The 68,829-nt window shown below is 49.1% G+C and overlaps 4 protein-coding genes and 1 long non-coding RNA gene across 15 annotated transcripts in view; 3 read left to right on the top strand and 2 right to left on the bottom strand.

Moving 5' to 3' along the window:
* Tbc1d13 (TBC1 domain family member 13) overlaps positions 1-10,551 on the top strand; it is a 17,802-nt gene extending 7,251 nt beyond the window's left edge. For all 3 annotated transcript variants that reach the window (XM_040745073.1, XM_040745072.1, XM_040745074.1), the window contains 5 exons: positions 3,899-4,109; positions 4,571-4,734; positions 7,034-7,194; positions 7,383-7,440; positions 8,211-10,551. In XM_040745073.1, the coding sequence (XP_040601007.1) occupies positions 3,899-4,109; positions 4,571-4,734; positions 7,034-7,194; positions 7,383-7,440; positions 8,211-8,276 (660 nt within the window). In that variant the 3' untranslated portion in view covers positions 8,277-10,551. The remainder of the gene's footprint in view (positions 1-3,898; positions 4,110-4,570; positions 4,735-7,033; positions 7,195-7,382; positions 7,441-8,210) is intronic.
* A 4,662-nt stretch (positions 10,552-15,213) lies between these two features.
* Positions 15,214-17,677, top strand: Endog (endonuclease G). The gene is made up of 3 exons (XM_005085482.4): positions 15,214-15,840; positions 16,562-16,671; positions 17,334-17,677. The coding sequence occupies exons 1-3, from the start codon at positions 15,349-15,351 to the stop codon at positions 17,614-17,616; spliced, it is 885 nt and encodes a 294-aa protein (XP_005085539.1). The 5' UTR covers positions 15,214-15,348; the 3' UTR covers positions 17,617-17,677.
* Spout1 (SPOUT domain containing methyltransferase 1) lies at positions 17,668-26,096 on the bottom strand. Its single transcript, XM_005085481.4, has 12 exons — positions 25,945-26,096; positions 25,487-25,532; positions 25,172-25,294; positions 22,402-22,561; positions 21,434-21,523; positions 21,294-21,343; positions 21,040-21,170; positions 19,578-19,650; positions 19,382-19,480; positions 18,810-18,912; positions 18,542-18,689; positions 17,668-17,805 (listed from the first exon to the last, which is right to left on the bottom strand). Exons 1-12 carry the CDS (start codon positions 25,978-25,980, stop codon positions 17,737-17,739), a joined length of 1,128 nt encoding a protein of 375 aa, XP_005085538.1. The 5' UTR covers positions 25,981-26,096; the 3' UTR covers positions 17,668-17,736.
* An 8,455-nt stretch (positions 26,097-34,551) lies between these two features.
* Kyat1 (kynurenine aminotransferase 1) lies at positions 34,552-60,506 on the bottom strand. Of its 9 annotated transcripts, none has more exons than XR_005877082.1 (14): positions 60,303-60,506; positions 51,378-51,585; positions 47,728-47,786; positions 38,187-38,336; positions 38,013-38,099; positions 37,595-37,723; positions 37,155-37,275; positions 36,620-36,696; positions 36,438-36,527; positions 35,871-36,057; positions 35,706-35,785; positions 35,096-35,147; positions 34,924-35,017; positions 34,552-34,812 (listed from the first exon to the last, which is right to left on the bottom strand). XR_005877082.1 is itself a non-coding variant. In XM_040745063.1 (14 exons), exons 1-13 carry the CDS (start codon positions 60,489-60,491, stop codon positions 34,952-34,954), a joined length of 1,530 nt encoding a protein of 509 aa, XP_040600997.1. In that variant the 5' UTR covers positions 60,492-60,506; the 3' UTR covers positions 34,552-34,812; positions 34,924-34,951. The 9 variants fall into 9 exon arrangements, 8 of the variants coding, with proteins under 8 accessions (XP_040600997.1, XP_040600999.1, XP_021091826.1 ...); XM_040745063.1 differs by having other exon boundaries at positions 35,096-35,182; XM_040745065.1 differs by lacking the exon at positions 51,378-51,585 and adding exons at positions 41,538-41,685; positions 47,874-48,096 and having other exon boundaries at positions 34,552-35,017; positions 35,096-35,182; positions 60,303-60,392.
* Positions 60,507-60,530: 24 nt separating this feature from the next.
* Positions 60,531-63,023, top strand: LOC121140307. The gene is made up of 3 exons (XR_005877083.1): positions 60,531-60,673; positions 62,128-62,191; positions 62,936-63,023. It is a non-coding gene; the product is annotated as an uncharacterized LOC121140307 (long non-coding RNA).
* The last annotated feature ends 5,806 nt before the right edge of the window (positions 63,024-68,829 follow it).

Raw genomic sequence — 68,829 nt, 5'->3', positions numbered from 1 at the left:
GTCCTCTGCAAGAACAAATGCTCTTAACTTCTGAGCCTTTGCTCCAGCCCCCTGGGGTCTTTTCTTTTCTAAAGATTTATTGATGTATATGAGTGCTCTATTTGCATGTGTGCCTGCAAGACAGAAGGGGGCCCCAGATCTCATTACAGATGGCTGTGAGTCACCATGTGGTTGCTGGGAATTGAACTCAGGTCCTCTGGAAGAGCAGTCAGTGCTCTTAACCTCTGAGCCATCTCTGTAGCCTCTGGGGTCTTTTCTTAACAGCTGGCCCCTAAATGTTTCGTTTGATCCACTGTGCACTTCCTGTGTTCTGACAGTTAGTGTCCGAGGGCCTTTTTGTTGTTGCAGCAGGATACAGTAGCTGCAAGGCGAGGGGGGTACTGTCCATGCCCAGGCTTGGCAGAGGTGAAATGGAGATGACTGAGAGAGGAGGGTGTCTTGAGGACAGTGCTCCATAGCGCTCCATCCAGATCTGGATGTCAGCTTCAGCTGGCCTGTGTGGCAGGATGGCAAAGATGGAGGAGAAACAGCCTTTCAAGTGTTGCTGGGGTCTGTGCCGGTGTTCACCACATGGGGCCAGGCTGGCGGTTCTGCTGCAGACGACAAGAGCCCTTCAGACTGAGACTCCCCCAGTACCCTCTGTGTCCCCTCCACCCACAGGCCAGCTAGCTTATGTCCCTGCTCCCTACTCGCTGCGTGGACCATGAAGCCACTGGCCACTGCCATGTGTGCTGCCCACATGTCACCATGCCCTCCCTGAACTCCGTGGGGAGGCCACCCAGCTGTCTCAGTCCTGGGGCCTGGTGGTCAGCTTTGGATTTGTGTTGAATGTTGATACTTAATAACCGTGTAAATGTAATTTATCTTTTTTTTTTAAGAAAAAAAAACGTTATTGCTGGCTGGTGGTGGTGTACACCTTTAATTCCAGCACTCGGGAGGCAGAGGCAAGCAGAGCTCTGTGAGTTTGAGGCCAGCCTGGTCTATAGAGTGAGTTCCAGGACAGGCTCCAAAGCAATACAGAGAAACCCTGTCTTGAAAAAGAAAACAGCTTTATTATTGTACAAGGGTCGAAATGGATGAGAAAGTATAGCTGTAGCAGGCAAGTCACCGCCCTGATTGGCATCATATGCCTATTCCAATGGCCGTGAACATGCCACCACTCTGCAGTATGGCTTTCCCAATGCTGCCCTTCAGCTCCCAACCCCACATTCCAGTCCTGAGACAGGAGAAGATACCAAACAGCAGCCCAGCCCATGGTGCAACAAAGCCATCTTCACCTGGTTGAAGCAGCCGGGCTGGGCTGCCTTAGGGACCCATGGCCTCTGGCATCTTGTTCACCACTGCAGAGTTGCTTGGTTCTACGCCTCACGCTGCAAGCTTAGTTTATCATTTGTATCATGGGGAAGAATGGAGGCCACTATCGCTGGAAGCCATGAGACAGGAGAGGGAAGGTGCTGGAGGGTACTAGGAGAGCAGTTGGTAGGGAGGTTAGACAGGGCCTTTGTACAGATGGCTGGTGGGCTCTTGGAGTATTCTGGGCAGGTAGCAACTTTTGGGTCAGGTGTCCTAGGGCATGGAAGGGACATCAAAACAGATGGCTGCATTTGTCTAGGCGAGAGTTTTCTGTTTGGTTCCAGCAGGGACAGATCTGGGGCACACAGAACGGGGTAAGCCCTGAGGGTTGTTGAGCTCCAGGGTCTAGCAGACCCTTGCCACTTGCGGCAGCTGCTGTGCCCAAAAAGGTGTATGGCCTTATTTCTCCATTTAGACCCAGGCTTTGGGACCCATAGTGATGATTTGTCCCACATGTCACTGGCTTTCATCAGTGGCAAAACTCTGTTCTGTAGCCTCCCATCAGGGAATGGAGGCTTGCACAATTTCTTTTCCCTGAGTTGCTAACTGATGGGGCAGCCACCATGGCTGCATTCACTCCTGGTCCCATGTCCCTGTTACGGGGTTAGGGTCCACCAGAGTTGTTGTGCATAGGCCAGCTTGGTAAGGGAAGTGTGGCTCAGTTTTTGTACATCCCTCTTGGTGTGGAGGCTGATTGCCCGGATTAAGGCCCTGCCTGTCAGTCCTTTCACTGTTGTATTGCCTATGAGGGTCAAACACTGCCCACTCTACCTGTGGATCTGATTTGGACAGCCCAGGAATCACCTGAAGCTTCATCCCTGGGATTCTGTGCCTGTAGTGGGGTGGCTTGAGTTAAGTCAGCCTTCCATGCGGCTCTGGGCAAGGGATACTGAGCTGTTGCTTCTGGGCTTTTTCCTCCTCTGTAATCTGGGCATGATCTCTCCTGCCCCGCCTGGCTGTGGAACAGCTAGGAGGAAATGAGGTCATGGAAAGCAGGTTCTTGGAAAGCTAGAAGCACTGGGCCTTCTTGGGAGAAAGCCTGCTCCAGCAGCTCGGCCCACAGGCTCTGGGCTGGCCAGTCCAGGTTCAAGTCTGTGTGAGCCTCAGTTTCCTCGTCTTCAAAGGTGGTGCTGTGGTTCAACGCCTGTAACCTGAGGCAGGGGGATCAGCTCAGGGCCATCCTCAGCTGTATGATGCCTTTGAAGTCGTCTGACCCGTGTGAAAATGGTTCTGAGAGACGATTGTAGGAGTAGGTGGAGGAGTGTGGTCTGCTCCTGGGGTGATGTGCTTCTGTCATATACACATGTGACAGGTGTATAGAGATAGCGTGGACTCCTAAAACAGCCTTGTACAGTAGTCTCTCCTGCAGATCCCGCAGCTCTGCAGCCACTGCTGGAGCAGGCTGAGGGCAGAGACCAGGCACCCAAGTCCCCTACATTCCCTGAGGCTCTACAGAGCTGATGATATTGTAGACCCTTTTCTTGTTTTGAACGGGTTTTATGAATTCCAGGTTGGCCTAGGCTGCTATATGTAGCTGAGGCTAGCATTGAACTCTTGATTCTGCGATTCTACCTCCAAGTGCTGGGATTCACAGACCTGTACCACTTCATGAAGCCAAATGTTTATTTTCTTTTCCTTTTTTTTCTTTTCCAAGATAAGGTCTCTGTGTGTGGCTCTGGCTGTCCTGGTCTATAGACCAGGCTGACTTTGAGAGCTTGTTTGGAGGTTCTAGCAGGGGAGCACAGCTACTCGTATACCCTTGACCGAAGACTGTTCCTCCTCTATTCGGGGAAGGTCGTCCTCTTCGACCGAGCGTGCAGCTTCGGGAGGGACACACATGGAGCGGTGAGGGAGGAAAGGACACCCGCCTAGCCAGCCAGATCAGCCGAATCAACCCTGGCGATCAATGGGGTGACAGATGTTGCAGCCAGATCGCCCTCACATCCCAGGCTGACTTTGAACTCAGGGACATTCGCCTATCACCTACCTCTGCTTCCTTAGTGCTGGGATTAAAGATGTGTGCCACCACCACCCAGCTAAGTCTTTATTTTCAATAGAAGTATACATACTTAAAAATGCACACATTTTATGTATATAGTTATATTTGTTTTTCTTACAGGTACACCTGTGTAACTACCAGTCAAGATTAAGATTTCTCATTGTGCAGGGTGTCCCTTCTTCCCCTCCCCGCATCAGTTCCTCACCACAGAATTTAACTCTGTTCTGTTGTTGTGTTTGGTTGGTTTTGGTTTTTTGGTTTTAAAGACAGGGTCTCACTATGTAGCCTTGGCAGACCTTGAACTCACAGAGATCTGCCTGCCTCTGCCTCTCAGGTGTGAGGACTAAAGGTGTGCACCGTCATGCCTGTTGACCTCTGTTTTTAGCCTGGTTGTCACTTCCAGTGTCTTCATAGAGCATCGAGCTGCCTCTTCCTTGCGTCTGACATGGTCCTCCATGCTCTGTCCTACCCATGAGCTAGATGCTGAGTCAGATTGAGCTTAGTGGGGACATTTGATCTGCTAACAGGCTCTCCTCTTCTCCCCAGATGAGCTCCCCGCACAAGAACAATGCACCACCGGCCCTGAACGAGTACGAGGTTCTGCCCAATGGCTGTGAAGCCCACTGGGAGGTGGTGGAGCGGATCCTGTTCATCTATGCCAAGCTCAACCCTGGCATCGCTTATGTGCAGGGCATGAACGAGATCGTGGGCCCCCTCTACTACACTTTTGCCACTGACCCCAATAGCGAGTGGAAAGGTAGACAGGCTCTTAGCCACCTGGATCTCCCATTGCTGACTCCCTAGAGCACGAGAATGGGGCTACCTAGACTGATGGGCCACGTGGGGCTCCAGAGTCTTATCTGCTTCCAGACATCTGTGCCCATGTCAGAGCAGGTGCTGGCCTGGATTGTGTCTAAGACTCTTTCCAGCTCTGCCTTCTAGGATACTGCTGTTCACTGACACCTGTAACTTTCTGTAGAATAAATGGCCACTAGGAGAGTGTATGATGATAAACTGCCAAGTGGGTTGTGTGCCTGGAAGGTGAGGTAGGAGTGAGAAGTCCTTAGGGGTGGACGGGGCCAGGGCGAAGGACCCATTCCAGCCTCCACGGGCTGGTGACATGTAGAAGTGGGGCATATGTCCTGTGGGTGAGAGGTGAGGTGGGACTCAAGAACCCCTCATTTCCTGTGCCTACCCACCCCTCACTGTCTGTCCCAGAGCACGCTGAAGCAGATACCTTTTTCTGCTTCACCAACCTCATGGCTGAGATCCGGGACAACTTCATCAAGAGCCTAGATGACTCCCAGTGCGGCATCACCTACAAGATGGAAAAGGTGTACTCCACCTTGAAGGATAAGGATGTAGAGCTCTACCTGAAACTGGTGAGGACCAGACACACAAGCAAAACTCACAGCACATGGGCTGTGCACACGCCGGGCACACACCTGGTTCTGCCTTGAGTCTGGGGACCGAAAGGGATTGCAGCTGAGCAACGTTGGGCATTTTCTCAGGGTGCTGGCCAGGGCATGCTGACCCATGCTGAGGCAGGCCTGGGAGGCCTGGCAACTGAGCATGGAAGCCAAATAGGCTGGGAGGGGGTGGTGCTTACAGACTGCATGTGGTGGAGCAAGCCTTCAGTCCTAGCACTTGGGAAGCAAAGGCAGAAGATCTCTCTGAGTTCGAGGCCAGCTGGGTCTATAGAGCAAGTTTCAGGACACTCAGGGATAATACATAGAGAGACTTTGTTTCAAACAAACAAACAAAAAATGCTGGGGTGGGGGGTGGCAGTGGCACACACCTTTATTCCCAGCATTTAGGAGGCAGAGCCAGGTGAATTGCTGAGTTTGAAGCTAGCCTATCTAGTGAGTTTGAGACCAGCTGGAGCTATATGGTGAGACCCTGTCTCAAAAACAAGTGTTTAAAAAGTTTTGTGCAAAAAGCATGGATGCATATTTTTTTATTTTATTTATTTATTTTTTATTTATTTATTTATTTTGATTTTGTTTTCTTCACAATGAACTGGGTGTTCTAGTCGCTCCTAGTCTGTTGGTGAGTCAGAATGGGGACAACCGCTCTTCCCGCTCACCCAGGCTCTCCACATTCTGTGACCTCTCGAGCTTCCACACCTCATCCATTGCTTTCCTTAACAGTCGGCCTGGTTTCTAGCACGAGCGGAGGGAGGGAGGGAGAACTGCAGGTCTTGAGGGGACCTGGGGGGACCCCACCAGATTGGATCTGCATTAAAGTCTTAGTAGTCCCCAGCAACTGCATGTCACACACAGCCCGTTCACCCACGGCAGAGCCCTCCCTTATTTGTTTTTTTTTGAGACAGGGTTTCTCTGTAACACTGGCTGTCCTGGCTGTGTATTCCAGGCTGGCCTTGAACCCAAGAAATCAGCCAGCCTCTGTGTCACCAGTGTGGGGTTTAAAGGCGTGTGCCACCTGCCTGGCTTGAAGCATACATTTTTTTTTAAAGATTTATTTATTTATTACATATACAGTGTTCTATCTACGTATCAGAAGAGGGCACCAGATTGAATTGTAGATGGTTGTGAGCCACCATGTGGTTGCTGGGAATTGAACTCAGGACCTCTGGAAGAGCAGTCAGTGCTCTTAACCTCTGAGCCATCTCTCCAGCCCGAAGCATACATTTTTAAATAATGTGGATTGCTAATTTTACTGTGTGGTGTGGCAGGCTTTTGGGCCACCAGCCAGCTCCCAAATCATGACATAGAGACTTGCTAGTTATGAATGCTCAGCCCTACCTTATGCTTGTTCTTCTAGCTCTTATAATTTATTTTACCGTTTCTCTTCATATATGTTTTGACTCCGTGCCTTTTATTTTATTTTTCTTTTTTTGGGATGAGGGTGTTTCGAGACAGGGTTTCCTGTGTAGCTTTGGAGGCTGTCCTGGAATTAGCTCTTGTAGACCAGGCTGATCTCGAACTCACAGAAATTCATCTGCTTCTGCCTCCCGAGTGCTGGGATTAAAGGTGTGCGCCACCAACGCCCGGCTGGTGTTTTTTTATTTTCTTTCCTTCTGTATGTCCTACTCCATGTCTGGCTCACTGGCCCCAGGCCTCTCTATCTCTCTCTTCTCATTACTTTCTTCTTGAGCCTAGATTCCTCCTCCTATTTATTCTCTCTACCCGCCAGCCCCGCCTGTCCTACTGAGCTATTGGCCCGTCAGCTTTTTATTAGACCAATCAGGTGCCTTAGGCAGGCCGTCTCTACATCATTAAACAAACATAACACATCTTTGCCCAGTTAAAGTAATATTCCACAACAGTGGCGCATTGCATGCTCTTTCTGTTAATACCCTCTGTGGCTCACCGAAGTGCGCCTTCTTGGGGAGCCCTGCCCTATGTGGTTGTTTCCTGGGTTATGTAAGCTGAGTACAGGTACTGTGCCTGGTGCTGGTGCTTGCGCATGTCTGCAAACAGAGAGGAGGAATTGTGTGTGGTGAGCCATCATTTCCAAATCTGAAGGGCTAATGTAAAATTCTGGGTTTCTGGTGTCTTGTGGAAATCCAAAGGTATGGCAGCCTTGGCTGGATTAACAGCAGCTGTCCCCTTAGTGAACTGAGGCTCTGTACGGCCCCTTTGAGGGCCCTGAGCAGGGCTTGCTCCTAGGCGGCATTTTCTTCATGCAGCTGACACCCGGTCCCTGCTGTCTCCCCAGCAAGAGCAGAATATCAAGCCGCAGTTCTTTGCCTTCCGCTGGCTGACACTGCTGCTGTCGCAGGAGTTCTTGCTGCCCGATGTCATCCGGATCTGGGACTCCCTCTTTGCCGATGACAACCGCTTTGACTTTCTCCTTCTGGTCTGCTGTGCCATGCTCATGTGAGTGGGGCGTGGTTTGCCCTGTCCATAAGGAAAGCTGGGGTATGGGGGTGCCAGTCCTGGATGGTGGCCAGAGCAAGCCCAGAAACTCTGACCTCCGGGGGGACTTGCTGAGGGTGGAGGAGTAAGCAGCAGGCCTGCTCCCGGGCCTTCCGGGGCCAGCACTGTGGCTGCTTCTTTCCCTGCAGACTGATCCGGGAGCAGTTGCTGGAGGGGGATTTCACCATCAACATGCGGCTTCTGCAGGTAATGGGCACAGGAGGGGACATCAGTCCCAGCCACAGGGCAGACACTTTCCACACTCTACCCTGTACCAGCCACTGTGGCAGGCTTGCACCAGAAACATCGCATATTGTGGGTTCTGGTTTGGATCTGAATTGAGTCCTGGTCTTCATAGACCTTGAGTGGTGTATGTCCTTGGCCCTCAGTATTCTGGGTGGCAAGATCGAGGCAATGGGTGTTGCTGATTTTGCTCAGGCAGGGAGGTGTGTGTCAGATGGGTCTGACAGGAAGCCTGAGGTTCATGTATGTTCTGCTCTCCTAGTCATGTGACTTGAGCCAAGTGACATACTCTAGGCCTCAGTGTCTTCACCAACACCTCCCTGGCTTAGGGTAGGTTTTCAGTAACCTCACTAGCTAGGTCTGTAAGATGGATGTAATCATGTAATCACAGCACCTCCTCTTGGGACTCCTCTGGGGACTGGAAGACTAAGGGCTACACTGCCCCAGCTAGCTCAAGGCTTGGCATGGGTGTGGCTCCACTTCCAGGTCAAGAGATGGGAGGGCTGAGGCCTTGGGCACCTTGGTTCTAAGACAGACTCTGAGACCCTTTGGACCTCGGGAGTTGCGACCTCGGTGACAGGCATTGTTTGGGGCAGAATACTTGGGGTGTCTGGTACACCGTGGTCCCTGTCCCTGGTGCCACACCGTGGCGACAGGTCTGTGTGGGAGGGTGTGACGAGTGGAGCCAAGCGGGGCCTACTCCAGGAGCGCATTGTGGTTTTCCTGGTGTTCAGGATTACCCCATCACAGACGTCTGCCAGATCCTACAGAAAGCCAAGGAGCTCCAAGACTCGAAGTAACCTGGTGGCAAGAGGTCCAGGTTTGGAAGAGCACCCACCTGGGCTCTACACCCCCGTTTGTGGGACATGAAGGAGCCGATGGGGAAGCCGGCTGACAGCAAGCTGTGGTTTTGGCCAGCTCCAGGTCTTCCCAGCCTGGTTCCCGCGGTCCAGGCTACTCCTCCTGGAGCACGCTGTGCCGTGCTCCTTCCCAGTGCTTGGCGCTGCCACTCTCCCTGCACCTCAGCCCTGAGACCTCCACCCAGACTGCTGAGCAGGGCTGCAGCTCCCGAACTGGTTTCCTAGGGCTGGGCCCACTCGGGGCACCAGAGGCTGGCAAGGGTCCTGCCGTGCCTGCCCAGAAGCCCTCATCCTTTGTATTTCATCTTCCTGTGGGTCCTGGTCAGGGAGGTAATTGGCTAATGGGCCAGAAACCCTCCCCGAGTGTTGGTGCTCAAGCTACTTGGGGAAGTGTCCCCAGAAGAGCTGAGTGACTGCCCGATGTAGGTCCACCTTTTGTCTCTCCTGCCCGGTGTATTTGCTTGTGACTGTCCCCCACGTGTCTCTGCCTTTGTGTTATGTACATGTGTGTTCACACGTGCCCTGGAAGTGGAGTGAGGGTGTGTTGGAATCCCTCTACGGCCCTGCTCCCCTTCTCTGTGTCTCTCCCTCTGCCTGTCTCCCTCTTCCTTCGCCAGAGGCGTGTGTGGCTCCTGCTCTTTCCGCTTCTCTCCATTTCTCCTTACCCTTCTCTTGGGATGCCTTACCCCAAGCTTCTTCCCCTCTCCTCCTCTCTGCTTCCTGAAGCCAGCAGTCAGAATGAGAAGTGTGGCCTAGTAAGACCCCTGAAGGCCACCCTTGGCTTGAGCATCCTGTTCCCATCCCTAGCCCGAGGTGGCAGAGTCCCCTAATCAGAGAGGGAACCCACAGTGGCTCATCAGAGGCCCTGGCCCTGCTCTGCTTGTGGAAACTGAGTGCTGCTGACAGCGGGGCCTGCGAAGCTTTGGGCCTCTTGCCCATTTTCTGCTCAAGTATGGAGAAAGGAGGGAGTAGGAGAGTCTGTTGGGCTCCCTGAAGACTGAGCATCTCAGAGATCAAGCACAGCCTGGATGTGCTGTGCCTGGGAGTTGGACTCTAAGCATTTCAGTAGAACTGTCATCCTCTTGGCTTCCACACTCCTACCCAGGGTGTGCAAGTCTCCTCAAGGGCAAGGGGATCAAAGGATGCCTCTGTGTGTCCAGGATTGGATGGCCTGGAACCTCTCAGTGCCAGGAGACCTACATCTGGCCTCTACTCCCATGGGGGCTGCAGAGAAGCTTCGGCTATCTCCTGGCCCGTGGTCAGCGTGCCCCGAACTGCTCCTTGTTCAGCAAGTAGGCTTTTTTTGACACTGTCATGCCCCTCCTTTTATGTGGAGGCCAGGTATTTTGGGTCCTGAAGGCAGGTTGATGGCAAGGGTCCTCACCCTCTCAGATTGGCCAGGCAAGAGTTGGGCTCCCTGCCTTCCCAGGCCACTACTTTAGTGAGCTCCTTGGGTACTGCTGGGTCTCTCTGCTCGCCTTTTTGCTACCTTCTCCCCCAAGACAGAATATTTGGGTGATTTTTTTTTAACTATTTATTTAGACACGGGCTATTTATTGCAGATTGCCAAGTGACTTGGGGCTGTGAGTGTGTGACATCCTCTGCCATTCCTGACTGGGAATGCTGCCAGCTCTACACTAGAACCGGCTATAAGGGAGGCCAGAGCCGGTACATCTGCTGTACTCAAAGATGCAGGACACATACACTCCCCCCCATCCTGGCCACACCTCCACCTAGGGCTTGTCAGCTTGTAGTTCAGCCCCAGCATTGACCTCTTCATGGCCTGGAAGCCAACAGACACTGCCTTGGACACCTAATGTAGTCCCTCTCGTCTGTCCTTCCCCTCCCTCCCTCCCTCTCGTCCTCTCTTCCTTCCTGGGACCATGCTGTTGGGATCACTGCATCCAGTTTGTTTCTGTGGGAGACCTGTATCCTGTGCCCACTACTTGGTCCTTGAGATGAAGGCCAAGGACATGGATATTGTCTTGAGTAGGGCGACTCCGTCCCCGTTGGGTGCTGCCTGAGGAAAGGAGTTGCCTTTGATGACTCTTAAGGGAGAACCAGAGTCTTCAGTACCTGCAGCTTCTACCTGGGAGTGTCCCCAGGAGCGCAGCAGGTCGCCTGAGGGTTGGAATGGCAGTGACTTTTGTGTTCTCATCCGTTCTCTGAGTCAGTGCTATCAACAAGTTGTCTTTAATAAACCATGTGCTCTTTACCATGAGTATTGGCTTCAATGGCTGGACTTGAGACTTCGGAGCAAGGACAAAGCCAGTCCCTTATCCTGGTCTAAGAAAGACCAAGAAACGCTTGCCAGGAGAGCCTGACTTCCAGTTCAGTTGCCACAGTCAGCAGGAGACAGGTGGGCATAGGATGGAGGGGCTGGCCAGCACACATCACTTCATTATCCCTTTCTTAGTTGTATTTGTTTGTGTGTGTCCTGTGGGTTTAGAAGTCTTGCTACTGTCTGTTCCCTCCTATCCCGTGGGTCCCAGAAATCAAACTCAGGCCATCAGGCTGGTGGCAGCGCCTTTACTCTCTGAGCCACCTCACCTGCCCTGGCAGCGCATTGTTCTTTAGGTTAGCTAATATTTAGTTTTACAGACAAGAATTTTGCTCTGTAGTCCAAGCTAGCCTCCAACTCTGTTCCTCCACTTTAGCCTCTGACGCTGGGGCCTCTGCCTCCTGAGTGTTGGGATTAAAGGTGCGTACCAGCACACCTGGCTAAAAATCAGGGGTGCTTCTATTGCTAACTGAAAATAATAAAATGCTACTTGCAACACCTAAAAGAGATAAACGTACTGAGGATTTTTGTGCTGGTCGTAGGGCCCAGGCCCTCACACACACCAAGCAAGCGCTGGACCACTGAGCCAGGCCCAGCCGCAAGAATACCCAACATTGTGAAGCCTTGGGAGAAGATGAGGGAGGTGCAGAGAAACAAGAGGGTGCTTACTCTGCATTTGCAGGCTGGGAGAACTCATCTTCATTCCCAGTGTCCAGAGCACTGCAATTTAATAGGTTCTAGGTGTATGTAGTTGAATGAATGAATCTTTTCCAGCTGGTGAGAAAATAATAATTCCTTCTCCAGCTTAAGCAACTCACTGCTAATAAGCCCAGGACAGGGAGTGTGTAAGAAGGTGGCTTAGGTCACCCCTCAGTGATTATGGGATGGTGGGAGGAAGGGTTCCAGCTCACTACAATTTAGTATTATATAAGCTGGAGGTGCAGGAGCTTGGTGCAAACTCAAACCCCACTCAGTAATTGTAGTCCCTATCAAAATTCCAGCGTGTGGGTGTGGGTGTGGTGGCACGTACCTGTGACCTTAGCACTCCACAAAGAATCCTGGCAAATTTGAGACCAGCCGGGTCTGTGCAATGGCTTTCAGTCTTGCTGGAACTACCTAGTGAGGCCCTGCCTTAAACAAAATGGCTATGACATGGAGGTGTAGCTCAGTGGCTGAGAGTTTGCTTTGCTTGCCTGAGGCTATGGGTCCTAACACACACACACACACACACACACACACACACGTGTCATTTTTCACAGAAAAATTAAAGAATCAGTTTGAAAATGTATGTGTTCAGGAACCATAAAAGATACCAGATACCTGATATAATCGTGAGCAAAAAGGACAGTGCTGGAGGCTACCTTACTTTAAAATACTAGTTTATGATAATCGAAACAGCCTGATGCTGATGGAAATACATGACTTCCACATTTATTCCCAGCATTTGGGAGGCAGAAGCAGGCAGACCTCTGTGAGTTCAAGACCAGCCTGGTTTATAGAGAGTTCCAAGTCAGCCAGAGCTGCTACAGGAAGAAACCTTGTCTTGAAAAACCAGAAAGAAAAGGAAAAAAAGATATGACATCAGTTAATAGAGCCAAAAGCCCAGAAACAGGCATAAACCTTGCATTCAATTGATTTTTTTTTTTTTTTTGGCTTTTCGAGACAGGGTTTCTCTGTATTGTTTTGGAGGCTGTCCTGGGACTCTGTAGACCAGGCTGGCCTCGGACTCACAGAGATCTGCCTCCCTCTGCCTCCTGACTACTGTGATTAAAGGCGTGCACCACCACTGCCTGGCAAAAAAGATTTTATGTGCTTGCCTGCTACATGTGTGCCTAGTGCCCATGGAGGCCAGAAGAAGGTACCACATCCCCTGGGACGGTAGTTATAGATGGTTGTGAGCCACCTGTGGATCCTGGGAACTGAACCTAGGTCTTCTGCAAGAGCAACCAGAGCTCTTAACTGCTGAGCAATCTCCCCAGCCCCTGTAGTCAATTGCCTTTTGACAAAGGAGCCAAGAACTCGGGGTAGAAAGGACAGTAAAAGGTGCTGAGAGAATTGGTTTTCCACTCACAGAAAAGTGAAATGAGACTTTTAAACCACGCAGAGATACCAACTCTCAAATGGGTTGCAAACTTCATCCTAAAGCCTGGAACTGTAGCTACCAGAAGGCAGGGGGATACTTGTTGGACATAGCCCCCAAAGCGCTCTCATTTATTGGTGACATTCACAGGAGCCGAAAATCTAACTTCCACAGATGGAAAAATGGTATAGATACACATGGCATACTACTCTGCTTTTGTGTGTATGTAAGGCAGTCACCCCAAACTGGCTCAGGCTCATAGTAAGTATGCCTCAGCCTCCCTAGTACTGAGATTACAGATAGGAATCACGATGCCAAATTGCTATTAGGGGAAAAAAATGATTCCTATACCTACAATCTATAAAAAAAAATACTGATGTCCATTGCAACTTTTTTTTTAATGACAGGCTTTCCCGTATCCCAGGCTAGGTTTGAACTTTATGTGGCTGAGGATGACCTTGAAATTTCAGTCTTCCTCCTTCCACTCCCCCCCCCAGTGCTGCATGCTCCATCACATCTGCTTTATGAAGTGCTGCAGATCAAGCCCAGGGCTTTGTGCATGCTAGGCAAGCACTTGGTCAACTGAACTGAATGCCTCACCATAGACTTAACTTTATTAATATGTGCATGTCTGTGTGGGAACACCCGTGTAGGAATGCAGGTGTCTGCACAGTCCAGAGGCATTAGACCCCCTACCACTGAAGTTAGGGGAGGCTGTGACTGCCTGTAATTGAGCTTGGGTTCTCTGCAAGAGCAGTACGTCATCTTTAAAGAACAAAATTATGTTGTCTGTGGACCATGTATATCTGGTGTGTGTGGAGATGCCCAGAAGAGGGCATCAGATTCTTTGGAGTTACAGATGGTTGTGAGTGGCCATGTGGGTGCTGGGAACTGAACCTGGGTCCATTGCAAGAGCAACAGTGCTCTGAACTACTGAACCATCTCTCCAGCCCCCTCCCCAGTGTGTTCTTTTTTTTTAAAGATTTTATTTATTAATTACATATACACCAGATTGAATTGTAGATGGTTGTCAGCCACCATGTGGTTGCTGGGAATTGAACTCAAGACCTCTGGAAGAGCAGTCAGTGCTCTTAACCTCTGAGCCATCTCTCCAGCCCCCCCAGTGTGTTCTTAATTGCTACAACATTGCCTTTTTTTTTTTAATAAAATTTCTCCTGGCCATGGTGACCTTTATTTATTTATTTATTTGAGACAGGGTTTCTTCGCTGTCCTGGAACTCGCTCTGTAGACCAGGCTGGCCTTGAACTAACAGAGATCAGCCTGCCTCTGCCTCCTGAGTGCTGGGATTAAAGGCGTGCGCCACCAATGCCCAGCCAATGGTGACCTTTAATTCCAGCACTCAACTCATGAGGCAGAGGCAGCAGGTGGATCTCTCTCCTCTCTCTCTCTCTCCCTCCCTCTCTCTCTCTCTCTCTCTCTCTCTCTCTCCCTCCCTCTCTCTCTCTCTCTTTCGATACAGGGTTTCGCTATGTAACCTTGGCTGTCCTGCAACTCACAGAGATGGCAGGTGGATCTCTGAGTTCAAGGCCACTCTGGTCTAAAGATTAAGTTCTTGGATAGCCAGGGCTACACAGAGAAGCCCTATCTTGAAAAAAAAAAACAAGCAAACAAAAGCGTGAGTTCCATTATAACACTTCCATTTGTATGTGCTGTGAATTTTTATTTCCTTTCAGGACCCTCTGATCCTCTATTTCACATTTTAACTTTTAATGAATAATTGGGATTGTCTCATGCTAACGAGTGAGGCTCTGATGTAGACTCTCAGCCCTATTTGCTTGTTCTTTCCTCCACCTTAAAGGTGGTAGGCAAGTTGCTGTCCTAAAATATTCATATTTTAAATGCTGTTCCATCTGATGTGCAGCAAATATCCTTATACAGCTCCTAGTGTTGAGTACTTTGCGTATTCCAGTTTCTATGGACAGGAAACACTGTCATATAGAACATACTTTCCAGGCTCAGCCCTTTAAGAGGGTTGAAAGGAGCTCAGCACTTGGGAGGCAGAGGCAGGTGAATCTCAGTGAGTTCGAGGCCAGCTTGAACTACAGATCGAGTTCCAGGAGTGCCAGGGCTGTTAGAGACAATCCTGTCTCAAAAAACTAAAACAAAACCAAACAAAAAACAAAAAAAGAAAGAAAAAGAAACGTATGGCCCTAATGATCTTAGTGTAGGCTTTTCCAGCAGCTTTCTATATAACCTTATTAGCAAGCTTCAAATTCAGGCTGCTGTCAGCAGTTACAGCCTACAGCCTGGACCTTTTGCCAGCCAATCTAGAGGAATCCTTGTCATTTGGCGGCGCAATTATGGGTGGACAGGAGGGGTCTGACAGATCTGGGGTTCTGTCCTGTTCAAGTAACTAGGTTTCCCAAGACTCTGTGAGGGTTAAATGCACGGCCGCTAGGGCGGCGCTTCACGCCCTGCAAGAGGTAAGGTTTCCGGTGGCGCCCAGGGTGAGGCGGAGCCAGACTTGGCAGTGACCAATGACAAGCGGGTAGGGCGGTGTCACGCCCCAGGTCGCGTCCCAAAAGGGCAGAGAAGGCCCCACGGATACCTGCGTGGGTCACCGGAGGCTCTGGCACCCGGGTCGATAGACAACTTCCCGCACTCAGGCCGCGCTCGTTCTCCTGTAGGCCATGCGCGCGCTGCGGGTCGGCCTGACCCTGGCGCTGGGCGCGGGGCTGGGTGCGGCGGCAGAGCACTGGCGGCGACGGGAGGGGACAGCGACCGGGTTGCTTGCCCGGGTGCCAATGTTGCCCGTGGTGGCGGCCGAGCTGCCAGCGCTGCCAGGGGGGCCGGCTGGCGGCACCGGGGAGCTGGCCAAGTACGGGCTGCCCGGCGTGGCGCAGCTCCGGAGCCGCGAGTCCTACGTCCTGAGCTACGACCCGCGCACGCGCGGTGCGCTCTGGGTGTTGGAGCAGCTGCGACCCGAGCGGCTCCGTGGCGACGGCGATCGCAGCGCCTGTGACTTCCGAGAGGACGACTCTGTGCATGCGTACCACCGTGCCACTAACGCGGACTACCGCGGCAGCGGCTTTGACCGCGGCCACTTGGCCGCCGCCGCCAACCATCGCTGGAGCCAGCGGGCCATGAACGACACCTTCTACCTGAGCAACGTGGCCCCGCAGGTAGCCGTGGTCCCCGGTCACCTGCCTGACTGCAGCGCCTAGGTCTGACTTTACACGTGCACCGTTGCGGGAGGGGAAGAGTCCTGTAGTCAGACGGGTTTGCACTTACGCGGAGTCCTGGGAGCATCCTTCTCTCCCGCCTCCTGTGGGGAACAGCGCTCCCACCTGCAGTAATGCCAGCCAGTAAGCTACCCAGTGTGGTTTTCTGAGGGAACCCAGGTCTCCTACTCCGTATACCCAGCTGGCCTGCAGCAGCTGCCAGGAAAACTGGCAAAGTCGGGTTTGTTGGTGCCAGTCACATCACCCCGAACACACTGTTAGCACTGCACGCACCTGCTCCCGAGAGGGTCTTGATGTGTGAACTGGGCTCCTTGATCAGTGGCTGGGGATGGATAGGGGCATGGAGCTGACCCCTTCTCCCACCACACCCCTTTTTCGGCTCATCCTGAGGCCTGGCAGGCACAAGGGGGACTTATAAACGATTAATGCTCCCTCCTTCCTTGGTTCTTTGAGCTGGGGAAAGAGATTTGGAGTGCCTAGGAACAGATGGCATGTGCCCAGCAGCAGTCACCCTACCAAAGCTCAACCCCTGTAGTCACAGAGCCTCAAGGAGTGACCCCTTCTTTGAGCCCTTGCCCTCCACATGCCTGGCCATCTCCTTAGGACCAGGCACTCTTAACAGGGTCCCAGGAATGGCCCTGAGCCTTGCTTCCCCTGCCAGGTGCCGCACCTCAACCAGAATGCCTGGAACAACCTTGAGAAGTACAGTCGCAGCTTGACTCGCACTTACCAAAATGTCTACGTCTGCACGGGGCCTCTTTTCCTGCCCAGGTAAGCCTGTGGCTGACAAGCCCCCACCCCTATTCTCCAGCCTTGGGCGTCCTGCTTCAGTGTGGCCAGAGACCTTTGGGTGGCCTACAACTCTCCTGTGCGCAGTCTCTGGGCCCCAAGCCTGCCCTTGCCCCCCTCTCCTGACACCTCTTGGCACCTTCTGTGACCCATGTTGGGACACCAGGCTCACACCTCTGCTGTGGTTGAAGCTTTCCTTCCCACGATCAGCCCTTCAGTGCCGCCAGACAGGCGGGCTAAGCTCTCAACACCAGAAAGCCTCGCACAGGCACAGGCTGGGCAAAGCAGCCGTGAGGAGTCTGGAAGCCACTGTTCATCCGCGTGGCCCTGGGCTGAGACAGGGAACCCTGCTGTCATGGCCCTCACATCCTTGCCTGCTGCGTGTACTGCCTACAGGGACAGTCACACGTCTGCACGGGTGAATTCAGGGTATACAGAGCTCCTTCCTCTAGTAGCATTTATTGCCACCCATTCTGTCTGAACCAGGATTGGGCAGAAAAGCAGAGGGTTAATTAAGCGTTGGCCCCCACCTTACAGAGGTCCCAGGTCCAAGGAGGCAACCAAACTTGGCACATAAATTTGTTGGTTAGGACAGGGAAGGCTTCCTGGAAGAGGTGGCCATGTGTGCCTGGGTCTATCCACAGGACAGAGGCTGACGGCAAGTCCTATGTGAAGTACCAAGTTATTGGGAAGAACCACGTGGCAGTGCCCACACACTTCTTCAAGGTGCTCATCCTGGAGGCCACCAGTGGGCAAATCGAGCTGCGTTCCTATGTGATGCCCAATGCCCCCGTGGATGAGACTATCCCTTTGGAGCGCTTCCTGGTGCCCATCGAGAGCATTGAGCGGGCCTCCGGGTTGCTCTTCGTGCCCAATATCCTGGCTCGAGCTGGAAACCTCAAAGCCATCACTGCTGGCAGCAAGTGAGGGTCAAAGACTCCAGACACTGGGCGAGGGCCGGCTCTTATTAAAGGTGGTGACTTTTGGAGACAAGCCTTGACCATCTCTACTCCTGGTGATCCTCGTCTCCCTGGATCCACAAAGCTGTCAGGTAGTCCAGGAACCTGCCTGGGTGAGGCCAGGCTGAAGGGCAGCCAGGGAGATGAGTATAGCTTCCTGGAAGGAAAGAAGTTGGCTGGGACCTGGTAGTTTACCGCAGGTCCTTGTCTTCACAGCCTGCTCCCAAGACCCAGCCCCATGTGGGGCCTACCTCAACAGCCAGGAAGCATAAGGTGATGGGCAGTTCTTTTCAGTTGGTTTAGCAGTAGTGACATGGGTAGGGCCTCAGGGACAGGCAGACTGGGGCTGTTAACCTCCAGCCACCACCCCCAAGACTGACAGAGCAACAGTGCCTCCCCCATACAGAACCCATGCTGGCCCCAGAGACAGTTACACAGATGCACGGACGTTCCCGTCTTGTGAGACACTTTCCCAGCACAGACACAGAAATGTTGACACCCAGAGGGACTTAGGATACCACCCGGGAAGCAGAGGGCCTGAATAGGGACGGGCAGGTTACCTGGGCCCCTCAACCTACTACTGGCCCAGGACTTGCAACCTTTATGGGTCTTCTATCCTGTCCTTGCCATTAGTTTGCTGTGGTAAAGACCCCATCTTCAGAAATTCAGGGTGAGGCTGGAGAGATGGTTCAGTGGTTAAGAGCACTGGCTGCTCTCCCAGAGGTCCCGAGTTCAATTCCCAGCACCCACATGGTGGCTGACAACTGTCTCTACCTGTAGTCTCATGGGATCTGATGGCCACCTTCTGATGCACAAGAAATTCCTAAGTAAATCTTCAGAAAAGGACCTAGGGTGGGTTACAAGGAGAACTGGGTGCTGTAGCTGTGGCTCACCTCAGTGCGGATGGTACGGCTGCCCTGGCTGGGGCATGTGTTGACATAAAAGTCAAACAGGACACTGGGTTCAGACACCTCAAGGTTGGGGTCGGCATCCACTCCGGCTTCCAGCCCTTGGAGGCCCCCAAACACCACAAGAGCGTGCCTGGTACCCAGAGAAAGGGAGTCAGCGACTTCAAGGCTCCATGGGATATAGTCCTCCAGAGCTTTAGACCCCCAACCCCATGTATAGTCGGGCCCAGTCTCTGCCCGAAGCAGCACCCACCTGAAGCTGGGCAGCTGGGCAGAGGCGACGTGGGAGCCACGCTCCGATGTCCCAATGGTCAAGTCGTACCCATCCTGGAAGGGAGCCTCAGCAAACACAGCACCTGGGGGTGGGGCCAGCTCAGTGGGGTTCTGCTCTTGACCCTGTCTGTGCCTAGCATATTGCAAGGTCGGGTGGAGAGGGAGCTCTGGTAAAGGAGGCCATCTACAGTTCTTGCAAAGTGGAGGGCAGGGGGCGCACAGGCTGGGCAGGAAGAGCTCCCCCCGCACTCGACAATATTCAGCAGCCTGACTCGCTTCAGAGGGCTTTCCTGGTTCCTGGTTTGGTCTTGCTCTGTCTCCTGAGCTGCCCTCAGGGTTACAGTGAGATCCCTGTGTTGGCCCCTAGTACTGGGATGGCAGCTGGGAGCCAACCATTACCAGCTCGCAGATGTTCTTAGCACTGCGAACAGACGGTTGGGGAGATGAGGGCACCACCTAAGCAATCTCTCTAGAAGAAGAGAGACCCTGCTCTGACTTGTGGGTGTAACAGGAGGGACAGAGGGACATTCAGAAAAGCAACTTTGTTCTTACTGAGACAGGAGGCCAGGCGGACAGTGTAGCCCCAGTAGAGACCAGCTTTGGTGCGGGGGTCCTGCGACGACACGACTGTCCCCTTGTAGGTCTTGCACTCTGGGGAACAAAACAGGCTATGAAGACCAAGGAGACTGGGAGGCAGGAGGCGGCTCTGAGCCAAGCAACTATAAGGGCCAAGGAAGCTTCCAGATACCCGGGAGCTGTTTCTGGTTCAGTCGCACAGTCACTCGAAGTCCAGGTTCCAGTTTCTTGTCAATCTTCACCTCCTGCAGAGAAGCTAGAGGAGATAAGTGCCACACCTCACAAGGGGCCAGTGCTCTCGGAGACCCAATGGAGGAACTGTGGTGCCAAGTCAACCTGCCTGCCACCCTGTTTCTGGCACTGGGTGGGACCTACTAAGAGGGACCATTGGGGCCGGTCGGGAGGCAGAGGCAGGCAGATCTCTGTGAGTTCAAGACCAGCCTGGGCTATAACAGCTAGTTCCAGGACAGCCTTCAAAGCCACAGAGAAACCCGTTTTGAAAAACCAAAAAAAGAGGGACAATCACGCAGAACAATGATCACAGGGCTTAGGACATGGAGAGTCACTGTCTACAAGAGATGAAGTCATGGGCTGGAGCTATGGCTCAGGGGTGAAGAGCACTGGTTGCTCTTGTGGAGGTCCTGAGTCCAAATCCCAGCAACTGCATGGTGGTTTAAAGGCATCTGCAATGAGATCTGGCTACTTCTTCTAGCCTGCAGGCACACATGCAGACAGAACACTGTATTTTTTGGGGGGGGCTTTCGAGACAGGGTTTCTCTGTGTAGCTTTGGAGCCTATCCTGGCACTCAGATAAATAAATCTAAAAAAGAAAAGATGAAGTCACAGATTTCTTCCATGTGGTAGGTAGCGTTGCCACTTGTTAGCTGCAGGAATTTGAGGAGGTCAGTTAACACCCATGTGCCTCAGTTTCCTCATCCGTTGAATGGCAGACGTTATAAATAAGAGCTACTCTTGGAACTGCAAGATGGCAGACCAGGAAAAGCACTTGTCTCCAAGCCTGATGACCCGAGTTCAGTCCCCACACAGAGGGGGGAGAAAACGGACACTTGTCAAATTGTCCTCTGACCTCACATTTACTCCTTAGCACGTGCATGCTTACCTACACACTCACACCTACAGACATTAAATATCAACCAACAGCAAAGCCAGGAAAGCCGAGAACATATGTCAGTGACAGAGCATGATTAATCTCAGAAACAAAAATAAATAGTAAGCAAACACACCACCACTGGCAACACCTGAGTTTGCTCCTGGCTTTCTCTCTTCTACTTTTATTTTATGTGTGTGGGTATTTTCCATGCATGTATATCTGTGTATCATGACCATGCATGGGGCCCATGGAGGCCAAAAGAGGGCAAAAGATTCCCTAGAACTGGAGTTACAGGTGGTTTGTGAGACACCGTGTGGGTGCTGGGAACTGAACCTGGGTTCTCTGCAAGCGTAGCCCAGTGCTCTCAACCAATGAACAGCCTCACCATCCTCTCTAGGTTCATCCCTTGTGGTGTTTCACAGCAGGCCTAGAGTCCAGGGCTCCCTGATCATATGTCCTTGCCTGTCTTCCATAGCTAGCAAGTGTCCTCAAGGTGTATCATTAGCCCGCCTTCCATTCCTACCTTCTTCATTCCACAGTTGACCAGAGAGCCATGGCCTGCCTTGGTGGGCCGGTCCACCACGATGCCTTCTCGGAACTCAGATTCCTCATCCTGCCGCATGTGGTGAGGACTGTCCAAGGGGTTGAGGATCCCTGGCAACAGGAGGGTGATGTCAGGGCCAGGCTTACACTCTCAGGCCCGCTGTCCTACTTGGTTAGTGGGGCTAGATGATTTCTCAGTGCCTAAAGATGAGCCACCTGGCACACCAGCCATACCTGCAAACTGCAGATCCTGGTGTTTGGGGAAGAAAGCCTTTCTCAGGTACCTGGGGAAGAATGCAGCTGTCAAGACCTTCCTTCCTGGGGAGGCTGCTTCCCAGCTACTTCCAAGAGGACATGGCCGTCGCCTCACTTACTGTGGACACTCTAGGTACTGCAAGATGCGAGCCAGCTGCACACACGCCTGCCCCTTCTTGCCAACTCCCTTGAATTCCCCTTCCACAGTCCTGGAAAGATAAACACGGTTCAAATGCTGGGCTCTTGCTCCTAATCCTGAAAAACCTAAGTTCCATGCCCAGAAACCCATGAGGAAAGAACTGACCACCCGATTCCTGCAAGCTGACTTATTTACTTACTTTTAAATAAATAATTTATTTATTTTATGAGCATTGGTATTTTACCTGCTTCTGTGTCTGTGTGAGGATGTCAGATCATGGAGTTACAGATAGTTGTTAACTGCCATGTGAGTGCTGGGAATTGAACCCAGGTACTCTGGAAGAGCGGTCAAGTGGTCTTAACCCGTAAGCCTCTCTCCAGCCCCCTATTTATTTACTTTTTTGGTTTTTGGGTTTTGTTGTTGCCATTGTTGTTTGTTTTTCCTTTTTTGGTTTTTTAAGACAGGGTTTCTCTGTGTAGCCCTGGCTGTCCTAGAACTCACTCTGTAGAGCAGGCTAGGCTCGAACTCAGAGATTCCTCTGCCTCTGTCTCCCAAGTACTAGGATTAACCACCGGTGTGCACTGCCCCTGCCCAGCCAAAGTTGTCATCTGATCTCTACAAGCATACTGATACTGGTATACAAGCACCATAAATAAACAAACAGGAACAAAACTAAGGCTCAATGCTGAATGGATTGTAGCATCAGCGGTAGAGCATGTGTAAAATGCTGAGCTCAAACTCTGGCACCAGGGTAGAAAAAAAAGATACAACTGCAGCTGCCTCTGAGAACTTCTCCCACCCGGTTTAAGAGTCCTCGCCTCTACAGAAATAAGGATTCAATGTGGGCATTTTAGGCAGGGCACTCTGAAAGAGGCAGGCAGGTGACAAGGGACAGGACAAAGCCACAGCCAAGCCTGGTGGCCCTTCCCTCCCCACGAAGACTCTCACTTGGTATCTTGGCCCTCCTCATCGAACACCACAATCTCGTCCACACAGAAGATGGTGCAGGCTCTGGCAATCTGGCCAGCCAGGTAGGTACGAAGCTCAGGTGACTGGGCGTTGTCCAGGATGGAGCCCGGCAGGGCGACGCTCAGAGTGTAAGGCCGTCCTAGCACGGGTGGGGGATTGGTCAGTCTGAGGCTGTGTCCCTCGCCCCATCCCCGTTTGCTGGGTCCCCATGGCTCAGAGTAAGAGAACTGTCTGACTGGGAGGGGTTTGAAATCAGCAAACCAGATCCCACCCTCTTCTCTTAGTTCAGTCTCTTCAGGAAGAAATGGACCAAAGTCTCCAAGGCTTCTCAGGGTAAGGCAGCACAAGAGGGAAGGCCACGCCATGGTCAGCAGCACGGGCCTCCGTCCAGAGCCTGGCTCAGCTCTGAGATGCCTCAGTTTACCAGCTGATAAATAAATCTTTTTAAAAAGTGGGGGGGAGTTGGAGAGATGGCTCAGGTAAGAGCACTGGCCACTCTTCCAGGGGTCCTGAGTTCAATTCCTGCACCCACATGGTGGCTCACAACCATCTGGTGCCCTCTTCTGGCCTGCATGGACACATAATAAATAAACCTTAAAAAAAGAAAAACAGCACTTGGGAGGCAGAGGCAGGTGGATCTCTGTGAGTTCGAGGCCAGCCTGGTCTACAAGAGCTAGTTCCAGGACAGAGAAACCCTGTCTCGAAAAACCAAAAAAAAAGAAAAAAAAAAGAAAAAGAAAAACAACAGTTGAACGCTGGCTGTTCTTACACAGACCCTGAGATCAATTCCCAGCACCCACATGGCAGCTCACAACTGAATGTAACTACAATCCCATGGGATCTGATGCCCTCTTCTGGTTTTCAGAGGTACATGCAGACAAAACACCCATATAAGTAAAATATACAAATACATCTTAAAAATCCAGTGAAAATATTAGCATTTGAATCCATAGCATTCCACACCTATGGATTCATTCAACCCAGACTAGAAACAAATATATATATATACCTATTTGGACACACATACACAACATGTGTAAATCACTGACTTGTTATAGGACAATCTTTTCGTGTATTGTGAAGATATATCTTTGCCATGGCACCTTCTTATTGGTTTAATAAAGAGCTGAATGGCCAATGGCTACAGGGAGAGAGAAAAACCAAAGGGGGAAAAAAAAAAAAAAGAAGTCTTGTGTCATTATTTGTGAGCTGGTAGTCCAAAAAGAAAAGTCAAACAACACTGACTGTGTGGTGTTTTTTTGTTTTATATTTTTTCTTTTGGGTTGGGGGAGTCTTACTATAGTCCCCAGGCTACTCTCAGGCTACATGATCTCTCTATATATAAGCCTTCCCAGTGAGAGAATTATATACATGATATATAATGCTGAAATCATTTAAAAATATTACAAAACCCCTTTTATCTGTGAACATGGAAGAGGTTTTACCTTGTTACTGATATATAGTAACAAGTACTCACATGGCATTGTGCTGTATCTGCTGTCACAGGTGGTCTAGTATGGCGAGGGTGTGTGTGTGTGTGTGTGTGTGTGTGTGTCTGTGTCTGTGTGTGAGTGAGAGAGAGAGAGAGAGAGAGAGAGAGAGAGAGTTCACCAACCGAAGGACATGGGCATCTCCAGACTACGGTACCCTGACAAGTGGAAGGCTGCTGGAACTAATGTCCATCTCATTTGCATGAGTATGCTCTGTTACCCAGGAAAGTCATGTATGTGTTCTGCCTACAATGACTTAAGTGGTAGGGTAGCTGAGACATGAGATATAATTACCTGGCTATAGAGGAACCACCACATTCTCTCCCTCCCGGGGCTTCTTTATCAGAAGAAGGTGACACTTAAACATCATTTCCAGGGTCCCTGGAGGGATGATAGAGTGTCTCCATGTTCAACACCACTGATGTTACTGAGCTCTACAAGGGTACAATGTTATTACTCATACCACCCTCCCGGTGAAAAAGGATACTTTTGGTTTATCTTAGACACAAGTAGTCCAGGCCTTACTGCTTGCCCGGGACTAGCCTTGAACTCTCTCCATGTTCTGCCTCAGCCTCCCAGGTGATGAGACGATAGCTGTGTATCACCACAACCAGCATAAGATAGTCTGCTAGGGAGCCGGGCGGTGGTGGCGCACGCCTTCAATCCCAGCACTCGGGAGGCAGAGGCAGGCGGATCTCTGTGAGTTCGAGGCCAGCCTGGTCTACAGAGCGAGTACCAGGACAGGCTCCAAAACTACACAGAGAAACCCTGTCTCGAAAAACCAAAAAAAAAAAAAAAAAAAGATAGTCTGCTAGGGGAAATGTACTGACACAGAACACACTGTACACCTACAGCTCTCTCCTGCTGCGCCACTGGTCAAAATGTCAGGACAAGACACAATCACGGCTTGCTCAGGTTTTCTTTCTTGTTCATAGTTCTCTGTATCATTTTCAGCGTGTATTAGATATGATGGGAAAATAAAGAAATATTTTCATGACGAAATTTAATGAAAATCAAAACTAAAGCACTCGGAATGTGCTCAGGAGGCTTGAGCCAAGGGAAGTTTGGTGAGAGAATGCTTGCCTGCCACACATAAGGATCGGGTTTATTCTTTAGCATCTCATTAGAAGGGAGGGAGGGAGGGAGAAAAAAAACAGAGAAAAGAGAGAAAGGAGAGAGGAGCGCAGGAAGGCAGGTTAGCTGTGAAGTCGGCTGCAGGCCACACCTGCGTCTGCCCCAGGACCCAGCTGCCTGCTTACCTTGCCCACTCCTCTGGGCAGCCTCCTCCTCCTCCTGGCGCTTAGCCTGTTCCTCCTGGGCCCGCTGCCGCTCCAGTTTTTTCATCATCTTGAGGTCCTTCCACTTCTTTTTCTCCTCTTTCTCTGGAGATTTGGGGGGAGAAGAAGGACCTTGGCATAGGGAAAAGCGTTCCCGCTCACCGCGCCAGCCTGGGCTCCAGTAGGCTGCCAGGGCAGCTCCACTTGGATAGAGACTCTAAGAGGGCTTGGCGGGGGGTCTGGGGGGGAAGGGAGAGCTCAGCACTTCTGCCCAGCTCGGCCCCAGACCTTACTTACTTTGCTGCTTCCATTTTCGCCATTCAACCCTTTGGCCGTGTTCACCCTGGAAGAGTAAGGGGAAGACTGAGAGGCTAAACGGCCATACATCGGAGGGGAGCATCGTTGCTGGCCTCCAGCCGCCTGAATTGCCCAAACCAGGCAGGGGTTCGCAGGGACTCGCTGTGCTCAGGGGTCAGGCCCGGCACAGCAAGCAACCGGGAAGTTGAAGGGCAAAAGGAGAAACTGAGGCAAGGGGAGGAGAGATCTGTCCACAAAGTTGCCCTAGGAACCAAAAGCAAGTCAGGAAAGGGGTCAGGAGCTTGAGCACCGGTCGACCTGCGGAATGTAGCCAGGGCCAGCTAACCTCGCGAGTTCAGGTCTCGGGCGGTCGGCGAGGAGGGTGCACCCGGTCCGACACCACGGTAAGACGCCGCGGCTGCCCCGCCTTGCCCGGAACCTCTCCTGCCGCCACTTACCGGGCCACACGGACGCTTCCCCGGGCGCTCCGCCATGTTTCCAGAACACCACGCGCTTGCCAATCAGCCTCGCCTCTTCCGGCCACTCCTCCGCGAAGCTGCCCAATCGAAGGCCCTGCGGCACGTGGGGGCGTGGCTTAGGAGGCTTGGGGAGGTGGAGCGCTGACTTTCTCGCAGCAGAAGTGAAGGCGGCATCCCTGCCTCCTGCCTCCACTTTAATTCGCAGGTCAGTGTGTTCTCCCCATGGGTACCTGGGCAACTTTAAGCTTCCATGTTTATGTAAATTACCTTAGGAGTAGTGCTTCAAGTAGTTCATTTGCACTTTCTTTTTGTTTATCCATTCATTCATTTTCCTGGGGGTCCAATTTAGGGCCTGACACATGCTAAATCCAAAATGCTCCACCAGTGTCTTACATTCCCAACCCTTTTCAGAATTTATTCCTTATCACTTTTTGTTTGTGTGTGGTTTTCCTTCTTAAGCCTTTGCAATACTTGATTCTGGGCCATTTCCCAGGAACCTGGATATGAACCTGGCCTGAGTCCATCTACCTGACCAGTATTTAATTAAAACTTGCTTCAAATTTGGCTTTAAGGTGTGGTCATGGTCTTATTCTTTGGTAGTTTTGTATTAACTTTTTGTTTTGTTTTTCAAGACAGGTTTCTTTGTCTAGCCCTGGCTGTCCTGGAACTTGCTCTGTTGACCAGGCTGGCCTCAAACTCAGAGATCCACCTGCCTCTGCCTCCCACAGACTAAGATTAAGGGCAGAGTTTATATTAACATTTTACAATGATATGATACTTTGTTACAGTTCTGGAAGTTACTAACATTATTATCAACCAAACAACATTCTCTCTTTTGAGTTATACTTTCTTTTTTGTTTTGCTTGCTTTGGTTTTGAGTGTTGAGAGTGTCCCTCTTCCTGCCTCATCCTCCCAAGTGCTGAAATTAAAGACATGTATCACCAGGTTCTCTGGGTTTTGATGTTACTTATTTTATTTGTATGAGTGTTTTGTCAACATGTATGTCTGTCCACCACAGGCTTGCCTGGTGCCTGAGGAGACCAGAAGAGAGCACTGGATCGATCCCCTTGGACTGAATTTACAGTAGGATGTAAGCCACCATGCGTGTGCTGGAAACTGAACCCAGGCTCTCTGGAAGAGCAACCGTTTCTCTTACTGCTAAGCCATCTTACCCTTTCCCACGGCACTTCTTTGAAGAAGGGGGGATGACTCAGAGGCTCACTGTGTCTCTCACACAGGTTTTGACTCAAGATCCTCCCAGCTCAGCCTCCTGAGTGCTGGGATTATAAGGATGCACCAAAAACTGGTGGTAGTGGCACACAGCACACACCTTTAATCCCAGCGCTCAGGAGGCAGAGGCAGCCAGAGCTAACCTAGTGAGACCCTGTCTCAAACAAAACAAACCAGTATGCACCATGCAGCCAGCTTCACCATCACATTATATACCTAGCTTGGCTGTGAGTTGTGGGCAGATTCTGGGATGATTCATGAGAAATGAGATCCTTGGTCGGAGTGATCTCTTGTTTATTTTTATTCATGTGTGTGCATGTATTTCTGTATCTACGTGTATACTCTCTACCTTTGAGGCAGGATTGTTCCCTGAGCCTGGGGTTCATGATTTCTGCCCAGGCTGGAAGCCATTGAGTCTTTTGTCCCCACCACACTCCTAGCTGGGGTTAAAGTCATGTATGGGACACATAGTTTGTAAGGTCAGTGCTGGGATCTAATCTCTGGTCCTCCTGATTGTACAGCCATCTCTCCAACTTAGGTTTTTGTTTTGCGATAAAGTCTCATGTATCAGAGCTGGCCTTGAACTCACAATGCAGCAGAGCCAGACCTTGAAGTCCTGATCTTCCCTAGTCTACCTCTGGAGTAAAATAATGGGGGTGTGTCATCAGACCTGACCTGTCTAGGTGCTTCAAATAAAGAATTTTATGAGTTTACCCTATGCAAGACTTTATCATCCTGAGATGTGTAGCAGTACCATATGGCTTGAAAGGGAAAGAAGGGAGATACCTTATGTTTCCTCTGACACCAAGTGTCGTGATGTTTTGTTTGTGTTCTGACAAATAAAGTTTGCCTGGAGATCAGGTGTGGAGCTAGCCACCAGTTAACCATAGATGTCTGGAGGTCTGTACAGAAAGACAGAAAATGATAAGATGGGCAGAGACAGGAGTTTGGCCTTTTTCAGTCTGAGGAGTTGAAGAGGTAAGAGGTGACTGTGGCTGGTCCTTTATTTCTCTGATCTTTTAACCCAATATCTAACTTTGGGGTTTTGTTTGTTTGTTTGCTTTTTCGAGACAGGGTTTCTATGTATTGTTTTGGAGCCTGTCCTGGAACTCGCTTGGTAGACCAGGGCTTGGTCTCAAACTCACAGAGATCCACCTGCCTCTGCCTCCCGAGTGCTGGGATTAAAGGCGTGCGCCACCAACGCCCAGCTAACTTTGGGTTGTTATTAAGACTAATTATGATCCCGCTTCATCTGGTGTCCAACTTTGGGGGCATGAATTCACAATGCTCCAGCATATGTGTCTAGTAAAATCAGTGTTTTGCATATTACAATATAAAGCATATTACAGGTATACCACACAATCCTACAGGGCAAGCACTCATAGATCAAATAGAGACCGGGCAGTGTTGGCACACATCTCTAATCCCAGTACTTGGGAGGCATAGGCAGGCAGATCTCTGCCAGTTCAAGTCCAGACTGGCCTACAGAGTGAGTTCCAGGACAGACTCCAAAGCTACAGAGAAACCATGTCTCAAAAAACAAAACAAAAAAATGAACTCTAGAACTCTAAAAGATGTGCTTAATTAACAGAAAGGTATAAAGACCCCAGAAACAGATTGCGTAATGCTTTATTAACTTTAAATTTTCCAAGTGCTAATAAGAAAGGGACAACAGCTGTGAGAGACATTGGATGACAGAAAAACTACTGAATTAAACCAGCCTGTATACTTTAAAGATGTGTTGACCTCAGAATGTAAACCACGATGTTACACTGGGGAAGGGGTTTTCCTTTTGCTTTCACAGGAGAAGAAAAGCTATGGATACCATCAAAATTGATAAAGGTTCAATTTGAACAAGAGAGACCACTTGATTAAAAGAGGTGATAAATAGTTCATCAAACAGTGTTATCATTTAATCTAAACCAATTTACGAAACTAACAAATGCTTTTCATTTGATTAGATAGAACTTGCCAAAAGGGAACCTCCCCAAAGTTAGGATTGGGGCAGGGGTTTATTTTTTGTACTTCAGGGGAAATCAGCTGAGGAATCTGAAGACCACTGGACAAATGAGACATCTAAAGAAAAAGATCAAATCATCCAGAAAAAAAATGTCCCAAGGAAAAGTACAAATTAGCCTATTGGTATATCACATTTCCAACAGGATAAAATTCAATAAATCTTTGAAAGTGTTTGATTCTCCTGTTCTCTACAGACATATAATGCAAATGGTCTTTTTGTAGCCCCAGCCCAATTAAAAATTAAAGCTGGCTTTGGAGTTGGCTCTCTCTTTAAACCCAAGCATGTTTGTTAAAGTAAAACCCAAAATCTCTGTCACATGTCAGAAGAGAGACCTGATATGGGACAGAAGATAAACCAAAATTAAGGAACTATTTTATTGCCACTAATCTCATGATCCTTTGGTTTTATTTTGACTCTTTAAAACTTTTGTTTGTTTGGGCTCTTTGTTTCTTTTTCAAGACAGGGTTTCTCTATATAGCTTTGGAGCTTATCCTAGAACTCGCTCTGTAGACTAGGCTGAACTTGAACTCACAGAGATCCGCCTGCCTCTGCCTCCCGAGTGCTGGGATTAAAGGTGTGCTGGACCACCGCCCGGTACTTTTGTTGTGATATTAATGGTTATATAAAGTACTAATTCTAGAAAAAGGCTTATCTAGCTTCCTGCACATGATTTCAAATTTGAGTCTCTATCAGGTAACTAGGAATTAAGGTTTTTTTTTTTGTTTTGTTTTGTTTTTTGTTTTTTGTTTTTCGAGACAGAGTTTCTCTGTGGCTTTGGAGGCTGTCCTGGAACTAGCTCTTGTAGACCAGGCTGGCCTCGAACTCACAGAGATCCGCCTGTCTCTGCCTCCCGAGTGCTGGGATTAAAGGCGTGCGCCACCAACACCCGCCAGGAATTAAGTTTTTTAACTTAGTCAGATTAGTGGCATTGTCATAGTCCCATAAATATTGATCCTTGAACCTCTTTGAGATACACTGTATCTGACATTTAAAATGTAGGTTAAGAGCACTGGCTGTTCTTCCAGAGGTCCTGAGTTCAATTCCCAGCAACCATGTGATGGATCACAACTATCTGTAATGAGATCTGGTGCCCTGTCCTGGTATGTAGGCAGAACACTGTAAATAGTAAATGAATTGTGGTAATATTTTCTCTTAAAAAAAGTTTTCTGCAGTGAACCAAGACCATACCTAAAAAGGACCTTTGAGGTTTCCAAAAGGGTGATGGGATACCACAAGGACAATTCCACTAGGACTATGACAATGCAATGAAGCTGACAAACACCACCCAAAATTGGCTTTAGACTATAAACTACTCAGGACAATTTCAAGATGGCTATCTGAGATGGTCCAGCCTCACAGACTCCTCTAGCCAGGACTTGAGATAAGCCCTGCACTTTCCCATTATACAAAGGCCAGACAACAAGTGATATGATTAGTCGTCCTAGAACTTGATAATTATCCCAATTTTTTCAGGGTCCCTTAAAGATTCTGTAGCCCCCAGGCAGCAGGAAGTAAATTTAAGAACACAATGCCCATATTCCCAAGAGGTGGGGCAAGTGGTCTTTGGTCAATCGGTGGTTATGGATATTTATCATTGTTTAGGGGGTTGGCTACAAGATGTCTGATGGTAATGGTCAGGAAAAAAGCTGAAAAGGGGAGATTAGATTCAAGGACCTCATTCTAATAGGGAAAAGAGGATATAGAAATAGGATAAAAAAGCCGGGCGGTGGTGGCGCACACCTTTAATCCCAGCCCTCGGGAGGCAGAGGCAGGCGGATCTCTGTGAGTTCGAGGCCAGGCTGGACCGACAGCCTCTAAAACAATACAGAGAAACCCTGTCTCGTAAAAAAAAAAAAAAAAGAAATAGGATAAAAAGGTAGATTATTGAATCTACTTTTAAACCAAAAAAGCAACTACTGGTTTTAAATATTTTACATTGATATAGATTTTTGTATATTGATACAAATTTAAGATTTTTTTTAAAGAACACACTATACATACATTTCTAATCTTGTTCAAGGTATTGTACCTACACAGCTCATTTAACAATGCAATACAAATTTCTAGACCTCAAAAGCTATTATTGAAAATTATTTAGGATATCAAGAAATACAGGTTAGTAGTTAGTGACCTATTCCAATTAAATATGTAGAGGTTTTCAAGGTCAAAGATTATATTTTAGATAGACAGGTGGTCTTCAAACACATCAGAGATCTTAAAACATCTGTCATGTTTTAATAACATAGGTACTTTTTTTTAGCACCAATCTACTTCAGAGAAGATGATGGGCACTGAAGAAACTCCACACAGTGAAAGTGAGCCACTGGGCAAGAAAGTGCTCTTCCCTTGACTGCTGACAGAATAATACCAAACTGGACAAGTAGGACACAAAGAAAGTGACTGCTAAACTTTGCCAAACAAGGTAGGACAGCCCTTCAGAATATCCTACTTCACAGAAAAGTCTGTCAGAAATTCTAGGCCTATAGACCAAAGATGAATGCCCCAACATTACAGAGGAACCTTGGATGACTGTCCAGGTAGCCAGCCGTTTCTGTCATTTCTCACATTTTTTGGAAGTCACTTACTCACACTTCCTGATAACACAGTTAATATTATTTCCTTCTTGGGTCTCTGAGGGAGTTGAAGACTAGATAGTTATAGTTTTTTTTTTTTTAATTAACAAATTCAGAAGCTGGGCATTGGTGGCGCACACCTTTAATCCCAGCACTCGGGAGGCAGAGGCAGGCGGCTCTCTGTGAGTTCAAGACCAGCCTGGACTACCAAGCAAGTTCCAGGACAGCCTCCAAAGCCACAGAGAAACCCTGTCTCGAAAAACCAAAAAAAAACCAAACCAAAACAAAACAAAAACAAAAAACAAAAAAAAAAAAAACAAATTCAGAACAGAAACTCACAAAGAAATGTAAACTGGGCCGGGCGGTGGTGGCTCATGCCTTTAAGACCAGCACTCGGGAAGCAGAGGCAGGTGGATCTCTGTGAGTTCGAGACCAAGCCTGGTGTACTGAGTGAATTCCAGGACAGCCTCCAAAACAATACAGAGAAACCCGTCTCCAAAAAACCAAAAAAAACAAAAAAACAAAAAACAAAACAAAACAAAAAACAAAAAACAAAAGAAATGTAAACTGTATAAGGTCGAAAGACAGAATAATAGTTTTGGGTTGGTAATGTAAGATGTAAGTTAGGATAGAAAGTGAATTAGGTATAACACTTTGAACTCAATAGGATAGATAATGGAGTATTTTCTCTAAATTTGTCAAATGTTAATGGACTAGACATTGTTACTATAATTACTGCTTGTATATATTTGTATATAGTTATTGTACTTACTGTATATAGTTTTTCTCTGTTAGTTATAAACTTCTATTTTTATTTTAGACAAAAGGGGGGACTGCTGTGATATTTTGCTTGTGTTCTGACAAAGCTTCCCTGGAGATCAGAGGGTAGAGCTAGCCACTAGGTAACAATAGAAGTCTGGAGGTCAGTACAAACAGATAGGAAGTGATAAGGTGGGGCGGGGACAGGAGTTCCGCCCTTTTTGGTCTGATATAGGATCAAACATCAACCGAGTATGTTCCAATGATGGCTCTTGCCTGGGATGCAGCTCAGAGTTAAGGGTGCTTGTCTAACGTGTGAGGCCCTGGTTTCATCCCCAACACCGTGTGTGCAATGCTCACAGAGCTGGAGTTTCAGGTGGTTGTGAGTGCTGGGAACTGACCCCATGTCATCTGCTAGAGCAGAAAGTGCTCTTAACCACTGACCTATCTCTCTGGCCCCTCAGACTCCTCGACCCTCTTCTAATTTACAGATCTGGATGTCATCTGCTTCTAGAATTGCAGATAAAATCCAATTAGATCTTTTAACTAAATTTGTCTATTGACAGGTTTATTACCCATGCACATCTGATTCAATCATTCATGGCTGGGGATGCAGTTCAGTGGTTCGGGATTAGGCATGCACATGCAAAGCTGTGAGTTCAATCCTTACCATTGCTAACAAAGAAAACACAAAATCAAGCCAGGACTGATGGTTTAGGTTTATAATCCTAATACTTAGGAGGGAGAGACAGAGACAGGAGGATTGCCATGAGCTTGAAGCCAACCTTGGCTACAGTGTGACACTGACCTCTCCTGGCAAACTCCAAAAAGAAAAATATCATTGGTCTTGTGATTGAACTGAAAGGGGAGGGAGTGATCTCGAAACTCAGACACTAACCATCTGTGTCTGCCTCCTGAGTGCTGGGATTAAAGGCAAGCACCACCACTGCCTGGCCCAAAGGAGCTTTTTTGATTAACAAAAACCATTCCTAGCTGGGCATTGGTGACACACGCCTTTAATCCCAGCACTCCAAAAGCAGAAGCAGGCAGATCTCTGAGTTTGAGACCAGCCTGGTCGACAAAGTGAGTTCCAGGACAGCCTCCAAAGTCACAGAGAAACCCTGTCTCAAAAAAACAAACAAACAAACAAACAAAAAACACACTCCCATCTATCACAAAACTTCATGTTGTAGGAATTCTGTTCCAGGAGAAAGCATTTTTAAAAGCTCTTATACTTTATGTCCCTACCATTTCTCTAGGTTAAAAAAAAAAAAGATGTGAGTGAAACTCCTGAGTTTGCTCTACAAATGAACATTGCTCCTAGCATGGCCTTATATGGGGATTTAGGGATTACAGTGGCTTTAATGAGACATACAACGGGGGATCAAATCCCACTTCTATGTCAGGTGTGGAGCACGCTGTATTCTCAGTATTCAGGAAGGTTGACAAGTTTGAGGCAGCTTGGTCTACATATTGAGTTTCAGGCCTGTCTAAAACCCCTGTCCAAATCAAACCTTACTTCTACTTTTGGTCCAGCGCTTGCTGGCCAGGAGGGCTTCCCCACACTCCCTTCCCCCACATTGCCTCCTCAGCAGGCTGTTGGAGATTCTGGTAAGTCTGGACTATTGGGACTGCTCACATGCCCCTCCTACCTCTGCACACACACCAGGCTGTTCTTGAACCCCTGTGAAGATGTCTACAAGACTCCATCCCCATCCACACACACAGACACCCTAACCCAGGCTTCAACTTGTACCCTCTGAGGGTACAGAACATAGCGGACAGACTTGGTTTGAGGAATCTGGGTTGCCATGATGAGTTCCAAGTTCCCAATGTACACACACACACACACACACACACACACACACACACACACACACACACACCCCTTCATAGGGAAGGCATGGGGTCTGAGGTTCTCTGTTCCAAGGAGTGGGGTCCATTCCAAACTGTTCCAAGCCCTGTTCTGCAGGCAGCCCAGGGAAAGAGAGATGCTGCCTTGAGGACTCTAATAACTTAAAACTTTATTGGGCACAAACAATCAGGCTGGAAGCAGCATCTTGAGGTCACAAGAGAAGAGGTGGAGAGGGATGGAGAGCCCCCGAACCTCAGCAGGGATAAGTTAAGGCTGAGGATGAGGCTGGGGCTCCAGGCCTGATAATCCATCCTGCACTGTCCCAGGCAGAGAGTTCAGAAATAACCACGACCCTAAAGTAACCTACCGAGGAGTAGAATGAAGCCCAATCCCAGACGGCAGTTCGGACCCTGTGGGGAAGGATTGCCGAAACCCCCAAGTCAATGGCCTCCTTCCTGGATGCATGCCCAGTCACAGAGCCGGGCCCTCCACTGCCATCTCTGTGGTAGGACACAGCTCACCCTCACTGTAGGGCGGGGCTGAGCAGTCTCAGGGCTGCAGCTCTCTTTTCCACTTCCGCAGCCTCTCATCCATGGCCTGGAGTGTGGCCTCATCCTGCAAGACACACACTGAGCCTTCCCGCCTACCCAGTGTCGGGGCCGGCCCAGCGAGGCTCTCCCAGCCTTCCCTCACCTTCACAAAACAGAAGCGGATGTAGTGGTCAAAGTCCTTCTGATGGGGCTGACTGAAGAAGATGGAGACAGGGATGGCTACCAGGCCCTGGGGAGGGGGAAGCCCATGTGTGCATACAGCTCTGAGACCCAAGACATCAGCTCAGGGGACAGAGAGTAAGGGCTTGTGCGTCCCCTCCACCTGCTGTGGTGGTCAGGAGAGGAGCTCCAGGGTATTATACTAGGTTCCTCCCCAGTGCAGAGAGAGAGACAGAGACAGAGACAGAGAGACAGAGACAGAGAGAGACAGAGACAGAGAGACAGAGACAGAGAGAGACAGACAGAGAGAGAACAGAGACTGTGTAGCATACCAAAGCAGAGCTGGGGAGTACTAAGCTTCAACCTCAGGGGTCTGAGCAGGGGGACGAGAACAAGTGGGCTAGACCTCACTGTATGGGAGCCACCAGGCTCAGGGAAGGGCAGGGACTCCTAAAGCCAGCATCAAGTGAAAAAGAGGCTGTGCAGTCAGCCTTGTGTCAGGAGTCACGGCAAAGGTCCTTTGACTGAACACTCATGAATGGTGCACAGGATGTTTAACGACACCACTGGCCCCGTCAAGAGCCCCAGCCTACCTTGTTTTTGATCATCCACTTGGCAAAGCGTCTGTCGTAGGGCTCGTCCTCAGCACCAGGCAGGTTCGGCATCTTGGTCTCTGGGACAACAGAAGAGGTCATGCTGAGTCCTAGCCACCTTTGATACCTCCCCAAATGCTGAGTGACATGGCCAGTGCCACTCACTGAAGTCGGAGATGTCAGCAATGAGGAAATAGCTGCCCTGGGGGACCAAGGGCTTGAGGCCTACTGACTGCAGGCTACGGATCATGTGGTCTCGGTTGAGCTGCATGGCCTTCGGGAGCTGCAAGAAGTAACTGCTGGGCTGTCCGAAGTTCTGCTGCTCCCGCTCAAAGCACTGGGCTACTGCAGCCTGGACAGGGAGGATGGATGGAAGGACAGGGAGGATGGATGGAAAGACAGGGAGGATGGATGGAAGGACAGGGAGGATGGATGGAAAGACAGGGAGGATGGATGGAAGGACAGGGAGGATGGATGGAAGGACAGGGAGGATGGATGGAAAGACAGGGAGGATGGATGGAAGGACAGGGAGGATGGATGGAAGGACAGGGAGGATGGATGGATGGAAGGACAGGGAGGATAGATGGAAGGACAGGGAGGATGGATGGAAGGACAGGGAGGATGGAAGGAAGGACAGGGAGTTTGGAAGGGCAGGTGAGCTGTGAGCTGTCGGGGGCTGTCACGGCCCTTCTCTGGTCGCCTTCCCCCGCCGTGTTTTCCCACCCATCTCACCTGGGCCTGGGTGGGACAGTGGAAGACAGAGTTCTGATGCACAGTCCGCAAATGCTTCATGATGTTATCTGGACCCATAACCCAGCCCACCTAGACCAGGACACAGTCAGTGAGGGCCTCGGGGACAGAGGAGGCCTTTCTTAACCCTCCCACTGCGTCACCCTCCAAGTGACCACACACACCTTCCAGCCGGTGGCACTGAAGCTTTTGCCTGCACTGCCGATGGTCAGGGTCCGCTCCCACATGCCAGGGAGGCTGGCTGTCCGAGGCCAAGAAGAGCAAAGGCTGAAATGCGGAAGTGGAGGAAGGGGACCCAGGGACAAGCACAGACTCTTAACTGAGGACTGGTGTCCTCTAAGCTGCTGACAGGACCCATCCCACTGCCTGCTCCCGACAGCCTCGGGAAGCAGATGCTACTGCACTCCTTGGACCTCAGGGAGGCCCATGGTCACACAGTGCACAGTTCCACAACCCTGGGTCCCACTCAAGAGTCCAGGGGGCGGGGCATTGATGGCGCACACCTTTAATCCCAGCACCCGGGAGGCAGAGGCAGGAGGATCTCTGCCTGGTCTACAGAGCGAGCTCCAGGATAGCCTCCAAAACAATACAGAAAAACCCTGTCTCAAAAAACAAAAACAAAAACAGAACAAAAACAAACAAACAAACAACAACAACAAGAAAAAGAGTCCAGGGGAAGCTGCGGCAGGCCCAGCTCACCGATGCTGATGTGCTGGTGCCCATCATAGACCAGCCACTGGTAGACCTCATCGGAGATGCACAGGACATCATGCTGCTGGCACAGGTCAGCCACCAGCTCTAGCTCCATCTTAGAGAACACCTGTGGGGTCCAAGATCACAGGTGTGCAGCTGGGACTGTCCCCAAGTGCAGAGACTGCTCAGAGGGCTTCTCTGGGCCATCCCTTTGACCAGCTCTGCAATACTGACTCTGTGGGGATTGGCTGTCTCTGGATCCCACTGCACAGAGAGGTAAAGTCAGCAGGAAGTGGTAAGGCACTGGCCCATGCACCTAGGCCTTCACACCTCGGGGAGGGTTGGGTCCTCCCACTTCCCACAAGGAAACTGAGGCCCGACAGAGCTTATGCTCAAGATGAGAAGGGAAACCCAGCTGCAGAGGCCTCTGAATGAACCCCTGGTACCTTTCCCAAAGGGTTGTTGGGTGTGTTGAGGACCAGGGCCTTGGTACGAGGTGTAAACTTGCTAGCCAGTTCTGTGGGGTCCAGCTGCCAGTCGTTGCTGTATTCCAACTGTCCCTTAGGAGCAGGGCTCTGCAACAGGAAGTAGGAAGAACAGCAGTATTCACTTTCCTGACCGCAACTCATGTGTCTGTGCAAGTCTCCACCTCTCTCCTTTCTGCTCCGGACTCCACCGCCACACCCTCCCAGCTCAGAGGACTCTCTTCCCTTGTCCAATGCTCCGGGTTCTAGCCCAGCTCATACTTTGGGTCCCCCAACCCACCCGAACCACCCGGCATCCCTTACCAGCCTTGGCCGAGCTATAACCACCCGGCATCCCTTACCGGCCTTGGCCGAACTATAACCACCCGGCATTCCTTACCGGCCTCAGGGACACAAACACAGGCCGACCTCCAGCCATCAGCGTCATGGGTTCATAACAATCAAAGGCAGGTTCTATGATGATGACCTGGAGCAGGGGTCAGATTGGCTGTGGTCTGCACTGCCCTGAGCTAGCTCTCGGCCCCCCCCACCCCACCCAGGTCTCACCTCTCACCTCATCGCCTTCGTCCACCAGGGCCTGGAAAGCTGTGAACAAGGCTCCATAGGCACCCACCGTCACCAGCACGTTCTTGAGTGGGTCCAACTCCTGCCCCAGCAGCTTGCCAAAGAAACTTGCCAGGATCTTTGTCAGTGGTGGGTAACCCTGCCAGGACAGCAGGGTCAGGCACCCAGGACCAGCCTAGACTCCTCCAGTTCAGCTGTACCTGGGGCCATCTAGAACCTTCTAGCAAAGTCAGTTTTCTTGGGTTGAATTGTTACACCTCCGGCCACCTTGACTAAGGAATCCGACTCAGAGTTGGGATGTGGAGAGAACCTGACACTGTGCTTGTCTCTATGTGTAGCACAACGCAGCAGGGCAGCAGAAGCCTCATACTTCCCTGTGTGTTTACAAGGTGCATTGTACAGTCCTGGAGCCCCACATTTATTTGGGTACACTACAAAACAGAATCCCTGGGAAACAAACTATCTTGCCCAAGGTCATAGAAAATGAGGTACAGGAATGGCATTTTTTTCCTTAAAAAAACAAAACAAAACAAAACAAAAAACAAAAAAAATAGCTGGCCGGTGGCGGTGCACACCTTTGATCCCAGCATTCAGGAGGCAGAAAAAGGCAGCTATCTGTGAGTTCAAGGCCAGCCTGATTTACAAAGTGAGTTCCAGGACAACCAAGGCTGTTAACAGGAGAAACCCTGTCTCAAACAAAACAAAACAAAAATTTTCCAGGTGGTGGTGGCACACACCTTTAATCCCAGCACTCAGGAGGCAGAGGCAGGTGGATCTCTGTGAGTTTAAGGTCGGCCTGGTCTACAGAGTGAGTTCCAGGACAGAAAGGACTACACAGAGAGACCCTGCCTCAGAGAAAAATTATTTATGTGTGTGTGTGCCTATGGGTATTATAGGAGGTCAGAGTTCATATGTGGGTCAGAGGACAATATTTATTAGTTAGCTCTCTCCTTCTACCATATGGGAATCCAGGGACCAAATTCATGTCATCAAGCTTGATGGCAAGTACCTTTACCCACTGGTCCATACTTTGTTGTAGAATATTCCTTTACATTGTGTCAAGATGTGTCACTGTGACTGGTTTAATAAAGAGCTGAATGGCCATTAGCTAGGAAGGAAGAGGTTAGGCAGGACTTGTGGAGAGCGCTGGGAGAGAGAAAGGAAGATTCAGACGCAAGGGAGCAGGATGGGCGAAATGGGCATGGAAGAGCATAGATTAAAAAACATGGGCTGACTTAAGTTATAGTACCTAGTTAGGAACAAGCCTAAGCTAAGGTCAAGCTTTCATAATTAATAATCAGTCTCCATGTCCTTATTTATGAGTTGGCAGCCCAAAGAAAAATCCATCTACATATGGCATCCAACATCTAGCCACATATATCCATATAAAGCCTGAGAAAACTTAAAAAAAAGAAAAAGTTTGGGACACTGAGTCAAAAACATGGCTTCCTGGTGACAGTGGTCTCTCAGGTGCGCTTGACAGTACACAGAGATGTGACTACTGGCTGTTGCCTGTGGGCTGGAGCCAGCCGCTAGTGCCATGCGGTAAACTGAGCCACATGGTGGCTGACATCACAGTTTAAGATCTATCTCACACAGGCTGTGTGGTGGTGATGCACACCTGGTACCCTCTGCTGGCCTGTAGGCAGAAGGCTGTATACACAATAAATAAATAAAATATTAAAAAAAAAAAAAGATCTGTCTCACACAGGCTGTGTGGTGGTGATGCACACCTTTCATACCAGCACTCAGGGTACAGAGACAAACTCTTTGTGAGTGTGAGGCCAGCCTGGTCTACTGAGCCAGTTCTAGGACAGGCTCCAAAGCAATACAGAGAAAACTTGTCTTAAAAAAAACAAACAAAACACAACAACAAAACCTAAAAAGATTTGTCTCATGCAATCAGAGAATGCTGTAGATGATGCTTAGAAAAGACAGATCCAGACAGGGAAAAACAAAACAAAACAAAACAAAAAAAAACTCTTACAATGTGCTTACAAATGTGCATAGGCTTAAAAATGAAAATAGGTATAGTCACAGAAAAAAGAAAATAGTTTATAAATAATAAGATTATTTTATTCTCTTTAAAGACAAACCATGAGCTGGGCAGTGGTGGCACACGCCTTTAATCCCAGCACTCGGGAGACAGAGGCAGGTGGATCTCTGTGAGCTCGAGGCCGGGCTGGTCTACAAGAGCTAGCTAGTTCCAGGACAGGCTCCAAAGCCACAGAGAAACCCTGTCTGGAAACACGCCCCCCCATCTTAGGAAAAAAAATAAAGACAAACCATGTAAAAATGTAAAACACACAGAGTCTGGATCCTATTTGGTATCTCCTTGACTTTAATTTTTTGATAGCCGACGAGTAAAAAATAGCTGCTGAAAGACATTAGATTATGGAACCTGCTAAATTAAACCAAACTATATTTTAAAAATAACTCAACTTCAAAATGGAAGTCAAAAAATATGTTGCATTGGGGAAGACGTTATGCTTTTGTTTCCACAGAAAATGAAAGGCTTATGTTTTCATTCATTCAAAGTTGATAAAGATCAGATTTGACTGGGGGGAAAAGAAAAGGAAACACCAGGGGTCAGTAGTCAGACATGGATGAAACAAGAAAGTAGGACACACAGAAAGAAAGAAAGGTAAAAAACCCTGAGGCAAAATATAGATGAATAGAAACAGGTTAAATTAAGTTAAAAGACCTAGTGGGACAAGCCTAAGCTAAGGCTGAGCATTCATAAGTAATAAGTTTCCATGTCTTGATTTGGGAGTTGGTTAGTGGTCCAAAGAAAAATCCAACTACACCAGCTTGGCCTATAGAGTGAGTTCCAGGACAGCCAGAGATACATGGAGAAACTCTGTCTCCAAAAACCAAAAAATAAAATAATATAAAATAAAAAAGGCACCAGGACAGCCTCCAAAGCCACAGAGAAACCCTGTCTCGAAAAACCAAAAATAAGTAAATAAATAAATAAAATAAAATAAAAATAAATAAATAAAAAAGGCACTATCCTAGTTGAATGTTGGCAACTATATATTGTGTGGCCCTTACAAAGCAGACGATATTTAGTCTAATGCATCATGAACCCATCTTTCAGGGTGGCTGAGGTACCAACCACCTCCTCCTAGAAGCTTCCTTCTCACTGCCACACTCCACTTTCTACTTCCTCACAGCCTGCTTTGGTCATGAAGGGTTCCCAATACGCCTTCTGCACTGGGATCCGAGGTACAGGACATAGGAGACTCTCAGTAACTGAAGGATGCTGAACTCATGGGGTTGTGCCCCCATGAGCTCTGACACCTATCTGGTGTTGATGCCTGGTCTTCAGGAGACTCACAAATGCCATGGTGTACTGGTTGAGCATGAAGTCCCCACTGGTGGCCTGCTGGAAAGCTTGCACGGCGAAGTCTGGAGGTGAGAAGTCGGGGAAGCCCTGGCCCAAGTTCACGACATCATACTCTTTGGACAGTCTGACAAACTCCACCCTGGCAACAATAAGACAGTCAGACAAGGACACCTCCCAGGAACATGCTTGCCTGTTTGCAGGTCAGGGTGAACACACATGAGACCACTCGAGAAAGACAGATGACATGCCTCTACCCCCACCTGTATGGGCCTCATATTGTGAAGTGGCCAGGCCCTGTAACAATTTTATGGCTCAGCCCAGGAGAACTTCAAACTTTGGCCATGACCCATGGTAAGAAACATTTACCTCCAAAACCATGTGAATGGCAACTAGGAGACTCTAGAGTGTCACAGGCTACAGCCTCTCCTATCGTACCCTAAGTCTCACTCTGACATTCCTTCCCCACTGTGCTGGAGAGCAGCCCAGGCAAAGCTCCATCCCTGAGTAATACCCAAGCGGCCTCTATACTCTACAAGCACCTTGCGAATGGGATGTGGTGATGGATTACTCGGAGGCCCCAAAGGGATTTCCTAACATGCAATGTATCTGTCCCCAGCACAGTGTGAAATACTTGGCTCACATCACCTCCTTGTGGCCTGTGTGACTCACTGTGCTCTGGGCTACTCCTAGAACACAGAGCTGAGTGCCAGGCAGTGCCAGGCAGCTCGTTTGTATCTTGTCAATTGCCTTTTATAAGCTGGTGAGATCAGCAGAGTACAACATTCTCTGAGTGCTATGCTCTTTTCTAGAGAATTAAGTGATCCCAGGAGACTATGATGGAATCAGGAAGTGTGCATGCGTGCTTGTGTGCCTGTTCGTGCGTGTGTGTGCATGTGTGTATGTGTATGTATGTGTGTATATGTGTGTACATGTGTATATGTGTATGTATGTATGTGTGCATATGTGTGTCTGTGTGTGTTTATGTGGGTACAGACATGCCTGTAAAGGTCAGAGGACAAACTTGGGTGTCATATCTCCAGCACCTTTTACCTTTTTGTTTGAGGCAAGATATCTCATTGGTCTAGAATTCTACCACATAGACTAGTTGGCCAAAGAGCTTCCAGGGGTCCACCTGTGTTGTGAAATATTATTTTCACTAGGCAAAGATGTGTTACATTTGTTTATGTTGCAGAATATTACTTTAACTGTGTAAAGCTGTGTTGCATTTGTTTGTGGCATTTGTTTTACCATGCAAGGATGTGTTTTTAATTATATAAAGATGTGTTTCAGGGCTGGAGATATAGCTTAGTGGTTAAGAGCCCTGGCTGTTCTTCCAAAGGACCTGGGTTCAATTCCCAGCAGCCACATGGCAACTCACAACTGTCTGTAACTCCTGTCCCAGGGGATCTGACACCTTCACACAGACATACATGCAGGCAAAACACCAATGTACATAAAATAAAAATAATCTAAAAAAAAAGATGTTTCATCTGTTTCACCTTGCTTGCCGAAAGCACCTGATTTGTCTAATAAAAAGCTGAATGGGCTGGGCGTTGGTGGCGCACGCCTTTAATCCCAGCACTCGGGAGGCAGAGGCAGGCGGATCTCTGTGAGTTCAAGACCAGCCTGGTCTACAGAGCGAGTTCCAGGACAGCCTCCAAAGCCACAGAGAAACCCTGTCTCGAAAAAAAAAAAAAAAAAGAAAAGAAAAGAAAAGAAAAAAAAAGCTGAATGATTAGACATAGAGCAAAGGAGTAGCAGCTTACAATCCACACCTCAGAGAAGCTAGGAAACAAGGAGGACCCTAAGAGAGACAGACATGGTGTCTTGGAGAAGGGGAAAGGGACAAGATCTCCCAAGAAAATTGGGAGGATGGGGGAGGGGGAGAGGGAGTTGAGATAAAGAAGGGGAGAAGAGGAGGGAAGAGGAGGACATGAGGGAGCAGGAAGATTATCAGGGGAAGAATAGAGGAGAGCAAGAAAAAAGATGCCATAATAGAGGGAGCCATTATAGGTTTAAAGATAAATCTGGCACTAGGGAAATGTCCAGAGATCTAGGAGGATGACCCCAACTAACAATCTAAGCAATAGTGGAGAGGCTGCCTTAAATGCCCTTCCCTGATAATGAGATTGATGACTACCTTATATGCCATCCTAGAGCCTTCATCTAGGAGCTGATGGAAGTAGAAGCAGAAACCCACAGCTAAACACTGAGCCGAACTCCTGGAATCCAGTTGCAGAGAGGGAGGAGTGATGAGCAAAGGGGTCAAGACCAGGCTGTAGAAACCCACAGAAACACCTGACCTCAACAAGGGGGAGCTCATGGACCCCAGATTGACAGCTGGGAAACCAGCATAGGACTGACCCAGGCCCCCTGAACGTGGGTGTCAGTGAGGAGGCCTGGGCAGTCTGTGGGACCCCTGGCAATGGAACAGCATTTATACCTAGTGTACAAATGGACATTGGGAGCCCATTCCCCATAGAGGGATGCTCTCTCAGCCTAGACACAGTGGGGAGGGCCTAGGCCCTGCCCCAAATGATGTGACAGACTCTGGTGATCCCCCATAGAAGGCCTCACCCTTTCTATGGAGCAGAAGGGGGATGAGATGGGGATTTGTGGGGGACATGGGAGAATGGGAGGGAGAGGTAACTGGGATTGATATATAAAATAAAATTGTTTCTAAGGTCAGGGATAGGCGGGGCTGCTGAGCAGAGAGAAGGAAAGAAAGAGGAGGAGAGAACAAGGGGCACTTCTGGGGCAAGAAGACAGGCAGACAGACATAGAGAAACAGGAAAGTGGGGCTGGAGAGATGGCTCAGAGGTTAAGAGCACTGACTGCTCTTCTAGAGGTCCAGAGTTCAATTCCCAGCAACCACATGGTGGCTCACAACCATCTACAATTCAATCTGATGCCCTCTTCTGGGATGTAGGCAGAGCACTGTATATGTAATAAATAATAAATAAATTAAAATCTTAAAAAAAAGAAACAGGAAAGTAAGACATACAGAAGCAAGAAAGGTAAAAAGACCAGAGGCAAAGGTAGATAAAGAGAAAAAGGGTAGTTTTATGGACAGTGGTGGCAAACATCTTTAATCCAGCACTTGGGAGGCAGAGGCAGGCGGATCTCTGTGAGTTTGAGGTCAGCCTGGTCTACAGAGCGAGTTCCAGGAAAGCCAGAACTATTACAAGGAGAAACCCTGTCTTGCAAAACCAGAGAGAGAGATGGGTTAATTTAAAAGAGCTAACCAGAAACGTGCCTAAGCTAGGCCAAGCATTCCAAACTAATAATAAGTCTCTCTGTCATGATTAGGGAGCTGGTTGGTGGCTCAAAAGAAGAAGTCTGCTACAGACCTGTCTCTGCCTCCCCAGTGCCAGGATTACAGGTATGCCGCCCTCCAGCTGGAGGGGTCATTACTTTCTGAATAGGCCATCTTTCCAGCGTTGTGGGACTTGGCAGGACCAAGGACGGAACACTTGGTAAGGGGATCTAGTGGTGTCTGTTGGGAATCAGCTACAGACAGGACTGATTGGTGTGTGACCCCACAGTGTCTCTGTTACTCTTTTCTTGTGGCCTGGCAGGGCAGGACTTCACTTTAACTACAGCAGAGCTGTGTGCCTGCCAGCCACTTAAAAGACTCATGGTCTAGCATAACGTGGGAGGGGAGCAAAGCTTGGGAGCGCCCCTGGCATGGCGCCACTGCTCCCAGTCCCAGGGCATCTGAGGAACTTTGTAAAATACAAACACTGCCCATAAAGGAAGTCTGAAAGAAAGAAAGCATGGTGAGCCCCACTTTTTCTAAAACTAAAAGCCCAAACCTCTTTACTTTTTTCCCCTTGAGCTGGCATCTCTGTCTGCAGCCCAGAACTCACTATGAAGCCCAGGCTGGCACCAAATTCACCATTCTCTTGCTCCTGCCTTGTGAGTGCTGGGGTTGCAGGCATATGCCACCATATCAGTTATTTATTTAAATATTTCTAATCTTTTAAAATACCTAGTTTTATTTATCTGTACATATGTATGTGTCAACACAAGCACATGGGTGCCAGGAGTCCAGAAGAGGACGTCAGACTCCCTAGAGCTAGAGTTACTGGCAGTGGTGAGCCAGTAACTCTAATGTGGGTGCTGGGAACCAACCCCCAGTCCTTCACAAGAGCAGTAAGGGCTCTTAACCATTGAGCCATTTCTCTAGGCCCTTGTTTTTTTGTTTTTGTTTTAAGATTTATTTTATGGCTGGGTGATGGTGGCCCATGCCTTTAATCCCAGCACTCAGGAGGCAGAGGCAGGTGGATCTCGTGAGTTCGAGACCAGCCTGGTCTATAAGAACTAGTTCCAAGACAGTGTCCAAAGCCACAGAGAAAGTCTGTCTCGAAAAACCCCATTTGAAAAAAAATTATTTTATGTATATGAGTGCTCTACAGACTTTATGTCAGAAGAGGGCATCAGATGCCACTACAGATGGCTGTGAGCCACCATGTGGTTGCTGGGAATTAAACTTAGGACCTCTGGAAGAGCAGTCAATGCTCTTAACCGCTAAGCTGTCTCTCCAGCCACCCCTTGTTTCGTTTTGAAAAAGAATTACAGCCGGGCGTCGGTGGCGCACGCCTTTAATCCCAGCACTCGGGAGGCAGAGGCAGGCGGATCTCTGTGAGTTCGAGGCCAGCCTGGTCTACAAAGCGAGTTCCAGGACAGTCTCCAAAACGATACAGAGGAGAAACCCTGTCTCGAAAAACCAAAAAAAAAAAAAGAAAAAAAAAAAGAAAAAGAATTACACTGTATAATCATGGTTGATCTGAAACTCTCATTGTAGATTCCAAACTCAAGGAGATCCACATGCTCTCTGCCTCTGGACTGCTGGGTACAGTCATGAGCTACCTTCTCTGGCTTTGTTTTTTGAGCTTCAGGCACTGACTTGTGACTCTGGCTGACCTTGCCTCAATTTTGTGGTAATCCATTTGCCTCTGCCTCCAGAGTGTGGGTATCACAAATAATATTTCCATACCCAGCATTTCTCCTTTTTCCCCATTTTCCTGCATATGTGTGGTATGCATGTGTGTATTTGCATTATCTGCATGTGTAGGCACCTAACCACTGAGCCATCTCCCCAGCCTCTGTATCACTTTCTTAGCTTATCTCACTTCAAAATACCTATGAAATAAAATAAAGGCTGACCCTTTGTATTTGTGGAGAAATGGATTTCAGACCCCTTCTATCCACAGCATTTGCATATGATCTGAGCCCTCTTCCCACCCCCACCCCCGACTCCCCGCCAATGCTGGGCATGAAACCCAGAACCCTAAGCACACTACGCAGGTACAAGAGCATTGAGGTACATCCCAGCCCTTCCTATATACCTCATCTCTAGATTACTAGCACCCAATCACTGTACACGCCATGTAAACAGCTGTTACGCTGTATTGCTCAGGGACTGAGGGCAAGAATTGTCTTTAGACATTCAATAAGAGGGTCTTTCCTTTTCTGTGTGTGTATGTATGTGTGTACAGCATGTGTGTATGTGTGTATTTTTGATGTATGTACCCTTGAGCATGCATGTAGAGCCCAGAGGAGGTGGGCAAGTATCTTGATCTATGACTCTCTCCTTATTCCCTTGATATAGTATCTCTTACTGGACCTGGAGTTAGGGTGCAGAAGAATAAGCCCCAGAAATCCTCCTGTCTCTGTTCTCATAGTTACAAATAGGCATGGCATGCCCGGCGTTGCAAAAATATGAGTGCTAGGATCTGAATCCAGGTATTTTGGCATATGCCACAGGTACTCATAGCCACGGAACCATCTCTCTGGCTACAGGACGCATTTTCTTTTCTACAAATGCTTTTGTTCTCCAATTGGTTCAATCCCCAAAAGTGTGGAAGCCATAGGCATGGAGGAGTTACCACCCATGGAAGCCACGGCTTGCTGCCTGATTTGGAGCTGTTGCTAGTCCGCAAGGCCCTTCAGGGAGGTAAAATCATCTCCATCTTGAACCAGTGTGTCTCCGGCTCTACACCACAGCCAAGCAGGGTGATGTTGAGACTTAAGAATAGTAGCCTGCTACCTTGAGTCTTGCGTCTCCTGTGCTGTGGCCGTCACTACCTGTCCTGGGTACACTGAGTTACTACAAATCGGGGATGGTCAGCCCATGGGAGCAGGGACACCCAGACACCTTCCCAAGCCGTCAGCTCACCAGGGGTTGTGATCGATCCCATTCAGCCTTCGAGCCTGCAGCTGTTTGGCCATGGCGAGCTGGGTACAGAGAAGGGAAATTCAATGTGAGAATCTTGTGTGGAGTGGGAGCAATCCCAGACAGTGGCTTTAAGGTCAGGGCCCCACCCTTAGCTTTCCTGGAATGGGTGGGGACTCAGTCTCAGGTAGCCGGGCTGGTTGGAGCCTGCTCTCCCGGCCTGCTCTTGCTGACTTCCTGCAGGCCTCTATCACCCTTCCATCTGCGGCACGCACTGGCAGGGTACCGTGAGAACGAGATGAACCAGTGCTGACACCGCGTGTGTCCTGACGTACAGCCCTGATGGCCAGGTTACAGCTGACTCCGGGAGGACTGAGGAAGAAGAATGTCAAGAGAGGAGAATGGTGGTACTGGGAAAATGATCACTTGCATTGGCAAAGGTCATCCTAGGTTTGTCATACACTTAGGATGATCTGACTGGCTCCTTGAGCAGATGAGAGCTGGAGGGGGCATAAGGAGTAGGTATTCAAGGTCACACCACAAACTGACTAAGCCTCAGGACTGCTGACTCCAGGCCAACTTCAAACTCTGGTGAGGGGGTTGCTCACTCAGGCCAAGGAGGAGCCTGGTCACTCCCATACTTGGGGGCCACCTACTGTGGCCAGTAGAGAATCAGGATTGTGGCTCAAGATCTGCGAAGTTTCCATAGCAGCCGGCAGAGGCGGCATGCATGCTCACTGCACACAGCATGTAAGGAATGAGGCTCACAGAGGCTCAGGGGAGAAGCTACTGCCCATCCTGTCACAGTGCTTGTGGCAATAATCTTGGTACCAGACCCTGCCATGGAGAAGCCTTAGGTCATGTGTGGGGTGTGCGGCTCCTTAGCGGCCTAAGACTCCCGTGGATAGGAATGCCAGCCTTGTGGCCACCCCTGCACTGACTCCTGAACGGTGTCACTGTGACTAGCACTCACAGTGGAGACCACTAGCTTACCAGAGGGTAGTCCTGAGGGGACTACCTCAGTATAATCAAAATGTCAGGGGTGATTTTCCTTGGTATGTTGGTTAGCAGATATTCGAATTTTTCTTATTATTTTTCTTTTTCTTTTTTTTTTTTTCTTTCTTTTTTTTTTTTTTTTTTTTTTTTTTTGGTTTTTCGAGACAGGGTTTCTCTGTAGCTTTGGAGGCTGTACTGGAACTCACTTTGTAGACCAGGCTGGCCTCGAACTCACAGAGATCCGCCTGCCTCTGCCTCCCGAGTGCTGGGATTAAAGGCGTGCGCCACCAACGCCCGGCTTTCTTATTATTTTTCAATTTATTTATTTACTTTTTTTTGAGACAAAGTCTCACTTTGTAGCCCAGGCTAGCCTGGAATTCATTTTGCAGACAGGGCTAGCTTTGAACTCAGAGGCTCACCTGCCTCTGCCTCTGCCTCTTATATTTTTTTATTTTTTGTTTTGTTTTGTTTCTCAAGACAGGTTTTTACTGTGTAGCCATGGCTGTCCTGGAACTCTCTTTGTAGACCAGGCTGTCCTGGAACTCACAGAAATCTACCTGAATGCTGGGATTGAAGGAGTGCACCACCACAGCCTGGCATATTTTTCAAATTTTATAAAACAAATTTTCTTTGATTTCTTTATTTGAAACAGGATTCTTACTCTATAGTCCAGGCTGCCTAAAACTTGCAGTAATCCTCCTGCCTCAGTCTCCCAAGTCCTAGAAGTACAGGTATGAGCCATCAAGCTTGGTTAAATTTTTTATTTTTCTTGTTACTATTGTGTTTTGAGACAGGGCCTCACTTTGTAGTTCTGGCTGACCCAGAAAGTATAATAAAGTTCATGCTGACCTTGAACTCATAGTAATCTTCTAGCCTTAGTCTCCTAAGTACTAGAATTACAGATATGAACCATTGTGACCAACTAAATATTTTTTTTCTTTGCTTTTTGAGACAGGGTTTCTCTCTAGCTTTGGGGCCTGTCCTGGCACTTGCTCTGTAGTCCAGGCTGGCCTCGAAAAATGTTGGAGACAATCATAATTTAGAAGAATGTTAGTGTTACAATATACCATATCAATAAAACAGTCTGCAAAACAGGATGTGCTAAGTATTACAGTGTTGTTTTTAAGTACCAGAGGGCAGGGGCTGTAGCTCAGGGGATAGGGTGCTTGCCTCTCACACAGGACGCCCTGGGCTTTTCCTCCAACGCTGCATGACCAGTCATGGAGGCAGGGACCTGTGATCCCAGCATGTAAGAGGTGGAAGCTGGGGATCAGAAGGTCACACACAGGCCGGGCTGGCATCTGTGTATGCCTCTTCTGTTCTGTGACTGAACGTGGGGGGGGGGTGAAGCTGGAGGAAGGGGTCACCAAGGTGCTCAGAGCCTCTTTCTCCTAGGGGACTGGGACGCTGCCCCCAGCTTCTCAGTTTGTTTTTTATATTTGGTTTTCTGTTTTGTACAGCAATCACATTATTTGATTGGGTTTTAGATTTTTTGTTTGTTTTTGTTTTGATTTGCTTTTTGAGAGGCAGGGTTTCTCTGCGTAGCCCTGGCTGACCTGGAACTGGATTTGTAGACCAGGCTGGCCTTGAACTCACAGAGATCTGCCCCTGCCTCCCAGCTGCTGGGACTAAAGGTATGCTCTACCATAACTAATTTAGTACTTTTAAAAATTATCCTTTCTTTTGTGTGTGGAGGGGGACACACATGCTGTAGGAGTCAATTCTTAGTTCTAACTATGTGAGTCCCAGGCATCAAACTCAAGTCATCAGGCCTTGACGGTTTTATTTCTGGCTTTTTTGGTTTTTGTCTGAGTCTAACAAGTGCATACTTCATACTGCAGCTTTCCTGATTTTGAGTCTGTCTATAACTTACAGCCCCAATTCATCCATATAGCAGCAGAACAACTCCCTGGTGACAACAGCATGAAGCCAAGTGCATGGAATGACATTGGACTGGGGGTGTAGCAGAGAGAGAGAGAGTATGAGTGAGATGAGTGAATGACTGAATGAGTGAGTGAACGACTGAATGAGATGAGTGAATGAATGACTGAATGAGTGAGTGAACGACTGAATGAGTGAATGACTGAATGAGTGAGTGAATGAGTGAGTGAATGACTGAATGAGCGAACGACTGAATGAGTGAATGACTGAATGAGTGGGGCCCGGCAGTGGAGTGCTGAGGGACAGAGACTGGCAGGGAGAGGGCAGAGTGTAGAAGGTGCAGGGCAGGAAGGCAGATGAACAGAAATGAGTGGAGTTGAGTGGGGTTTGAGAAGGAGAAATAGCTGGAATTCTACAGACTTGGAACACTCAGGAGGGTGCCTTTGCAAACGGCAGTCAGTACTTGGATAAGTCAGAGAATGGGGCTGTTCTTGAGCTGTGTGTAACACAATCAGGCAACCCACTGTGTACTACCAGCTGGGCTGGGCACTGGGGTAACGGGGGGGCGCGGGGGCAGGCAGCAGCCGACAAACCAAGTATCCATGCAGAGCTGAGACCCAGATGAAAGAAGCAGAACCAAGGGAGGTGACAAGACAGCTTGTAGTGGAAGGCTTCTGGAAGAGCAGGCTCATGCGTAGCTTTAAAGGCCAGACCAGGCCAGATCCCAGGAGCCCCCAGAGCCATGACCATGGTAGCGTGCTGTGCAGGACACTTACAGTCTGGTGCAAACACCGGGTGAGTGAGGCTCCAGCCTTCCTGCCCCAGCGAGGCCGCACCAGGTGCACCGAGATGGCTGCTGCTCTCTTGAACATGCCTCCCCGATCCACAGGCACTGGAGACTCCCCGCCAGGGGTAGAGGAGAAGGGCAGACAGCCTAGGCCAGAAAACGGCTCCAAGCCAGGGACTTGAGTCCCACACACAGTTCTAACAACAACAATAAAGTGTCACTGTGCACCAGGCCTGACTTCCCCTTAGTCACCTCAATCCCACACAGTGACCCTATAAAATTCAAATCACCTGCAAGGGCCAAACGGCCCAGGAAAACGTCACTGACAGAGGCTAACAACACAGAGAGAGCATCAACCCAGACAAGGGGTTCGATCTGGAAACGCATTCACTAGTACACCACGCACACGCGCACACACATGCACACGGACACCAGACACAGCATTCCTGCTACCACAGTGAACCTAACCCACCACTGGATTGCTGCAAATGGGACTGAAGAACCTGGTAAAAGATACCACAGAGCTACAACTCACAAAGCCAAACGGGGGGCTGGAGAGATGGCTCAGCCATTAAGAGCACCGACTGCTTTTTCAGAGGACCCGGGTTAAATTCCCAGTACCTACACCGCAGCTCACAATTACCTGTAATTCCAGTTCCAGGGGATCTGATACCTTCATACCAATGCATACCAATAAAATAGTTAAATTATTTAAAAAAAACCTTCATACCAATGCATACCAATAAAATAGTTAAATTATTAAAAAAGAAAACCAAAACCCCAAACTGACAGAAACTACACAGCAAGTAACTCCACTTAGTCAACAAATAAAACATAAAGAAAGGCTGGGGGCAGCTGTGTGATAGTGAGTGTCTATAACCCCAGCACTTGAGAGGAAGAGGCAGGAGGATCACCACCAACGTCTAGACAGCCAGACCTGTGCTGTACCCAGCTTTATTTGGCAAGTTCTCACTATGTAGCCCAAGCTGATTTCAAATTTGCAATCAGGGGTGGAGCGATGGCTCAGTGGTTAAGAGCACTGTCCAAATTTGCACTGGGGTTATGTTCCCAGCCCTCAACTGGGAACTAACAACCATCTGTCACTCCAGTTACAGAGGATGAGGATCTGACGCCATCTTCCGGCCTCCTTGGGTACTGCATGCTTGTGGTCCACAAGCTTATATCCAGACAGAATACTCATATACATAAAACAGAAATGACTTGCAGTCCTCCTGCCTCAGCCAACTGAGGATTATTGGTGTGTACTCATGTCTGGCTCAGATTTTTACTACTTTAGCTCACACATTTGCTCCTATGAGATACTGAGTTCATTTTGATATGTGGTGTGAGTTAGAGCTTTTGTTTTGTTTTGTTTTTTAACTTTGAGGCTGGGTCTCTCACCACATAGTCCAAGCTGACATACATAGTCAAGGCTGGCCTCAAACTGTCAGTCTTCTTGCTGTAGTCTCGCAGGTGTTGGGATTACAGGCATGCAACACCATGCCCACTCCAAATTCATTCTTCTCTGTGTAGCTATTGTAAAGAGGCATCTCAGAAACGGCTATTGGTTTAGCACCATCAAATAGAACCTGGGATCTTTTGAGGGAAGAGAGCCCTGCACAGTCTTCATTAAACATTCATGACCTGGACCAAACCACAGAGGCCATAGAGTCTCAGGCCCAGCAGTGCAACAGCCTCACAACAGTTGCCAGGAGACCGCTGTCTAGAGCATGAATTCACCTATCAGAGTTATGAAAAACAATTTGTAGTGTGATGGTATGTGCGAGTGTGTGTGTGTGTGTGTGTGTGTGTGTGTGTGTGTGTGAGAGAGAGAGAGAGAGAGAGAGAGAGAGAGAGAGAGAGAGAGAGAGAGAGAGAGACAGGATCTTACTATGCTATAGAACTGGCTGGCCTGAAACTTGCTATGTACGATAGTGGACTCAAATTTATGGCAATCCCTCTGCCTCCCCATGTGCTAGGATTATGTGCATGCGCAGTTTGGTTTTGCTTTTCGAGACAGGGTTTCTCTGTGCAGTCCTGCCTGTCCTTTAACTCAGAGATCCGCCTGCCTCTGTCTCTGAGTGCTGGGATTAAAGGTGTGTACCACCACTGCCTGGAAAATCCATCTTTTTAAAGACATGCAGAAAATAAACTCCAAATGTTGGTCAATGGCTGAGTAAACTTCAGTACAGTCACACAGTAAAATGTGCTGCTACATGCTATAATTTATATGAACCTATGCTATGCTGAGTTGTCCTGGAATATTTATCTTTACTGTGAAGATATATTTTTGCATATATATAGCTAGGCAGGAAGAGGTTAGGCTGGACTTCTGAGGACAGAGAGGACTCTAGAAAGAACGGTGGAGGAAGCACCATGGGTAATATGGAAAGAAAGGTAAAAAGCCACATGGTAAAATGTAGATTAATAAAAACAGGTTAAGTCAGGCAGTGGTGGCACATTCCTTTAATCCCAGCACTTGGAAGGCAGAGGCAATCAAATCTCTGTGAGTTCGAGGCCAGCCTGGTGTACAAATTGAGTTCCAGGACAGCCAGGAATAGAGAAACTCTATCTTGAAAAACCAAATAAAATAAAAGCAGGTTAAATTAAGTTATAAGAGCTAGTGTGACAAGCCTAAGCTAAGGCAGAACTTTCATAATTAATAAGTCTCTGTGCCATTATCTGTAAGTTAGAGGCAGGAGGATCATGAGTTTCTTTTTCTTTTTCTTTTTTCGAGACATGGTTTATCTGTGTAGTCCTGGCTGTCCTGGAACTCTCTCTGTAGACCAGGCTGGCCTAGAACTCACAAAGATCTATCTGCCTCTGCCTCCCAAGTGCTGGGATTAAAGGCCGCTGCTTTAAATATGATTCACATGTATTTATTTATTATCTGTGTTGGTGTGTGTATTCAAGTGGATCACAGCTCATATTGGACATCAGATGACAACTTCCAGGAGCCAGATTTCTCCTTTCATCATGTAGGTTCTGAGGATAAAACTCAGGTCATCAAGTTGGCAGCAGATGTCATTTCAGGCCCAGCCATCTTGCCAGCCCCAGAATCATGTGTTTTGATGCAATCCAAGCTACTTAGTCAGACTTTGTCTCAAAAAAAAAAAAAAAGGGTTAGGGCTGGGTGTGCAGCTCCGCAGTGGAGCCCTTGACTGGCATGTTCCAGGCCCTCTGCTGACAGCTCTCCATCTTGAGAACAGCGTTCCCACCGATGTTAGTGTGTGCACTTGGGAAGGGTTTCCAACAGGGACAGCTACAGTGCTCCTGTAGGGTCAGCTACTTCTTGGAGCTTGCCACTAGCTAACCCCAGAGGTCTGGAGGTCTGTACAGACAGACAGGAAGTGAGGCAGCTGGGCAGGAAAAGGATATAAGCAGGGAGAATCAGGAAGCCGCTCTCTTGTCTGCTGAGACGCTAAGGAGGTAAGGTGTGGAGGTGGTTTGCTCCTTCTCTCTGATCTCTCAGCCTTTTCCTCTATATCTGACTCCATCTACAACATCTTCCTTCCTTCAGCCACTTGGTCCCGTGCAAATGTGACTGCCATGTCCAGGTAGGTCCTTTGCTTGCCCGCACTGTGTCTCTGCTGGCTAACTCTCTCTTCTGATAACCCACTGTGTGATGCCCCATGGGTTAGCTCCTGTCATCACCTGATGACAGCATGCTTTGCTGTCTGAATGAATACAGTGACTAATCTGCCACCTGACACAGGAGGCAGGGGCGTGACAGGACAGGTTCCCACTTACATGCAACCTGTCATTTCACAACCTGCCGTTCCCATCAAGACCTGTGGGGGAGGAAAGAACTACAAAGTTCATGTTACACAACTACTAGTGATTAACATTTTATGGTTACAGACATTTGAACTGTGTCATTGAGAAATAGTGTTAGTTAACTAAATCTGGACACCTGCAACTCACTCTTATCAGAGTTGTACAGTGAAGACTGCTTATTATGAATGAATGGTTACACCGAAGAATGTTTCAAGAGACCCTGAATTATAAACGCTGGCTTTGGGGACTTGTAGACTTGCTTACAGTTTGATTTGTGAGTGTGTGTTCAATGTGTATACTCAGCTGGCGGTGGTGGCACACGCCTTTAATCCCAGCACTTGGGAGGCAGAGGCAGGCGGATCTCTGTGAGTTCAAGAGCAGCCTGGTCTACAAGAGCTAGTTCCAGGACAGCCTCCAAAGCCACAGAGAAACCCTGTCTCGAAAAACAAAAACAAACAAAAACAATGTGCATGCTCACTTGTGCCCAGGAGTAATGCATGGATGTGTGTGTGTGTGCTACAGAGAAACCCTGTTTCTAAAAGCCAAAGCCAAAACAAAACAACACATACACACAAAAACCCAAAATAAATAAAGAATAAGCAAACAAAGTCAGTCAGTCACGGGGCTGGAGAGACAGCTCTGTCAGTGGTTACTCTTTCATAGGACTCGGTTTGACTTCCAGCATCAACATGGTGCCTCACAACCATCTCTAATTCCAGCCCTAGGGGATCCAAGGCCCTGTCTAGCCTGCAATGGCACTACACACGTGGGGTACATATTCAGGCAAAAATACTCATACATATTATAAAAGAGAGAAAGAGAGAAACATCACATCAGGCATGGTGGCACATGCCTTTAATCCCTGAACTCAACAGGGAGAGGCAGGGGGAATCTCTGTGAGTTTGAGGCCAGCCTGGTCCACATAGGGAGTTTCAGGACAGCCAGGGTTACACAGCTGAGACCTTTTTTTTTTTTTGGTTTTTCGAGACAGGGTTTCTTTGTGGCTTTGGAGGCTGTCCTGGAACTAGCTCTTGTAGATCAGGTTGGCCTCGAACTCACACAGAGATCCGCCTGCCTCTGCCTCCCAAGTGCTGGGATTAAAGGCGTGCGCCACCAACGCCCGGCTTGACCTTTTCTTAAAAAATAAAATACATGAATAAATTTTAAAAATTATCTAGACAAAAAAAGCATCACCTTTGCCTCAAAACTTCCCTCTATTTAACTGGCCTGTTGTCTGGGAAGGAGCAGGACCAGCACTGCAGCAGGACCAGCTCTGCATCAGGACCAGTGTTGCATCAGGACCAGCATTGCAGCATCAGGACCAGTGCTGCAGCATCAGGACCAGTGCTGCAGCATCAGGACCAGCCCTGCATCAGGATCACTGCCACTGAGATGCTGTTGCCCTATTTCCCTCCAGAGCATAAAGAACAACTGAACCATGGATGCCTGAGTTAGGGCTCATACCACTCTCTGCTCACCATTTCCCAATGTCCCAACTCTTCTCTCAAATGTTCTGGTTTCCTTGAAGAATGTTTGCATTCTTTGCTCAGCTCAAACAGTCAGGAGATGACCACTCACTGAGAAAATACTGACCATGGTTTCCACAAAGAACAGGAGCAGAAGGAATGTCACCCTTGGTTAAGACCTGTCCCTATTCCATGACAAGGAGAAAAAAAGTAAAGTTTGGCCTTAGATGAAATGACCCAGCTCCACCCTCACACTAGCTATGGAACCTGGGTCCCTAGGGTACAACTATGGGCTCAGTTTACCACCTGTAGAATGACGGAGAATCAGCACAGCAAGTTCAAGGGCCTGGACTCGATTCCCAGCACTACAGATAAACTAACCAAACTGTAGTCTAAACCCATGTCATTCTGTGCTCCTTGTATACATGCAGTAACTCACAGTTAGCAAGAAACCAATTACTGAGCCAGGCGTTGGTGGCGCACGCCTTTAATCCCAGCACTCGGGAGGCAGAGGCAGACGGATCTCTGTGAGTTCCAGACCAGCCTGGTCTACAAGAGCTAGTTCCAGGACAGCCTCCAAAGCCACATGGAAACCCTGTCTTAAAAAAACAAACAAACAAACAAACCAATTACCACAAGCTTTCCACAAAAACCTATCTCACAGGGCTAGGGAGATGGCTCAGTGGTTAAGAGCCATACTGCTTTTGTAGTGAACCTAAATTTGATCTCAGTACCTATATCAGGTGGCTTACACTACCTGTAACTACAGCTTTCAGGGAGATCTGATGCCTCTGGCCTCCACAGGCATCTGTACTCACACACACACACACACACACACACACACACACATACACACACACAATGAGACAATCATAAATTATTAAAAATAAATGTTTTAAAATCTATTTCATAACACAAGACCTCCCCCCAAAAGTCTCTCGTTCAATAATAAATCCAGCCCCCCACCTTTTGGCAGTCCTGAAACTCACTCTGTAGACCAGGCTGGCCTTGAACTCACAGAGATCTGCCTGCCTCTGCCTCCCAAGTGCAAGTGCCTGGCCTAGTCCCCCCTTTTTAAACAGTAAAAAAGAGGCCCCATAATATAAATGTTCCTAAGGGAAGTGCTGACCCAAGAGCTATGTATTGCAAGGATGGAGACCTAGGCCCTTGACCTTGGAATGGGCTGAGAAGGAGTGACTGAAGGTCCTCAGCCCACATGGGTTGGTGGCAGTCCCAGGTATGACAAATAGCAGGCAGCTTGTTTCTCGTTCCCTTTGTAAGGATGCAGATCCAACACTGAAATCTCACTCCCTGGGCAGTTCTACAAAACAGGGAAGTAGGGGCCCAGTAGGAACCTTGGAGAACAGCCTACTAATTTTCTAGGTAGAGAAACTGAGGGTTGGGTCAGGGAAATGACTTTACCCAAAGCTGGCCTCAGCTAAGGACAGGAAGTTCCCAGATAATGCTTCCTCCCCTGGGTAAGGAGGTATGAAACTTTCAGGGGCTGCCTGGCCCAATGTCTGCTGGGACAGGCCTAATGAATCCCTCTACTGCTAAGCTGAGGTGATTTGGCCTGGTGGCCACAGAGGCAGGAGCAGGCCTTTTCTTGATAGCTTAGGTGTCCCTGTTCCTTGGCAATTTGAGAACTCAGCCGATGAAAACAACCAGGAAGACAAGAGCCCCTTGTCCTGAGATGAGACACTTATTTGCAGCACCAGGACTGCTGCTCTGGGACAGACTACAAAGTCCCTGCAGGTGGGCAAGGTAAAGAGTGTGTCATTGCTGCTGGGCAGTGGTGGCGCACGCCTTTAATCCCAGCACTCGGGAGGCAGAGGCAGGCGGATCTCTGTGAGTTTGAGGCCAGACTGGACCGACAGCCTCCAAAACAATACAGAGAAACCCTGTCTCGTAAAACCAAAAAACAAAACAAAAGAGTGTGTCATTGCTATGAAGCCTCCTGTGGTCTTCTGTGGCCCCCATCTGGATTAGCAATCAAGAACCAGGTCTTGAAGTTAGGGGGTGAGGTGCAGTGGCAGGTGGGGTTGAGGTTTGGCCGTAAAGAATGGTGTGCATAGATGCTAGACTGGAGTGTCCAACCTGCACTTGCTCTGACGACGTGCACTTAACACATCACTTAGGGCCCTCCGGGAGTGCTGGGCAGTTACTCCAAACACTTCTCTATCTAGGAGAAGTCCCCTCTGACTCCACCCAGTCTGGTCCTTTGTCCTAGGCAAAGGTTTTCTTTTCTTTCTTTTTTTAAGATTTGTTTATTCGTTATGTATACAGTGTTCTGCCTGCAGGTATGTCCCCAGGCTAGGATACCACATCTGATTACAGATGTCTGTGAGCCACCATGTGGGTGCTGGGATTTGAACTCAGGTCCTCTGGAAGAGCAGTCAGTGCTCTAAACCTCTGATACCTCTCTAGTCCCGCAAAGGTTTTCGACACAGGAGCTGACTGCTGAGTTGTTGGCTGCTGTCACAGAATCATAGGATGGCACAGTCCAGGTCTGTTCAGCCCTAAGCTACTGCGTGTACTTTGAACTACCAGAGGCTGATGCTCCCAGGAAGCAGAGGAAGAGACCTGGTGGACTCAAAGCCTCCTGTGGGTGGGTGGGAGGGGAGTGAGGGCCTGTGGGAATCAACTTTCCAAACTCTGCCTCATCCACCGGTAAACAGGATTGATGTGTATGGGGGAGGGGCACTCGGTGCCTACCGTTGTGGTCATACTTGTAAATGTATGACGATCCAGGTCTACCGAGTCCGGGGTGGAAAAGGACAGTGAACCTTGGATTTTATCCTGGACTCTGCCACTGTTCACCCTCTCCTTCGGCTAGCCTTCCTGTCTGCTGCGTTTGTCCAACAATTCACGCTGCCTGTCTAGCTAAAGAAGGCTAGAAGACCCTGTACTCAAATTCCAGCTCCTTCTTCCCATGCTGGCTGTAAGACCCCAACTAAATCCTTTAACTTCCCCTAGCCTGTTTCTTCCTTTATTAAAGGGAGGCAACAAGACCTTTAGGAGGAGACCCGAACCTAGGCACTGGCTCAGCGGGTAATTTGATCCTTTTCTTTTGAAGACTCAGACCGTGCGCACAGTAGTAAAATTCCTCGCCTGTCAGGTACCCAGAACCTCCGTTCCCTTGTGCCACTCCATCCGTTAACAACGTGTGCTTATTAGTAGAAAGTTGGCATGCGTGCACGCGAACACTCGAACGGCAGCAGGATTGAGACTACTCTTTCTGTCCCATAAGGATTTCTTTTTTTACACCTAAATTATCTTGGAAATTGTCCCACATTACTACTTTAACCCAACTGCCACGACTACTGTCAGCCTGGAAATCGTTCGAAGAATCCACCTACACTATTACAGGCGTCATCTCCGCCGGGAATTCTCCGTAACCGCAGTATTCACCTTTCTTGGCCAGTCCTACCTTGGGCGAGTGGATGTGGGTGCAGAGAGAGCTAGCCTGACTGGCCCATGGCTGAGTGTAGAGTTGAAACGGCGCGCGCAAGCTTTTCCCCTGGGAACCAGCTCTCCCAGCGAAGCTACACATCACACACAAGCAGCAACAGCACATGCATCAAGGCCAACAGCACTCGGAATCCTTTGGAGAACCAGCCGGCTTCCACACACGACCTTGGCGGAGCCTCGCACCGTGACCAGGTACTGACCTGCTTCAGCGGAGAACTGCGCTGCTTCGACGAATAGCCGGCGACCCCAAATGTATTTCCCAAGGTTGCAAACGTCTCTGTTCCTTTAAAGAGGCAGAGCCCTTGATAAGCTACTTCCGCCCAGAAGCAACATGGCGCCAAGAGCACTGTCAGACGCAGCGCGTAGCTGTGCGTTCCCTTTAAAAACATGGCGACTGCCTGGGGGTCCCGTTTGCCCCCCCCGTGACATCACTTCCTGGGCGGATACCTACTAAGTGGCACAGTGACAGGCAAACAAAACAAGGCGCCAGAGACCCTCAGCGCGAACGGCTATGAGAAGCCAGAGAGAGGGCTGGGGCTGCCTGACGGGCGTCCGGGAGCGGCGGGTCCAGGTGAGTGGGTCGGGTGGGGAAAGAGACGCGCGCTGTCACCTCGCTGAACCCACTCACGTGTTCGCGACCTCCGCCCGCGCCTTTCACCCAAGTTTCCGCCGCGCTCCCCAGGCCACACTTGTCGCTCTGGTCCTCGCAGATCCGCGCCCCTCCGCGCACGCGTCCCCTTCCCAGTGGTTCCACCCGGACGTTCTCTACACAGCTCTCCCCACTTGCTCCCCCAAATCTTAGCCGTGGGCTACCAGCGCCAGCCTCTTTCCTTGGACCCCTCCCTCTTCCTGATGTTTGGACAGCTCCCTGCCATGGGAGCACAGGCTTTTGGTACCCCGGGTCTTTGGGCTGGGGTTCCCTGGAAGACCGGTTATTGATGTGAAACTCCCGTTGGTTCTGCCCCTGGGTTGTGCAGGCAGGAGTGGCTGATCTAGGAAGGTGTGGGTGAGCTGCAGGTCAGCAAAGATGCCCCCAGGCGGAAGGAACGCAGCTTCCGAAGCTAGGGGACAATGTAACTGGAAGCTAAATTGTGGACGAGGGGATGGAAGACCTAAGAGTTTTATAAGGCCTTCCTTCCGCCTTGGAAAGGTGGTGGTGATACCGTTAGCCCCAGCTGACTGTGTTCTGCTCTCTGGAGCACACGGACGGCGGACAGCACTGGAGGAGGGGGAGGAGACCCACTTCCTGTGCCAGGGAAGGAGAATAAGAGTCTGTTATTGGATCCGGACTTTGACAATGACGGGGGCATACTGTCACCAAAGGTTAGACTCTCCTATAGCGGTCCAGGGGCAGCAAGGACTGGTGGATAGTATTGTGGAAGAGATTCTGTTCTGGGTGATGGCGACTTGACGCCCTGCCCTCCCAGTCCTGTAGTTTGTTTGGGTTGAGGGGTGTTGATCCCCTGGACCTTCTTGCCTCCAGGGTCTGTAGGACACAGAGTAAGAGAACAAGAACCATTTGTGGTGGCCCTCCTCCCCAGTGCTGAGAAACACCTGCCAGAAAGTTTGTAGAGAGTGGGGGCCTCTGGGGATGGCCCCGTGAGTCCGGAGTGTGGCGGGTAGCGGGTCTGGCTGCTTGAAGGAGCATCAAGGGAAGAGCCAAAAGTACTTCCAGGTTTTCATGTGGGGACACGGCTGCCTTGGACTGGGACTTATGCTAGGAAATGTGTCCCTGGCCTCCTCAGCACTGCAGTCCCAGAGGAGACAGGACATAGATGCTGAGGACTGATTATTGTTATGACAGAAAGCCTATGGTAGTCCACAAGAGGAAGTACCCATGGATGCATGGACAGGGTTGCCCAGGGTACACCTCCAGGAAGAGGAACAGTAGAGGAGCTCGTGAGTCTGGAGACTCAGCTCTGGCCCCTCTACCTCGAGCAAGTGACCGCACAGCGTCAGCAGGTGTCCTGGCTGAGGAGGCGGTGCAGAGGTGGCTGCACAGCTTCTGTGTCTTTCTGGCCCCAGGTGCTTTGCTGCTGGACACCCATGTCAACTGCCTTCCACGTACAAATTGGACCCCCCAGTTATGGTATGTTCTAAGATCCCTATTAGACCCATCCGGGACTCAGAATATGTCATCCCATTTATGGCCAGATCCTGCCAGTACTTCGGCCTTCCCTGTGCAGGGCCACACTCCTGACTTGGCTGCTTCTGCTCTCCTTCCCAAGTGGCATTGACACTACACTTCAGACTGCCGCCTCATCTCTGAGCAAAGTGAGAATGGAGTGCTCCGTGTGCAGCCCGTGACGCCTGAGCGCTTGCTCGGTGTCGAAGTCCGCGTTTGGCCCGGCCCACCACCGTTACTGCTCTCTTGTCACTGCCCACCTCCAGGGCTAGCGTTCTCTGGTGGCACTTCTGCCTCATGCCGGGATCTCTCCCACCACTATTCCTGCCCCAGTGACACTCACTCATGGGGCACTCACTTGTGGGGCACTTACTCCTCCAGAAGCTCCCAGGGTCTAAGGTTGGCTCTTGGATCCCCAGCAGGGTCTGACTTCAAGACTGCAAAAGTTGCCCTCTAGTTTTGCAGCATCCATGAAGTTGAGGGAGATGTCAGGACTCTGGGCAGATGGTCAGGGTCAGCCTTATCAGGACAGCCAACATGCAGCTAGCATGCGCAGTCTCAGCCTTGCTCAGCGGCTTTCCCCAAGAGAAGCAAAGGCCAGGCCATGTCTTCACTGTCCTGTGGTCCTTACTGCAGGGACAGCTGAGTGGAATCTGCTGCTCTTTCAGTCCAGGGCATTTACTTGAAACTGTTTTGTTCCCCTCTCAGGTCTCCTCAGTGCCTGTTGCTGAAAGGGCTGCTGCTGACACACCGGTAAACAGTCTCCGCCTTGTTGGCCAGAAGTTCTGTTAGAATGGTATCTCTGTTTCGTTGTTTTTCTTTTCAGTTTTTTGAGACAGGGTCTTGCTGTGAAGCCCAGGCAGGCCTGGATCTAGCGTCCCACTCAGACCTCTGCGTGCTGGGATTGCAGGCAAGTGCCACCACAGTGTCTTGCGCAGAGCTTTCGATACACTGACTTGATGTGCTGCGTGTGGGCACTGGCAAGGCGGATGCATGCCTCACATCACGTGATCATGTGCATGTGTGCAGGCCGGGGCCCTTGGCTGCATTTGAAGACCCCAGTCAGGAAGTTCACAATTTAAGATTTGAGTCTCTGCGGTTGTGGTGGCACACGCCTTTAATCCCAGCATTTAGGAGGCTGAGGCAGGCGGATCTCTGCTGTGTACATTATGAAGACTTGTAGCTGTGACTAGCTTAATAAAGAAGCTCACTGACCAATAACTGAACAGGATAAAGTTAGGGAGGAGAGCCAAACCGAGAGTGCTGGGAAGGAGAAGGGTGGAGTCTGGGAGATGCCAACCAGGCAGCAAGGAAGAAGGACATGTAGAAAGCGAGGTAACAAACTGAGTCACGTGGCAAAGCGTAGATAAGAAATGTGGGTTAGCTTAAATGTAAGAGTTAGGTGGTAGCAGCCTGAGCTATTGGCTGAGCATTTGTAATTAATATTAAGCCTCTGTATCAGTTATACTTCCACCTACAGATCTCTGTGAGTTTAAGGCCAGCTTGGTCTACAGCATGAGTTCTAGGACAGTCAGTGCCACACAGTGATACCCTGCCTTGAAAAACAAAAACAAAACCAAACAAATAAGAATAAAATGAGTAAATGAATAAAGTCTCTATTCACACCTGGGCTAGAATCACAGCTACCTCATGCTCATCTGCCAGTGCTGCGCTTCTCTGAACTTCAGGGTACGCATCTTTTTTCTCCCAAAAAGAATTTTTTGATTGTCATGTTTATTTATTGAGAGGGTTCACCACATAGCCCCTGCTGACCTTGGACTCACAGAGTCCACCCGCTTCAGTCTCCCAAGTGTCAAGCCAGCGTTCCTCATCTTTTTAGAGGCTCAGTTTAGTACCTAACTCCCTTTAGGATGTTTTGGGAATACATTGGTGTAGGGAAGGCACTTAAAGAGTGCTTGCCCCAGGCTCCAAATCCAAAACTGGCTTGTTTAGAGACTGTCATGTAATCTGCAAAATAAACCCACGACATTGATCTCATGACCCAAATCTTGGCAATGACCTTTGTCCCCTGTTGACAAAGGAGTACAAAGGCTCAGAGTCAGCAGCAAAGGTGAGGCTGTGGACTTGAACATGTGCACTGTAGTCCTGGAACTACGTCCTTTGTTCTTTCCTGAGCCTTCCCTGCCTCTACCTCTGAAGTTCTCCCCAACAGCAGGCAGGGGACTCCAGCCCTGACCTTCGAATAAAATTGTTTTTTTTTTTTTTTTGGTTTTTCGAGACAGGGTTTCTCTGTAGCTTTGGAGGCTGTTCTGGAGCTCACTTTGTAGACCAGGCTGGCCTCGAACTCACAGAGATCCGCCTGCCTCTGCCTCCCAAGTGCTGGGATTAAAGGCGTGCGCCACCAACGCCCGGCTCGAATAAAATTGTTATCTTGGGGCTTTTCCTGTTTTCTTTCTTTCTTTCTTTCTTTCTTTCTTTCTTTCTTTCTTTCTTTCTTTCTTTCTTCTCTCTCTTTTTTTTCTTTTTTTGGTTTTGCTTTTTTGGTTTTTTTGTTTTTTGGGGGTTTATTTTTGTTTTTCAAGACAGGGTTTCTCTGTGTAGCTTTGGAGGCTGTCCTGGCACTCGCTCTGTAGACTAGGCTGGCCTCAAACTCACAGAGATCTGCCTGCCTCTGCCTCCCAAGTGCTGGGATTAAAGGCATGTGCCACCAACGCCCGCCTTTTATTCGTTTTTTTGAGACAGGGTATCTCTGTATAGCCCTGGATGTCACAGAACTCACTCTGTAGATGAGGCTAGCCTCGAACTCACAGAGACATGTGCCACCACCACTTATTGGCTTTTTTTCATTAATACACAAGGAGATGCATGTTAGTTACTGGTTTCATACTATTTGGATTCCTGATATCAAAAGTAAAGACTTCTCTGACCTACTCTTCCCACATAGAATGGGGGAGTAACCCTCTGTCCTCCAGGCACAATTGGGGTGACCATCTTGAAATCAGAGCAGTTGTAAGCACAAGTGTGAGTGGTGTGATCAGACCTTCACCCAATAGTCCAGTCACTCACTCTCCTCTACCGCATGGAGTCTTGCCATAGATGTACGGGGACTTTTATTTCCTGCCCGCCAGCTTCCAAATAACCAACACAGAGACTTAATATTAGTTATAAAGGCTTGGCCAATAGCTCAGACTTACTACCAATGAGCTCTTACAACTTAAATTAGCCTGTTTTTATTAATCTACATTCTGCTGCATGGCATTACCTCTCTTTCATCTTGCACCTCCTGCTTCCTTTCTGTGTCTTGCTGGTGACTCCTCTAACTCTGCCCTTCTTCCCAGTGTCCTTAGTGTGGTGCTCCCACCTACACTTACCTTTCCAGCCATTGGCCAGTCAGCTTCTTTATTAACCCAATCACAGCAGCATATATTCATACGGTGTAAAGGAATATCCCACATGTAACTATATGTGATCTCTAAGATGTGCTGTATTACAGGATGTGTAGGTTAACTGAAGGGGACACTCAGCTTTCACAGCAACCACCTGTGCTACAAGAGATCACATGAGCCTGTAAGTAGTCCAATAAACTCAGTGATTCACCATGCTGGACTTGAGTGGAACTTTCTTTGGTCTGTTGTTGCCATTTTCTATCTGGCCTGAGTAGAAACTTTCTCTAAGTGGGACGGAGAGTATATCAGGCTTTCTTAGACCACCAGCCCCCAAATCATGACACTGAGACTTATTACTAGTCATGGATGCTCAGCCTTATCTTGTTCTTGTCCCACCAGCTCTTATAACTTAATTAACCTATTTCTCTTCATCTCTGTTTTGCCTCAGGGCTTTTTTGTTTCTTCGTTCTATATGTCCTATGTTCCTGCTCCTTTTATGTCTGGCTGGCTAGCAGCTAGCTGCCCCCCCCATCTCTCTCTCTTTCTCCCTTTTTCTTTTTTCTCCCTCAAGCCTAGAATCCTCCTCTACTTATTCTCCTTGCCTGTCAGCTCCACCCATCCCTCTGTTGCCTAGCTATTGGCCATTCAGTTTTTTATTAGACCAATCAGAGCCTTAGGTGAAAAAAATGCAGCACATCTTTTATTTATTTATTTATTTATTTATTTATTTATTTATTTATTTGGTTGGTTTTTCGAGACAGGGTTTCTCTTTGGCTTTAGAGGCTGTCCTGGAACTAGCTCTTGTAGACCAGGCTGGTCTTGAACTCACAGAGATCCGCCTGCCTCTGCCTCCCAAGTGAATGCAGCACATCTTTACATGGTTAAACAACATAAACAAATACAACACAACACACTGCTTTTTCCAGACAGGGTTTCTCTGTGGCTTTGGAGCCTGTCCTGGAACTAGCTCTTGTAGACCAGGCTGGTCTCGAACTCACAGAGATCCACCTGCCTCTGCCTCCCAAGTGCTGGGATTAAAGGTGTGCACACCACTGCCCGACACAAACGTAACACACCTTTACATAGTTAAAGTAATATTCCACAGCAGGCAAGATTGCTCCGTGGTAAAGATCTTGCACTGCTCTTGTGGTACCTGAGTTCAGTTCCCAGTACCCATGTCATATGGCCTGTAACTTCAGCTCCAGGGCATCTGACATCCTCTTTTGGTCTCTACAGGACCTGTGTACATATCAGTCATGCAGGCTACTGCACACACATACATTCACAAATAAATCTTAAAAAGTCTCCCAAGCCAGACATGAATCCCAGCACTCAGGAGACAGAGACAGGTGGATCCTTGAGTTCAAGGCCAGCCTGGTCTACAGAGTGAGCTCCAGGACAACCTAGGCTACACAGAGAAACCCTGTTTCCAAAAACAAAACAAAATAAAAAATGTCTCCCGGGTTGGGCATTGATAGTGCATGCCTTTAATCCCAGCACTTGGGAGGCAGAGGCAGACGGGTCTCTGTGAGTTCAAGGCCAGCCTGGTCTACAGAGTGAGTTCCAGGACAGCCTCCAAAGCAATACAGAGAAACCCTGTTTCGAAAAACAAAACAAAAAAAGTCTCCCAAACAAAGTCACAGGCTACCTTCCACATCTACTCCCTCTCTTTGCCTGTGTGCCTGCCTCACAAAAGTCAGGTGTCCTCGGAGCTGCCAACTGCAGAGCAGCCCTTTCCCGGGCCAGGGGCAAACATAAGGCAGAACATGCCAGCCTCAGCCCCTACCCTAGCCCAGCCTCGGCGGTGTGGGGGAAGTGGGAAATGCCTGGCTTGTGGCACAGTCATGCTCTTGTTTATGAGAATAAGGTCAGCAGCGGCAGCCCGCCTGTGGGAATTTCCTGTTGATCTCGAGCTATTCCTGGGAAGAGGAAGCCTGAGCCTGCCCTGCTGGGTACCGGCGAAGAGGAAGCAGCCGAAGCTTGCTTGCATGTGAGGACAGTACACAGTGCCACCGCATGTTGTCCTGCGGTGGTGCAGCCTGGTGATTGCTGCAGGGAGGAAAGCAGTTGGCTGACCTCAGGGTCATTTTATGTGCCTGAATATGATCCTTCCTGGATCTTCAATAACACATTGCCTGACTTAGTATACTCTTGGCAGTGCCTGGAGGAAGGCTTGGTCCCCATTTTTGTTTTGCTTTCTTTTGATTTTTTGAGACTTTGTTTCTCTGTGTGGCCTTGGCTGTCCTGGAACTTGCTTTGTACATCAAGAGTGTTCTCGAATTCATAGAGATCTGCCAGCCTCTGCCTCCCGAGTGCTGGGATTAAAGATGTGTGCCACCACTATCAAGCTTTAAAATTTTGTTTTTATTCAGAGAAACCCTGTCTCGAAAAAACAAAAAAAAATTTTATTAGATATGCATTGGGGTTTTGCCTGCAGTAAGTCTGTGTGAGAGTGTCAGATCTCCTGGAACAGGAGTTACAGACAGGTGTGAGCTTACATGTGGGTGCTGGAAATTGAACCCTGGTCCTCTGGAAGAAGAGTCAGTGCTCTTAACCACTGAGCCATCTCTGCAACTCTTGGAGGCTGTCCTGGAACTCGCTCTGTAGACCAGGCTGGCCTCGAACTCACAGAGATCCGCCTGCCTCTGCCTCCCGAGTGCTGGGATTAAAGGCGTGTGCCACCAACGCCCGCTGGTCCCCATTCTTTTAGAATGCTTCTGCTTTTAGTTTTGAAGCTAAACATGCAAGAAGGGGCAGTGTCGTTATGTTTGTCCCCTCCCCACCCCCAACACCCCCAACATGGGTGCACGCCTGATCTTGCAGTGTAGGTGACTCCATAGGCTCTACAAAGTCATGGCAGTCAATAGTAGAATCCAGAGAAAGGCTCCCTCCCTCGTCTCTGCAGGTAGGTAGGGCTGCTCATAGCAAGGTCCAGAGGCTGCCTCTGACTAGTAGAGATGGGCAGAAGTTTCTCTCTGAGCCTCAAAGAGTGTGTGTGTGTGTGTGTGTGTGTGTGTGTGTGTGTGTGTGAACTAAGTACACTGAGTATTGATTAGCCTTAAAAAGGAAAAAAAAAAGGCTAACTTCTGAAGTAAACTACAGATATGAACCTTGAAGGCTATAGAAACAGTTTGGCCACAAAAAGACACACCATTCCAACATTGAAAGGAGCCTGGGATTGTAAAAATTGCTGGAGAAAAAAATGGGAAATGGTGAGTGCTGGGAGCTGGGGACACAGAGTCTCCTTTGACCAGA

Source organism: Mesocricetus auratus, unplaced genomic scaffold (assembly GCF_017639785.1).
Source record: "Mesocricetus auratus isolate SY011 unplaced genomic scaffold, BCM_Maur_2.0 Super-Scaffold_100004, whole genome shotgun sequence".
Classification (NCBI taxonomy): domain Eukaryota; kingdom Metazoa; phylum Chordata; class Mammalia; order Rodentia; family Cricetidae; genus Mesocricetus; species Mesocricetus auratus.
The sequence above is the reverse complement of the archived record's forward strand: the minus strand, read 5'-3'. Positions and strand labels throughout refer to the sequence as shown.

Bases quoted from the DNA above. Each gene is read 5' to 3' on its own strand.
- Endog (XM_005085482.4), top strand. From the start codon at position 15,349: ATGCGCGCGCTGCGGGTCGGCCTGACCCTGGCGCTGGGCGCGGGGCTG. The intron at 15,841-16,561 runs GTAGCCGTGGTC...TTCCCCTGCCAG, and splicing joins TGAGCAACGTGGCCCCGCAG to GTGCCGCACCTCAACCAGAA. The intron at 16,672-17,333 runs GTAAGCCTGTGG...GTCTATCCACAG, and splicing joins GGGCCTCTTTTCCTGCCCAG to GACAGAGGCTGACGGCAAGT.
- Spout1 (XM_005085481.4), bottom strand. From the start codon at position 25,980: ATGGCGGAGCGCCCGGGGAAGCGTCCGTGTGGCCCG. The intron at 21,344-21,433 runs GTAAGTGAGGCG...ATTCTTCCCCAG, and splicing joins CAGTACCTAGAGTGTCCACA to GTACCTGAGAAAGGCTTTCT. The intron at 19,481-19,577 runs GTATCTGGAAGC...TTTGTTCCCCAG, and splicing joins GAACCAGAAACAGCTCCCGG to AGTGCAAGACCTACAAGGGG.
- Kyat1 (XM_040745062.1), bottom strand. From the start codon at position 60,491: ATGTTTTTAAAGGGAACGCACAGCTACGCGCTGCGTCTGACAGTGCTC. The intron at 37,276-37,594 runs GTACCAGGGGTT...TGGACCCCACAG, and splicing joins CCAACAACCCTTTGGGAAAG to GTGTTCTCTAAGATGGAGCT. The intron at 36,528-36,619 runs GTGTGTGTGGTC...GTCCTGGTCTAG, and splicing joins TCAGTGCCACCGGCTGGAAG to GTGGGCTGGGTTATGGGTCC.